The sequence below is a fragment of the Pollicipes pollicipes genome, unplaced genomic scaffold (assembly GCF_011947565.3).
Source record: "Pollicipes pollicipes isolate AB1234 unplaced genomic scaffold, Ppol_2.1 Scaffold_5724;HRSCAF=6776_pilon_pilon_pilon, whole genome shotgun sequence".
Lineage (NCBI taxonomy): Eukaryota > Metazoa > Arthropoda > Thecostraca > Pollicipedomorpha > Pollicipedidae > Pollicipes > Pollicipes pollicipes.
In genome coordinates, this window is record NW_023596746.1 from 11,949,856 (window position 1) to 12,020,968 (window position 71,113).

General features: G+C 56.2%; 2 protein-coding genes and 1 non-coding gene across 3 annotated transcripts in view; 2 read left to right on the forward strand and 1 right to left on the reverse strand.

Annotated features, from left to right (window-relative positions):
- LOC119102670 (discoidin domain-containing receptor 2-like) overlaps positions 1-9,071 on the forward strand; it is a 68,252-nt gene extending 59,181 nt beyond the window's left edge. Inside the window, exons 9-10 of the mRNA XM_037226129.1 lie at positions 5,146-5,241; positions 9,031-9,071. Of these exons, the coding sequence (XP_037082024.1) occupies positions 5,146-5,241; positions 9,031-9,071 (137 nt within the window). The remainder of the gene's footprint in view (positions 1-5,145; positions 5,242-9,030) is intronic.
- A 4,263-nt stretch (positions 9,072-13,334) lies between these two features.
- On the forward strand, positions 13,335-40,467 carry LOC119102671 (discoidin domain-containing receptor 2). Its single transcript, XM_037226130.1, has 11 exons — positions 13,335-13,344; positions 15,439-15,632; positions 17,392-17,491; positions 22,492-22,748; positions 23,323-23,436; positions 24,111-24,226; positions 26,940-27,131; positions 28,480-28,572; positions 34,008-34,149; positions 36,068-36,217; positions 39,963-40,467. The coding sequence occupies exons 1-11, from the start codon at positions 13,335-13,337 to the stop codon at positions 40,116-40,118; spliced, it is 1,524 nt and encodes a 507-aa protein (XP_037082025.1). The 3' UTR covers positions 40,119-40,467.
- A 9,713-nt stretch (positions 40,468-50,180) lies between these two features.
- On the reverse strand, positions 50,181-50,253 carry TRNAK-CUU (transfer RNA lysine (anticodon CUU)). Its single transcript has one exon. It is a non-coding gene; the product is annotated as a tRNA-Lys (tRNA).
- Between the last annotated feature and the right edge of the window lie 20,860 nt (positions 50,254-71,113).

Genomic DNA, 71,113 nt, shown 5'->3' on the forward strand with positions numbered 1-71,113 from the left:
GTGGACCGGAGCCATGGATGAGAGCTGTGGACCGGAGCCGTGGGCCGGAGACGTGGACCGGAGCTGTGGACGGGAGACATGGGCTGGAGACGTGGGCCGGAGCCGTGGGTCAGAGCTGTGGACCAGAGACGTGGACGGGAGACGTGGGCTGGAGACGTGGGTCGGAGCCGTGCGCCGCAGCCATGGGCTGGAGACGTGGGTCGAAGCTGTGGGCTGGAGATGTGGGTCGGAGTCGCAGGCCGGAACCGTGAGCTGGAGACGTGGGTCGGAGTCGTGGGCTAGAGCCGTGGGCTGAGCCACGAACTGGAGCGGTGAGCCAGGCCGTGAGCAGGAAGCACCATAGCTGGGTGATCAAGCACTTGTCTGGTGACCGCAAGGACGGCAGCTTGTTGAAATGGGGCTTAACACTAGCTGGGCTTCGATTATTGCTGCATTTAGAGTAATGACCTCAGAAGGTGCGCACATTGCGGTGATGGAACAAAGTATGCGAACAATGTGTGTATCTCTCAATCATAAGTTCATTTCTCCGCGGCATGCCGACGATAAAAGAAGCGCAATTATAATCGTTTTTGCTCTCTTCGCTTGACGTTATGTCGTCATGGGACGGTTCGGCCACTCAGTAGGAAAATTGGTCATGAGAAAGGCTGTCAGTCGCTGTAGATAATATCCAGCCGTAATCCTCTGAAAGCCTTACCAAGGCTGCGACAGGTCGTCTGGCGCGGAATCAAGATAGCCGAACACACCCTGTACCGCAGATCGTCCGGCGCGGAGTCAAGATAGCCGAACACACCCTGTACCTCCGCATCCGGAACCAAATGCCGACGAAAGACTCGTTGCGGCGTTGCCCAGTATCTCGGACGGTATCAGAAGAGAACAAAGCCGGCCGGTCGGCGGCGGCGCCTCATCACCCTGTCCTTCACACAGCGCCTGGGGACTCTCCGCACTCTCTCCTGATGGCCGACCAGCCCTGGCAGCCGATGAGCTGGTCACTTTATATCGCGAAATCGGAACAGGTGCAGCCACGCTCCGCCTTTGTCCGCCGTGCGTGTGAATAGAATAACGTTTTTGCCGGAGGGTCGGAGGAGCTCGCCGCTGCAATGGACTTTGGTATTTCTTTTGTTGGCTTCTGGTTCTATCGAAAGCCGATTCAGGAGCCGATCAGGAGAGCGGACGGAGGCCTGTGAACGGCCCTGTCCACGGCCGGTGACCGCCGGATCCACCGTGCATCGTCGTCTCCCCTCCCCTTCCTCCTCCCCCCCCCCCCCCCTGGCTGTTGGTCATCCGTGGACTAGCGGGAACGCGCGCTCGCCGCGTGTCCGTCCTATCAGCACATCCATCCTCGGCCCACGCCGGCTCGTTGTGCGTACACCCCTGATAGCGCCCTTCATCACAGGTGTCCCGTTCCCACCGGTGCGACCCTGTTTACCACTCGACATCTTCGTAGCTCGCCCGGACCGAGACAAAGTAACAAGGTGCATCGATCCCGGGATGTTTCGGGAGACTGAATTGATGCGGCTGTGCGGGGAACACCTCATTAATATTGCTGATTGGTATAATCGAGTGGTGTTAATGAGTTACACCAGCGTTCACTATCGTATTCATGCGGATCTGACCAGCACCGAGGTTTTCCCGTGCGTGCCGTCGTAGATGTGATTTCCACTGGGGTGTTATGCATATGATGGGTAGTTCAGTGTGTTAAAGCAACGGAACTGCGAGTCATGCAACTTACAAGTTTTATGTTACGCTTAAAGAAGAATGTCGGTGAGGGCATTGCCGAGCCATTAATGCGGCGGTATTCGTCCCTGCCCCATCGGGTCCCAAATCGTCGCGGTCTTAGACCGGCGTAGTCCTAACCCAGCTGGGACGTCTCGTCGTCAGTTAGGACGCCATTTTGCCCAACTGAAACACTTCCAGTGTCAGGCCAGGTCAATCCCTCCACCCGGCCGGGTCGGCTCCTCTGCCCGGCCGGGTCGGCCCTCTGCCCGGCCAGGTCAGCCCTCTGCCCGGCCGGGTCGGCCCCGCTGCCCGGCCGGGTCGGCCCTTCTGCCCGGCCAGGTCAGCCCCTCTGCCCAGCCGGGTCGGCCCCTCTGCCCGGCCGGGTCAGCCCCTCTACCCAGCTGGGTCGGCCCCTCTTCCCGGCCGGGTCAGCCCCTCTACCCAGCTGGGTCGGCCCCTCTTCCCGGCCGGGTTGGCCGCTCTGCCCGGCCGGGTCAGCCCCTCTGCCCGGCCGGGTCGGCCCCTCTGCCCGGCCGGGTCAGCGCGCCGGGCGCGTGCGTGTCGAGCGGCGGCCGTCGGCGCCCCTGTCGCGGCTGCGGCCACACCCGGCTCTAATTGGACCCATCCGTCTGGCTGCTGAAGGGAGACACACCCGGCGGAGACGCCGGCCACCACGCGGGCGGGGCGGGGCGCCAGCCGGGCGCAGCCCCGCCGGCGGCGCGCGCAAGGCCGCTGACGCCGCCGGCCGGGCGCGGCGGGCTCGCTCGGGACGAATCTCGCCGAAGCGGGGCCGCGGACGGGGACCGGGTCGGAGGGAGGTGAGGGCGGATGGAGGCTGCGTCTGGCCTGTGACCTGTGACCGGGTCAGCTGGCGCGGTGGGCCGCACTGAGGGACCGCGACAGGACCAGCTCGCCTCTCCAAGTCGAGGTTATAGGCTCCAGTTGAGAACTAGAAGATACCGCCGAGCTTTCATTTGATCAATTAGAGTAGTGGATTTGATTTGATTTTACTTTACTATACCTCACAGAACTCTGTATGCTGCTTCCATTGTAATATTATGTGGATTACATCGTAAATCGTAAGACTGTGCATATAGACAGAGACCAAATGCGAGTCCTTGTGGATGAAATGAGCTGTGACTTGGCCGGGTCAAGGAAGGTGGGCTGATCTACCCAGGTCTACATCTGCTTATGGGTCCTGAAACATATGCTTATGCTTCTGTTCTCAAGCTTAGGAATGTCTAAGGACACAGCAAATATGTTCACTTATGCGTCACGTTATTAGTAACGTCCAGTTATCGTTTGCATCTCTCGTAAAAATCGCGTTCAGAGGGATACGCAGCAATGAAGCTTTAATAGTTGTTCCGCCTAAACGATGGATGCCACCCGGCTGCAGTCAACGACAGCAAATTTCTACTTGTTCGCTGCACAAGTTTGCACCACTCACTGTGGAATGCGGATCATGCGAAAGGATCTACGGTCCCAATAATCCCCACTGTGACATTCCGATGTGTTAGGAGTCACCAAACATGGTTTAGAACCATGTTAGCATTTGTTGGCTCTTCAAGTGTTTGATGACGCAGCTGTGCTCATTGTTGTCGTCGATATCTGTTCACACGGACATAAAAGTCAACTCCGAAGCAGCCAAGGTGTCTCCAGCTATATCTTCGCCCGTGTAAACAATGCCGAAGAGGAAAAAAACATCCGGTACGCGTTCTATCTATTTCACTGTCAGCTGAAAAACTACCTGGCACGGACCAACATTTACAAATCTAGCATCGAGTCGCAATTAATGGAAGCGTACAATCTTGACAAGCTTACTTAGTCATTCGCCGTCACTTTGGAGAATAACGACTGAGCCTTCTCACAGACCCTCTATCAAAGACCCGACCCCTCCAGTCTTTCGACTTGGAAAATATAGCCCGTCGCCCACAATAAATGAGGCGAATGCCCGAGCCATTTCGTCTACTTTTTCCCGATCGCTTTTTATGTGTCGGTGTGACCATTTCGACCATAATTACGGACGCTGGCTTCGGCGGCCCTTCATAAAGCAGCGAGTCATTCTGTCGTCATTCATCGGGCTCCATTACGAGCGAACTTTACACCGCCGTAAAAGTGCGCTGGACCTCCCGAAGAAAGCGCCCCTCCGCCGTCGCCGGGCTCCCCCTGAATGCCAAGGGAGAGCTCAGGTCCGGCGGGCCGGCTCATTCCTATTCTCCGCCGCGCGGCGCTCATTCCGCGGCCTAACAAGCGCCTCGGGCTTGGGGGCGGGGGTGGAACGTGCAGCGACGAGGCAACAGCTTGCAGTGTGGCGCGTCCTGCTGTCGGTCTCCGGCCGTCTCGCCGGTCCGGTCGATACCTGCCACCTCCTGACGTGATGGGGAGCGAGCGGAGGAGGGAGGAGATGGAAGGGGGGGGGGGGCGCTCACACCGGCTGGACCACCGGGACCGCCCGGGCGACGCACAGCGACGCATCGCGCCGCGGTCCTTGCGGTTCAGTCGGTCAGTTCCCCGGCAGACAATCTCCTCACAGCTGGCCGCAGGCATCGGAGCCTCGCCAGCCGGTGCACAGCCGCAGGCTCTGTCACCCTTGCGCGTCACCCGAGCTTGTCACCCGAGCAAGGTGAGCACGGCCCTGTCACCCGACGCAGCAGTCACCCATCGAGCTGACCGGCAGTTTTGCAGCCGCGCTCTTACACAACGCGCGCCGCGGGGTGTCGGCTTCGGTAACCGGGCGCCGGACGCCGGGGATGGCTGACGCGGGGCTTCGTCGCCAGACGGTCCGTGACCCTCGACCGGCACGTGCGCTAAGCCGCCGCCGGCGGCCCGCGGGACGTTCTGAGAGCGTTCTGTTGCTTGGCGTGGGCGTCGACGCCCCCGTGAGACACCCCGTCGCCCTGCCTGCGACTGACCATCAGCCGAGGTCAAGGTCACCCCTGCCGTTCACCGGCACTCGGAGCGGGGCGCCCGCCGCCCCAATGGGGATCATCGGCGTCCCGGCGGCCAGATGGAGCCTGTCGACGGTGCGCCGTCTGGCTCGCTCTCATAGCCCGAGGAGCGATGAAACGGGCGGCGGGCTCGCTTCACGCGGGTATCAGATCAGTGACGACTGTCCTCAAAAGGAGGGGAGGTGCCAACATGTGGGTCACGCACCAGGTGTGGACTAGCGGTGTCTCCAGGACGTTGTGTAACAAATGGCCGCGAAATTGGCCGTTTTATTGCCTAACAGACATGCATTACGACAAGAGCGTTTATTTGTTCAGTGCCTTTTACTTCTGGTACTTCTGATGTATCATGTTTCTTCTCCTTGCTTCCTCGTTATGCACAAATGAGGTCATGAGCGTGTTTACGTCACCTTCTCATGGCTTCAACTTCCGTTCGGTTGCACTCTTCGTGCACGGACCGACATCATCTCGTCTGTGTCGGCAGAGCCGGCGGTGGGCAACTTCAGCGACGAGACGGGCCCGCTGCTTCGGGAGACGGCGCTGGAGGGCGGCGGCCGGGCCGGCGACGGGCAGCGCATCGGTGAGTGTCTGTCTGCGTCGCACTCAGTCGGTCACATCAGGGTGAGCTGCACCCTAACCCACCACGACACGCCAGGGAATGCTCTTCGTAACACTGGGCGCTGACAGGCAGCAGACGTGATCCCAGGCAGGCCGGAGTTGCATGTGACGACGACACCGTCCTACACTGCACTGGCGAATCTCATGTTGTATGTGACGACGCTAAACAGGGAACCGAACTAGCACATTGTCGAACGTGAGATCGTTGGCTCGCAGCGCGTGCTGATGCGTACCGATCGTCACCTCCGGCACCGGCGTCTGAGTCAGGAGCACTGCCTCACCGACGCACGCTGCTCAAAACTCGCCGAACTGCAGCCAGCCTTTGGCCGATCTCCGAGCTGCAACCAGCCTTCCGGCCGGTCTCCGAGCTGCAGCCAGCCTTCCAGCCGGTCTCGAGCTGCAGCCAGCCTTCCAGCCGATATTCGAGCTGAGCCAGCCAGCCGCATCGCCAGCCTGGGGGGCGAAGTGGCTGGCTGGGCCTCGCGCCGGCTGGTGTGGCCGAGTGGGGGCCAAGCTCGCACCCGCAATGGACCCGGCGCCGTCCCGACAGGCCACCTGGTCGAGAGGCGTGTCGGCAGGTCACTTCTCAGACGGCGGTCGGTCGGCGGGGACCTCTGACGGCGGTCAGTCGGCACGGATCAGACGGATCGACCAGTGTCAGCACTCAACCGATGATCCATGTCGCTGTCATCCGGCCCGATGCCGCCTTGCGATTCGGCCCATGAGCGCGAGTCGCCGGCTTGTCCAGAGATAAGCCGACACAGGCGGCACGGTTTCATGGCGGTGCCACCGGCGGCAATCCGTGTCCCCGCCAGGTCAGCCGATGTCGACACGGGATCGGTGTCGCCGCACGCGAGCTGACGGCGTCGCGCGAGTCGTGTCGTCGACCGGTCCGGCGCCGCCGCTCGGACACGTCGTCTACCTGCGCGGCCGCCCGGGTCACATGCGTCATCGCGACATGCGGCGTGATGTACGGCGCGTCACGACCTGGCAGGGCGACGGGCCCGTCCCGCGTCGAAGCGCGACTCGTCCTCATCGCGCCGGGCGTCTCGCGTCTGTCGAGTCGGCAGCGAGGCGTCGCTCGGCCGGGCGCCGGGCGTCGCTCGGTCGGGCGCCGGGCGTCGCTCGGTCGCGCGCGCCGGCTCAGCAGACGCGCTCCTCGCCTCCGCCAGCGCTCAGAAACGGCAGCCGAGCGGCGGCCGGCGCTGCGAAGCTCGCCAGCACAGCGTCCGCCGATGACAGCTCGCCTGATGGGACGAAAGCGGCGGCTAATGTGCGCCGCTGAACGGCTCAAAAACGGCGCCGGCTCCGGGCTCGGCGGTCCCGTCGCTGCCGCCGTCGGCCCGCGCCGGCGGACGGGCGCGAGCCGTGCGTCTGAATCGACGGGCGTCGGTCGCAGTGCGCGCGGCGTTGACTCCTCGGCGCTGACTCCGCGGCGCTGACTCCGCGGCGGTGACTCTTCCGCGCCCACTGCGGCTGCAGTGGCGTCGACTCGGCTGTTGATTGTCTCTCGCACCCTAGGGAAATTGTGGGATGGGGCGAAGCTGTGAGACATTTTCTGCACCGGTGAGTGCCATCGTCGCTACAGCGCAGCGAAATGGACGCCGCCTGTGACAGGCCCTAACGGCACTTTCGTGGGATGATCAGACGAGATGGAAGGTTATCACACCATTGCGCATGTTTTTTAACGTTCCTTTTTTGTTGTTAAAGGGCGACAATCCTTTTGCAAGCATTTGTTCCACAACATGCCTCACTGCGTGATGTATTTGCACATTCTTTCCCAAAATGTACATTTCATTTTCAGCAGACAAAGCCTTTAAACTACTGATTCATTTTTGGGAACTGAAATCGTCGTATGGAGAATAGTGCACTATTGTGTTCAGGCATTGTGAAAGTACTTTATCGAACATGTTGACAGGTTTATATCTGTTTCCCAGGTGTCATTGTTTCCTTCTCATTTCAGATATCAGTACTTTTTCCTGAAACAGATGATGCAGTTCTCAAAGCATTAATATGTTAGACCAATAATGGATTGGTCAATTAATGTCATCTTGTGGTATGTGTCTTCCCGACGTGATAGATGATACCAATTCCGCCAATACGACGAAGCACGTCATCTATAACATACTTGGACAGCATTTCCCAATAAGTTTGATTTTCAAGCCGCCACTCAGCGCAACCCAGGAAACCTCGGCGTTCCAAATATCGATTGATTGCCACCGGGCCGAGGCCACGCCGTATCTGCAGACCGCAATCCACTTCCAATCCTGCTGCGTGTCACCGGCGTCGGGTCGCCAGCCTGCTCACGGTCTCCTGGCGGGGCTTCAGTCTCCTCCTCACGGTCTTCTGGCCGGGGCTTAAGTCTCCTCCTCACGGTCTTCTGGCCGGGGCTTCAGTGTCCTCCTCACGGTCTCCTGGCCGGGGCTTCAGTCTCCTCCTCACGGTCTTCTGACAGATATTTATTTAGTCTCCTCCCCACGGCCTCCTGGCTGGGCTTCAGCCTCCTCACGGTCTCCTGGCTGGGCTTCAGTCTCATCCTCACGGTCTCCTGGCTGGGCTCCAGTCTCCTCCTCACGGTCTCCTGGCGGGGCTTCAGTCTCCTCCTCACGGTCTCCTGGCAGGGCTTCGGTCTCCTCACTGTCTCCTGGCGCGGCTTCGGTCTCCTCACTGTCTCCTGGCTTGGCTTCAGTCTCCTCGCGGTCTCATGGCAGGGCTTCAGTGTCCTCACGGTCTCCTGGCAGGGCTTCAGTATCCTCCTCACGGTCTGCTCGCCACCTGTGACCGATGAGGGGTGGCCGGTCCAGCGGCGCTGAGGGATGGGCGGCTCCAGTCCCGGCCGAGCCGCCGCCGCCGGCTCATAAGTCGGCCGGCCCCCGCTGCGCTGTATCATCAGCTGATTAGGCTAATCATCCTCACGTGCGGCCGCAGTAGGGCGGTCCCTCAATCAGCTGATGTGCGGAGATGACGGCTGACAGGTACTGGATGACGGCCGACCGGCACTGTCTCGGCTCGGTTTGTTTCCGCGTTCCTATCTGGGCCTGAAAGGTAAAAATCGTCGCATCTCGGCGGTAGCTCCGTTCTCTGTAAGAGGTTTGCCGAGGACTGGTGGGGTGGATTGGCTGGGCCTGTTCAAATGACAACCGATACTTTATGTGGACAGCGGTGATCTTTTGTATTTTCTCTTCAGATGCGAAAACAATATTTTTCACATCCTTTAGAAAACAGGGCTTCTAGACTTCTTGTTCGGTGTTCTTTTTTTGGTCCTGCAACTAATTTCTTCCTGGAGCTGTTACGTCAATGAGTGACATCGTTTCTGCGCCTTGGACTAACAATGACAAGTTACCGGGTTTGAAACAGTTTCCGGCCTCTGTCCGTTGGATGGCTTATAACTAATGTTTCATGTGAAAAGTTCGTGATTTTATGATGTTTGAATAACGTGTTCATATGCCAGATGGGGTGTAAGCGGATGCCCGGCACTACCGTTCCCGCACTGTCGCTGCGCTTCAGATGGCCCATCAATAAGACCAGATCAGGCGACACAGCCATTGCTTCGCGTTCGCAACGCATCATTACGTGACCCGTGACTCTCGGATACCCATGCGTGTCCCGGTAAGACCTCAGGTCCGCTCCCTTCCCAACTGGAGCTCTGAACGGCCCCGCCCTCAGCTGGAGCTCTGAACGGTCCCGCCCTCAGCTGGAGCTCTGAACGGCACCCGCCCTCGCTGGCGCTCTGAACGGCCCCCGCCCTCAGCTGGAGCTCTGAACGGCTCCCGTCGTCAGCTGGAGCTCTGAACGGCCCCCGTCCTCAGCTGGAGCTTTGAACGTGTCCCGCCCTCAGTTGGAGCCCTGAACGGCTCCCGCCCTCAGCTGGAGCGTGCGCCACAAGTAAACTATCCCCATGTCCCAACTTCGCTTTCGCTAGCACTCCGACGTCATCTCTGGTCCGGTCTCCGGGTCCGGCCACTCGGGTCCGGTCCCCAAGTCCGGTCCCCGAGTCCGGTGCCCAGGTCCGGTCTCCGGATCCGGTCTCCGGGTCCTGTCTGGTCGGCCATCTGCGCCCTCTTCGACCGCGATGACCGCGTACAGATGGCTGGTCATTCGGCTATCGGGCGTCCGCGGCGCAGTAAAACGCTGTCCGACATCTGGACAGGGACCAATTACAGTGGCCGGCTGGGCTGCGGACAGGGGTGGCGCGTGGGGCCGCCGATAATGGGTAATTAATTGGACCGCGTCGCCGCCCGTTCGGCCTGCTGACCATGGCTGCCGCCCGGCTGGAGCACGCGGACAAAAAGTCCCAGTGGGAATCTCGGTGCGGGGATCGGTCCGGTTCAGTGCTGCGCCGCGGCGAACAAGCTGCCCACCCGCCACTGGTGGAGGACAAGCGATCTTCCAGACGGCCCTGGTCTTGCCCCCCGCCCCCCGCGGACATTGCCACTGCTTTCACTCCAGGAGGTTCGCTCGCTAGTCGGTGACATTTTGTGAGTTGGTTCGGTGGACATCACTGGAATACTTGAGTGCCTGTACAAACGCGGGCTCACGCTGCCAGACGCCTCCGGCTGGCCAGGCGACCTTTGATGACCTCCTGCCGGCCCCACTGGCGGCATCTCTGTAGGTGGCGCCGCTGTATGCCGCGTATGCTGCTCCGCTTCTCGGAGGGCGCGCGGCGGCATCTGTCACGTCGGTAGCGCGCCACATTTGGCTCGTTAGTGGTGATAAATTGCGTCACAGCAACTGACTCAAGTAGCGGCCTCGTTAGTTAGGCCTGCCCGCAGACGTTTCAATTAGTTTGGATAAGAAGAACCTACCTGGCGCGGATGATGCGGCCCTTTTCCGCAGCACGCGGCGCCTCCGCACGCTATGCTCTCCACTCCGCCGCGCCGAGAGCCTCGTCATCGTCCATGATATTTCAATTGTCGGTGGCGGTGCTTAATTGATCGATGGCGCCGAGCGAAATAGCTGCAGCCGCAGGAGCACTCATTCAGCAATGAAAGAAATGGCCGTCCGGCGATGATAACAACAGTGCCACCACGGGGCGCCACCGATTAGAAAGGGCTCTCCACCTGACCTCTGTGTGCCCTTCAGCCGGCCGCCGACAGCTGGAAGCTCGTGCATGTTTCTTTTCAACGCGCCGCCAGATGAGTTCCCAGTCTGCCGATGTATTGTCCACCACCGTCGCTTTCTCCCCGGAGGCAGACGCTCTGTCGTTTGGCTTCGCGTGTCGAGCATTGATCTCCTTGACGCGTGCCTCTGTTTGCTTTCACCATTTTTTCGGGAGATGGAGTGTTGTTTTTCATATTTTTGATGCATCCTCCGTCTGGGTTGATTCTAATATGCCGTTAAATGTTTTCAGCGGAATGGATGCGTCTGCCAAAGCTATACGTCTCAACTTTCATCGCGAAGTTTTCTTGTATCGAATCAGCTACACTCTGTTCGATTGCAGAGTCACGAATTCCGAAATTCACCGAGTCTGAAAGGGCTTAACTTGTAATGGAAATCGGTTCAAGCATTGCATGTGCAATTAACTCCAACTAACTCCTGTACGACGCCTTCAGTACGCAAGCATTTGTCCCCAGCTTGTCTTCGCGTTTTCACCTTCCAGCTAGCGCACTCGTTAAATCTCCCATAGGAAACATGCCCGAAATCAGCGGAAAATAAGACGCCCCTCTTGAGCTTCTGCGACCTCCTTCACGGAACACCTTCGCGTCGTCTGCGAAAAGGCAAAATCGCCATCATAAACACCCCCACCCCACAACCACCGCCACCCCGAAGAGTAGCTTCAGCGACACGGTGACGCGCAGCACTGCGTGTTGCCTGACGTGATATCCGAGGCTGTCGAAGTGGCTCCATTTTCGGCCGGCATCGTCGCAGAGGCGCCCACACAATGGCGGCGGCCGGCGGCTGACTGACGGCAGCGTTAGGCCCTGAATGGGCGGCCGTCTCGTCTTCTGGACACGTCAGCCGACGGCCGCTGTGTGGCAGGAAGCCGACGCGGGACGTGTCTCGCCGTCCGGGTCAGCCGACGCGGGGCGAGACCGCGGGACGTGTCTCGCTGTCCGGGTCAGCCGACGTGGGACGTGTCTCGCCGTCCGGGTCAGCCGACGCGGGACGTGTCTCGCCGTCCGGGTCAGCCGACGCGGGGCGAGACCGCGGGACGTGTCTCGCTGTCCGGGTCAGCCGACGCGGGACGTGTCTCGCCGTCCGGGTCAGCCGACGCGGGACGTGTCTCGCCGTCCGGGTCAGCCGACGCGGGACGTGTCTCGCCGTCCGGGCCAGCCGATGCGTGATAGGTCTCGCCGTCCGGGTCAGCCGATGCGGGACGTGTCTCGCCGTCCGGGTCAGCCGACGCGGGACGTGTCTTGTCGTCCGGGTCAGCCGACGTGGGACGTGTCTCGCCGTCCGGGTCAGCCGATGCGTGAGAGGTCTCGCCGTCCGGGTCAGCCGATGCGGGAGGTGTCTCGCCGTCCGGGTCAGCCGATGCGTGATAGGTCTCGCCGTCCGGGTCAGCCGATGCGGGACGTGTCTCGCCGTCCGGGTCAGCCGATGCGGGACGTGTCTCGTCGTCCGGGTCAGCCGACGCGTAAAATGTCTCGTTGTTCGAGTCAGCCGATACGGGAAGTCGCGCCGTCCGGGTCAGCCGATGCGGGAAGTCTCGCCGTCCGGGTCAGCCGACGCGGGAAGTCGCGCCGTCCGGGTCAGCCGATGCGGGAAGTCTCGCCGTCCGGGTCAGCCGATGCGGGAAGTCTCGCCGTCCGGGTCAGCCGATGCGGGAAGTCTCGCCGTCCGGCTGAGCCGATGCGGGAAGTCTCGCCGTCCGGGTCAGCCGATGCGGGAAGTCTCGCCGTCCGGGTCAGCCGATGCGGGAAGTCTCGCCGTCCGGGTCAGCCGATGCGGGAAGTCTCGCCGTCCGGGTCAGCCGATGCGGGAAGTCTCGCCGTCCGGGTCAGCCGATGCGGGAAGTCTCGCTGTTCGGCCAGCCGATGGGGGAAGTCTCGCCGTCCGGGTCAGCCGATGCGGGAAGTCGCGCCGTCCGGGTCAGCCGATGCGGGAAGTCTCGCTGTCCGGGTCAGCCGATGCAGGACGTGTCTCGCCGTCCGGGACAGCCGACGCGGGACATGCCTTGCCGTCCGGGTCAGCCTATGCCTCTCACCGATTTGCTGCGCTGAGACCAACCAGCATTATATGTGATGCGTCCTTTTTAGTAATCACCATGGACATAACATGAGCAGCCAATTCCAGCTTACTCCTGAACCACGCATTTGATACACGAACGGTTGTCTCATGACTTCACGGATATTTCCCCTGTGAAATCAAGATCTCTCACTATCATAAACAGCTAGCAACAGTGTTAAGATCACAACACTGTAGTACATGTGCATTTCTCAAAGGCCCACGCCAGCAAATCACGGCAAATCATATGAGAACTCCTCTTCTTCGCCCTTACCGTCCTCTTCACCCGTACCGGCGGATCTCCGATACGACGCCCTGAGAGCCGTCCTCTTCACCCGCACCGTCGTTTCTCCGATACGACTCGTCCGCACCGTCGGTTCTCCGATACGACGTCGTGAGAGCTGTCCTCTTCACCCCGCACCGTCGGCTCTCCGATACGTCCGTCTCTGTTCGGTCTGGTCTGGGAGCAATTCGAGGGTCAACGTGATACATCGCCTGTCCATGTGCATACCCAGTCATTTCTGGTCTCAGCTTTTGCTTGTTATGGGCTTTTTGCGAAAGCAAACAAATTTGTTCAGCGTGCCTGCATTAGGTCCGTTTGGTAAGAGGGATATGTGGTAATGGGAAGTCATTTCATCGTTGGGTACACAAAAAGTTACGCTATTTCCTCCTGAGTGATGATACAGTTCTGTATTCCCCGGTCGTTTGCTGTTTCCGCCACAATAATTTTGCAAAGCTTTGGCTTAAACCCGAAAAACCCTTTGCGAGGGTACTAAGGGAATCGAATGTGGCAGTATATGTAACGAACATTCTCAGTTATGAGAGCGAGTATGTATAACGAACACTCTCAGTTATGAGAGCCAGTCTGAATGACGAACACTCTCAGATATGAGAGCGAGTATGTGTAACCAACACTCAGATATGGGAACGCTTTTGGCCGCAGCGTTACGGTGCGGCTACTTGGGTAAAACGTTAATAGCTGGGGATTCTTTATTGTTCGGCGTCATGTGCGGTTGGAAAAGTGTACTTTGGAACATACGTGCCCATCCAACTTGGAAAAATAGTTTTTGAAGGTTTTTTATTTTCAGCGCTTAAGGGAGCGATATTTAGCAAGGTACATTAAATTTGCTGCACACTCCCCTGATGTGTCTTTAACATTCCTGAGATAGCGTGACATTTTTAAGTTGTCTTCATCTTCCTGAGTTACTCCTGTTTTTCCGGGGACTCTTTTGGCATCTGAGTATATTCATAGAAGTTTTAGACTCAACATGCGTCGTTCGAGAAGCGGTGAGCAATAGTGGTACTTTTGTTACCGCGTCGTTTGGTCTACTAGCTTTTTGGCCTAGTTGGCTGGTGACAGAGCTCAAAACTGGCAGCATTGCATCTGATCGCGAGCTGTTCATGTTGAAAAGCTGCTCTTGGAATGTCGGTTGGCCCAGTCCTTTTTGCAGACCGGACGACAACGAATGGCAGGCATTCCCTCAGAGCGCATGACCTAAGATCTCGTTTTTATCACGGCTTACGTACCAGCAAACTGTTTTTTAACTTGCCGATTTTAAGGCGTCATGCTCTTTCCAAGGCATGAGCACTTCGTGACACAGTAACATAGTGACATAGTGACTCACAGCGGCAATAACCACGTGCCGGCATGCCGATGAACAGCCCACAGCCGAACTGAGGGCGTTGACCTGACACTGCGCCCGGATAGCGACGCACCTGTTGAAAGCGGCCATCCCGGGCTCCTCCGACGTTAATTGAATGATGCGCCGAATTAAACAATTCATTCGTCCCACTTACGGAGTTGATTATGAATGGCGCCCTGTGATTAAGCGGCCGGATCTAAGCAGGCGGGCGTTTGCAGGTGATTTATGCGTGCCGTGTGGCGAGCTTGGCCCGCAGCATTGTCGGTCGGCGGCCGGGGCGGCGCGGCCCGCGCGCGGCCGGCGGCGGGCTCCGCCGCGGGTGGAGCCGGCCGGCCGCCGTCGCAGCCGTCTCTCGTACCGCCCACGAATTATCCATGTTTATGTGTGAGTAAACGGGCGTGTGGCCAGCACTTATGCGAGATGAAGAGGGGAATAACTCGGACGGGCGTGCAGTTGGTGCCTTAATCTGGCCTCTCGGATGGCCCGTGTCTAAGGCGACCCTCCCATAAACAAGCCGGAGTCTTCTGCCCGGCCCGAGCACCTGCAAAGCAGACAAAACCGCCAGAACAACGCTCACGGCCTGTCGCGTATGCAGATGAACGAACCAAAGCGAAATAAGGCCTAGCTGTTGTGAGATGTCATTAGTACATTGTTGAGATCAGGAGGAATTCCCATGGGACGCTGGCATCCATTGCTCGCGTTGATCAGGAGCTGACCGGCGCGTGACAGTTCTGCGTTAGCGATTGGGCCGTTCGCTGCGATTGGGCCGTTCGTTAGCGATTGGGCCGTTCGCTGCTTACGGGCGCCTTAAGGCACAGTTCGGTGCCACGATGCGACTGAATGTGGGGCAAGTGGTCCGCTGCTAAAATCGGGGTTTAAATGCGTTAAACCAATGCTCATTTAAATTCCAACTGACACTGATTTGGGCATGCCCTGAGAAAGGACCGTTCCACGAAAGCGTGACTACGGGCGTAACTGCATGTAGTCCGTGATTTTCATGTCTACTGTAAGGACTGGCCCGCTGCAGGTAGTTTATAGCCGGCCCAGAATGACCCAAACCACATTGACCCAAGCAATGCCGCTCGCCGATGACCTTTACAACTTGACGGACGACTTCCCATGGCTAATGACCGGCCGCGTCCGGTGGCCGGTCCGACCCGGGGCGCCGCCCGCGTCACCTGCGCCGCCTCAAAGGTGACCGATTGTTTCCCTCGACGTGATGCAGTCCCGCGATCACTCACAGACACCCTGCATTAACCATGCCGGGCGCGGTCAGCTGAGCACAATGGCGGCGCGCTGTCGCCGTTGCGCGCCGCCATGTTGCTAACCGCCGGCGCCCCTGTTCGCAGCGAGCACGACGGCGGACGGCGACGGCCTCTCCAACGAGCACATCGGCCTGATTGGCGCTCTGAGCAGCGTCATCCTGATCCTGGTGCTGGTCATCCTGTATATCGTGCACAGGGTGCGCGCCCAGCGGGCCGGCCAGGTCGTCAGTCAGCTGGCTCCCGCGTACGCCGACCGACTGCACCCGGACGGTGCCAAGGTGGGTCACCGTGGACGCTGGTGCATTCCGGTACACCAAGCTGGTGCACCCCGATGGTGTGGATGTGGACGACATACTGAGGCATACTGATGCGCCGAGTAATCTCCAGTATAGAGGACACGCGTCAAGGTGTGCAGAAATGCGCGTTTTGTTTCGTGCTCTGATTACCATACATGGTGACCGTACCGTACCGATCACCATACCGTACCGTACCGCACCGTACCGAGTACCGCACCGTACCGCACCAATAACCGTGCCGTAACCGATCGCCGTGCCTTACGCGATGCCAGATTGATCAACGCCCTGTTCCTTCAACGCGTCTAGAATAGTTGGATCACGGTACCAAAATATGTCTTCGTGGTGGCGGTTAGAATGCAGAGCATCGCCTCCGCATGGCGAGGCTGGCCACGGACACGCCACGCCTATTTGTCGTGTTTCACGAGCGCCGGTTCCCATGCCCCCGGCGACCATTAGTGTGGCGTGCGTTATGCGGGGCGTTCGCGGATGTGGGCACGTGGGCCTGTGCCCGGGACGGCACTGTCAGTCGGCCGCTCCAATGACGGATAGCAGGGCTCGAGCGCGCCCGCTCCCGTCCCATTGTCCGTCGCTGTGAGCGGAATAAACAGCGAGCAGCGCGCCGCTGAGTCGGCCGCGAGCCGGCTTCCGGTGCGGCCGAGTCATCGACGCCCTTTGACTCGGCCCGGCGGCGGCGGCGCCGGGCTGGGCGCGATAGAGCCCGCCTGATGTCATGCCCCCACCGACAGATAGGGCGCCTTGCAGACAGCGATGCCGCTCGGCGCGCCGACCCCTGGGGCGAGAACAAACACACCGAGCCATTACGGGCGTGGGCGATGCGGCGAGGTCATCGCGGCGGGACCTTTGATCAGGCGTGAGCGATCGCCGCCTAATACCCCCTCCCCCACTTCCCTTCTGGCGGGGCGGAGGGGACGGGCGACGATGCGTTCTTCTGATGTTAGGAATCAGGCCGTCGAACCGCGGCGGTGCGCCGTCCGGAATGTCAAGCAGCGTGTCGCCCCCTGCTCTGTTATTCCCGGGTCGGCCCGAGCGCGGCGGTGCCGGACATAAATCAGCTGGTCGGCGAGCGCCGGCAGGTGACCTCCGGGGCCACGCCGCGGCTCCGGGGCTGACTGCAGCGCCACGGCAGCCGCTGGCTCGGTCCACTGACGACTGACGGGTCGGGGGAGGCCGGCCGGGGATTGGGCGCGGCGGCGGGGGGATGGCGGCTGAGGCTGGTGGTGCGCTGGTGGCCAGGGCGTGGCGCTGGTGACGGGCTTGTGGTGCTGGCGGAGTTGGTGGTGAGACGATGGAGGTTTTTCGGAGACGAAGGCGGGTATTTCAGGCGCCTGTTTAGCGGCGCCAGGACTTTTAGTTTATTTTTTAGTGGTATGTTTGTGATTAGAGAGGTGTTGGAAAAGTGTTTGATTATCCAGCTGATAGCGATGAAATGCGTCTTTCGCGCAGTGACCAGTCTCGTTCAGTTCGATTTACCAGCATAACGTCACTGACCACAATTCCCCATAATCTAGCAGCCCCTGCAATTGGCATTAGCTGAGAAAGAACCTCAACATATTAAGGACATTTTAGTGGCTTCGCAACGTCGTGCGCCATGCGTTCTAACACCATCACGTTATTGACGCTGTGTCTCGTACGCAGGCAGGGCGCGCGCTCGACTGTACCATGTACGTGGCCGGCGGGGCCGGCAGTCCTCAGTCACGAGCACCGTCCCCTCCACCGGCAGACCGCGTTGGGGGAGCAGTACGCCGAGTCCGGATACCGTACCCCGTACAGCGCCATCTGCGAGAAGTATGGCGAACCACTCAGCCCCGGACACTACGCAGGTACGTGCGCCAGGAGCGTGGGCACCCGCGCGCGGACCGGTCATTTGACTGCGTGACGGGGCGTGACAGCTGTGACGTTAGAGTGGCCCGCTCCGATGGCGTGGTGGAATGAGCCGTAGCACCGCCACCGGACAGCAGCTGCAGTTGCGTGCGGATTCCTCAGTGTCTGTTCCCTCGCCCTTCTTAAGTAGGTTGTTCTGCCTGCCACGCGGTCCAAGTAATCCAATGTCACTGCTATGGTCGATGCGTTGGTGCTTGTTTGGCAACGAGCTCGAGATATGTTGGCTAATGCTTAATTTGGAATCGAGCAGCTCAGTCCAGATAAACCAGATTGTTTACCCCTCAACCCCGTCCCCATTTTCTCAGCACTTGCATGCTGCGTTTCCAACCATCCATTCAATGCAGTTGGGAGATGCTTGCAGAACAACGTCTTCCGGTTTATTCGCGGTATTTCTAGGCCCGGTGTCGCCACGCTGCAGCGGTTTTGCTCACGTCAGGACTCTCAAGACCTATACAGGGCGAGATAGGCTGGTATGCGTGATAACCGAGCATCATAGCGATTTATTTGGGTGTGCCTCCTGAGTTGATAGCAGACCAAGACGTGCTTAAATTATGGTCGCCGTCTTCTGTGTTCCGGTGCGAACACCGTTTTGCTTGTGTAATAAGCACCTGCCCATCTATCCTGGATCCACCGAAGGGCGGTAAATTTGCTCGTTTGTGGATGCACGGGATCGCCAGCCCTCACTCACTGGCGTGCGGTAATATCGTCCACGTTGTGGAGCCGTTTCCCAGAAACGGTGGGCAACGATCCAGAAATAAAGCCGTTCCGGTTGCGCGGCCGTCCGTTGTCAGCCTTTGCCTCATGCCGACGGGGTCATGCTATTTGATGGGCCGTCGCCTTTCTGATGTATGGCTGTGGCGGGCGGCGGCGAGCCCATGCCGCCGCGGGGTCAAACACGTCCCAGGCGTCAAACTGTGCCAATATCACCGACAACTGCGCCCGCCTCCTCCGGAATTCGCCGCCACCGGACCACTATGAGTCTGTGTACGCGGCACTAACTCATCTGTCGGCGGCCCGCTGTCCAATTTGTCCCATCGGGCTACCTGAAATGTTCAGCCGGCACTGTTGTATGCAGCGGGCCCGGACTGCGGTGCGGAAAATGGGGGTGGCTGGGGATGCATGCCAATGAGACGGGCGGCCGGAGCGTGCTCACGAGGAGGGGCACGGCTCCCGGCACCGGAAAACACTCAGCTCTGCTGAGCTCTTCTCACGGGGGAAGGGGGAGAGGCTAGGGTTGTGCTTGGCGTTCGTCAATGTTTGCGATGGTATGTCAAAGACGGTATCGGACGCTGTGCTTCTGGGCTGCGAAGGATAAAAATCAGTTGTTATGTTATGTTATGTTACAAATCAGTTATGGAAGTGCGATTGCCAAATGATAGCGTTTTTAGTTACGCATTTTGTTCACACCTCGTTTTCCGAGTCGTTTTGTTCGATAATGACTCCGATGGTGACTTTGGTAAGAGCTTTTAGTCTTGTCAATGCCAGATGTTTCTCTTCTCGCAATTTTGTATCCTCATACTTGCCTGACTAGGGCCATTTCCCGTCCGTGGAAAAACACGCCTGCTTACAACTTCGAGTACCATGCATTTTGTTAAAGGAATGCGTTCATTTCAGTTATGTATTTGCGCACAAAACCAGTAAACTGACGACAGTCGTTTTAAGAAGATTGCTGTAAAACGCCCTTTAAGTAAACTCAGCACAAAAAACAGCGCATTAGAATGATGTCAATGTGGCTAACAATTTTTTTCGCTCAGTTCTATCCTTTTCAATGCGTGGGTGAGTGTGTGCAAGGATGACATAGCAGAACGTAAACGAAATCGTCTTCAAATGATTGCACGACGTTAGTGAAAACGCGGCTGTCATAAAGTGACTACACGACATTAGTAAAGACGTGGCTGTCATCAAATGACTGAACAACGTTAGTGAAAACGCAGCCATCATCAAATGACTGCGAAAGCCTTCCACGAGTTATGGAAGGTTACAGCGCGCACTAAATGGGCATTCCTGTCATCATAGCCCTAACCACACAGGTGGTCAGCAGCTTGAAGAAGCGTTTCGACCCCAAGGCCGAATACCAAAGCGACATTGACGAGTGCTCACGTGCCACGAGCATGTAAAAACCACCTCGCTTCGCCTTCGATCCAATCTACCGTCACCTGTCGCTTGTAACTCCAAACAATATGCCTTTCCACCTATTTAGTATGGAAGTTTGACCTGCGTCGCTTTGTTCAGCGGTGTTTGCTACCCCTTACGCCCTCGCACTCATCATCGTGATTGAAGACGTGCGCATGAGTCAGACGGCTGCATGGACTCGCTCTTGCCGCTTAACCAAAGTACGGGGACTGACCTGCAAACCCGTGATGTGTAACTGCAATACCCCTGCCATCCATCGTCACGCTCCAGCAGACGGCAGGTCCGTGCCGTTCGGCGGCCAGTGGGTGTCTTTTACGGCCGCCTCGCCCACACGTGCTGCCCCGCGTCCCCCGCCAAAACGCCGACCGGCGCCGGGTCGATGCAGGCGGCCGTGCCGACCACATCGATGGGGCGTACCTGCCGACAACGACCCGCCGACAAACGGCCCCCGGGGACCGGGCGACCACCGCCGGCTCCGGACGGCCGAGTTGGTCTCCGCTTATCGTGTCAGGTCAGGTTCGGTGAGGCCGGTTGAGTCGCTTAGGCGAAGGCCTTGCTTTGTGTGAAATGCTCTGCGCTGCTTGAAGTGGGCGTTTTTTAGAGCAAGGTTTTCCGAAGGACAGCCGAGCCCCACCTCTATTTATGCATTGCACAGTTAGCTGTGCAATGCATCAATGCGTGTTCACGCGTACATGCCCACTTATCCACTTGCCTTTTGAATGGGCAACGAGCCAAAGCGATGCATAAATGGATGGCCACGACCGTCGCGACCGAGCGCAATTATAGGCGTTACCATGGTGACAAAGCCCCGAAGGGTGGAAACGCCTTTTCTTCTGGTCTGCCGGCACGGGGATAAATTTATTAACTTCACCCCGGGAAATCGATAGAAGACGACACTGGGAGGCGCGTGGCAGCGAGCGTACAGTCACATTGGGACTTGTCTTCGCTGCCCGCGACGATATTGTGGAAAATATTATGTCTGTCGATAGCATGACGACGTCAACAACAGCTGCGCATGACGCTGGTGAGACCTACTTTCCAGTTCCGAGGTCATGATGTGTGATGATAATTTAGGCTTAAAATGTGGTTGTGCCCTCTAGCTACGGTTTCGGAATTTTGCTTTAAAGTTGTTTTAACTGAATACGCGCTCGGGTGGGAAGTCAAATTGCCCCCCCCCCCCCTCCCCGAAGGTTTTCCGGAATGATTACCGAACGGCGTGGCGCAGCCGCGCCAATTTTTGCATAGCTGTAGAAAATTGAATGGCGGATCGCTTGGTGTATAAAAAATTGGATGTACCTCTTAGGGTCACTGACGTATGGCAGGCCGAAGTCAGGCCGTGATTTCAGCGAATTCAATTTCCTGGGAATCGTCCAATCTGATGCAACAACGGATTGTTAGACGAAGCCTTTGAGATGCTTTCTTAGGCAACACAACAACTGAATGAGCAAATTACATTGACCTAAGGTCAGGTATGAAAGTCAGACCGGGGTCAAAACCAACCTGTTTTATTACTCTAGGACCTGTTGTATGGGATAGTTTCTGGTGTTCGTTTCGAATTTGTTGATAGCAGGAACCGCACTCTGCATCTTCGATGGATTTCTTATATGTCAGAATAGGTCATTGACCTAAAATGACCTAGGTCAACATTTTGTTTTTAGTAACGCACTGCCTAGCGTGACCTTTGTGGCTTATTCAGATGCAAAACTCAGAGCAGTCTTGTATGAGTCAGTTGTAGTCAGTCAGTCTTGTATGTTCCATACGAATTAGGGTCTGAAAATCGTAATTATGTGCTTAAACCCGGCATATTGGTTTAGTCACGCAACTAAGAGGTACTTACTGTCTATCAATGCGCTATAATCACTCGTGATAAGTAGGTACGATCTCCATCTTTCTTTTAGATTCGTTTTATGCTTTTGTAATGGCAATGATGCCCTTCAAAGCTGCGAAATCGAAATATTCTCAGTGGACGTTTAGCGTGACTACGTGCGATAAATCGCCGAGATTTACAAAACTATACGTGAATATGACAGTGTCATGGCTCAGTTGTCAGCGTTTGGTTTCCGTTGATGTAATGAGCTTGTGCTCAGGAGGACGACACGTACCGAAGCCCTTGAAATAGATCACACGATGTGCTTCTCCACTGGGGTAAACCGACATATCCTTTCTGTTGCACGGAGACGCGAGTGAATAGCTTAACGACAATGCACTGCGTCTCCACAGAGAGTCTGCGTGGGGATTTTTTAAAGATATATATATATATATATATATATATATATCACAGTCCTTCATGATTAAGAGTCACCCCCACATCCATATGTCGCGGCACAACGAAAGCAATACAGATTGTGAAACTGCTTCAAATGTCAGCGCTTTAGGCACGGGACAGTGGAGTACGAGAACGATGGAAATGGAAAAGCTGCGCTGTCTATGCGCAGATCGTCAATCTCATGAGATTACACCGAGGTACCGCTGATGGTCCCACTGCCTCTCGACAAACTCGCAGTCGTAGGACCATCGAAGCCCCCGACAACTACTTCACTCTCTCCAGACCGACTGCCGTGCGTAGGACCATCGAAGCCCCTGACAACTACTTCACTCTCTCCAGACCGACTGCCATGCACAGGACCATCTGAGCCCCCGACAACTACTTCACTCTCTCCAGACCGACTGCCATGCGTAGGACCATCGAAGCCCCTGACAGCTGCCCCGACCTCGCTCGGCAGATCAACGACCGCAGGGCTGCTGAGCCCGAACCTGCCGCTATAGATGGACCCCTTGGTGACGCTTCTCTTCCTTCTTTTGTCAGACTACCAGTCGCAGGACTACGCCGAGCCGCTGATGACGACGCCGCCGCCGCTGCCGCCCGTCACCAACAGCCCGCTCTCGAGCTGCAAGCGGCCGCCGCTGACCAACGGGCCCAAGATGGCGCTGGAGCCGCCGGCGAGCCCGCAGCTGAGCCTCAGTCCGCGCTCCAAGCACAGCCCGAAGACGGTGACGGCGCTGCGGCGCGGCGCCGCCAGCCCCGTGTTGGAGCAACACTACGCCGCCACCGATATCTGCAGGGTGAGAGAGGCCGGCCGGGGACGGACCGGGAGGGCAGGCGCAGCGGGGAGAACAGCGGATGGGGAGGCAGGCGCAGCGGGGAGAACAGCGGATGGGGAGGCAGGCGCAGCGGGGAGGACGGCGGGCGGCAGGGCAGGCGGAGCGGAGAGAACAGCGGATGGGGAGGCAGGCGCAGCGGGGAGGGCAGCGGGCGGGGAGGGCAGATACAATTGCTTTGACTGCGTAAGGCATCCGATCCGTCCTTGGGCTTGATGAAGAATAAACAAATTCAGTGCATGAGTTGTGTTCATTGATCCTCGCTTTACCTGAATGTGACTAAGACAGACTTGAAATTGCTAACGCCTTCACACATATCCCGGGGACCATAGCATTCGATAACGTACTTAGCTATAACGCATTTCATAGTAATCATGTTAGGCCACTGTTTCTTGGTTTGGTTTGGTAGTCTCATTCTTTTGAAAAGTGATTATATTTTCGCTATTCACAGCTGTTCACCGCTCAGTGCTTGATGGTTACCAGATTAATGCTTTCGAGACTTTTTACCTTGAGTCCATTCTCTTCTTTCCATTTCCAGCCAACGAACTTCTTGTCGGAAGAAAACGGACCGATGGACGACGTTGAAATTCCGCAGATCCCGCGCCATCAGCTGAAGCTCTACGAAAAACTGGGCGAGGGTCAGTTCGGCGAGGTAATTTCTGGTGTTCCATTTGTTCTCGGTGCCGGTTCGTCTCTGCGGGTGGCGGTGGCGCTCGCGCCGGGAGTCCTATTCAGATATAAATTGCCTCGTTCCGTTGCGTATCGGTCTCCCACTGGGTGCCCTCTTGTTACCACCGTATAAGTTCGGCGCGGATGGCAAACCCAGCGTGCGCCATTTCGCGCAGTTGTCGTACTTCATCGGCGAGGGACTGTAACTGCTGTTGCAAGCCGTTGTTCGTGTGCCGCTGGGGCTGTAGATTTCGATTGTCTGTGACGCGCGGCATCGCTTTATCTTCGTTCCGCGAAAACAAAGTGCCCCGACCCTTCTCCAAGCCGCTGCAGGTGATCCATTTAAATCCTCCAAGGCGCATAAATTTACAACTTGATAACCCAGACAATGCGAAGAGGTGCCAGTGCGCCTCGTTCGCCTTGGAACCAAACCATCAGCCTGAACAAAGTACGCCGGTTACCCATACCAGAATTGTAATCACTTCCACCCACGTGTGCCGCCTTGCATCTAAACCCAGCGCTCTAAAAACCCGTCCGAACCCACTCCCACCGTCGCCTCAAATCCCAGCGGCTGCCCCTGTGACGCACCGAAGCCCGGCCGGCGCCGCGGGGCTCTGTCGCCGGCTCAGGGTGGTGACGCGGGACCGGGCCGCACAGGTGCACCTTTGTCACATCGAGGGCGGCAGCGACGTGGTGCCGGACGTCATTGGGCCCGGCTGTCGCAGCCTGGTGGCCGTCAAGACGCTGCGGCCCGGCACCTCCCAGGCGGCCAGGTACGACGCCATGAGCCGACGCCGGCATCTCCGGCCCGACCGGTCTTCAGGCGGGCTGTGAGGTTGTCCCAGCGGGTGTTTCCTTGAAGACCTACGCTGGCACCCGAGCCAGCCTGCTCCTCAGGCGGGGCCGTGGGGTTGTCCCAGCGGGTGTTTCCTTGTGGGCCTGCGCTGGCACCCAGGCCAGCTTGCTCTTCAGGAGAAGCTGTGGAGTATTCCTGGCGCGTGTTGTCCCTGTTTATTGATCTTTGAACAAGTCCTTATGCTAGTGGGGTGGGGGAGCACAGGCCTGGTCACAAAGCATGGTCAGCACTTAAAGCCGCGTGGGCCTTGCGACCATCGTGTCTTTGTCTGACGTATACAACGGTCGACGCAATTAGGTATATGGAAGGGAATGCCCATAATACCCAGAGCACAGCGGTATCCCGCCCAATTGCACCCCAATACACGCCAGCAGACCAAGTAAAAGGTAAGTGACCCCTGGGACACCGTCTGCGCCGTTTCGCCCCGCGTAATACGGTATTCGTCAACTACCCTCAAGGGATCGCTTCCTGGCTTGTTTCCACAAACCCCGTTGCCTGGCAATGATGACTTGACTTGGCGATGGCGACGCGCCCGACGTGCTCGATTACCATGATTGCGGTGCAATGCATTCCTGTGTTCTTGGCATATTACAGCGTGTGATGTGAGCATGAGTATGTTTGCTTGGAAACCGATACGTTTGGCTACCGTTAGCAGCACAGCTAGCGTAATGACGCACCGTCACAACTCTCACGACGCGATACAGCGCCGGAACATATTTGCTTTGGGGTGAACGAAAAAAAATGCTGAGCAACCTCTCATGCTTAAGCGGGGCGAGCTAAATCATCATTCATGCATTCTTATGTAAAAAAAGATGCTGAGCCGTGAACGACCTTGTTTCTAAGCCTGGGAGGATTTTTCCATCAAGCCGTGGAGTCATTTTTGTGAAAATAAAGGGGACAGGAGTAGAATGCTGTGCTTTGAACCTGTCATCAAAACATATGTTTTTTGCTCATTTCCCTCTTGCCGCGTTGTATTGCCAGTATGCTTGTATTCAAAATATGCATCATGCTACGCAGCGGCCACAGCACGCTACATATTTTCCAGCTTACGACGCGAGATGTTTTCCGAATCGCTTTCTCGGGGCTTTGATCAATACCCAGTAACTGGAAGTGCCCTTTCGCTTTGGCTCTTGTTGTCGTTCGCCTGAATCTTCCTGCAATCTATCAGTTTCGGTGACAGCCAATCAGGCGCTTCGTCAAGTTGCGTCCCATAGAAATTGGGATTTCGCCGCTTGGAAGGCGCCCTATTGCTGCGAGTGAAACGCCGTTGGGAAGGGCTTTGAACGAACAGTCCTCTGGAGCTCCTCGAACCAGTAGCAGTCCTAATAGCTGTTCATACCATCATTGCGAACAGCAACCTATGCAAACTTGACACGACCCTCACTGTGGCCAGCGGGGTCCGAACCGCAGAGTACTGAAGGCAGCCGGCTTTTCACCCTCGAAATGACTGAAAAGCAGATTTGACCTGCGTTAGGATAGCCGAACTCTCCAGGAACACTGCAAACGTGTTTACTCTCCTGACTACAGAGAGGCGCGCGACGTTAACACACATCACCTTCCCCTGCCCTCTCAGCGGCTGCGGTGCCGCCGCCGCCGCCGGCGCTGTGTGGTCGCCGGCACGTTTTGATGTCTTTGATGTCGCGGCCGTCCCTTGTAGCGGCGCGAATTCAAAGTCGCCCGGACGGCGGCGTCTCGGGTAATCAACACACGTGACATCAAAGGCGCACCGGCGGCGGCGCGTCACCGGAAGAGCCATCTACGTCTGCAGGAGTGGCGCGCCCAGATCACGTGCCGGCGGCGGCCCGGTGCGAGCGTGACGGCCGGGACAGCCGTCAGGGAGCGTAACTAACTCCGCTGGGGGCGCTGGGTCGAGCGACTGTGGTTTTCGGCTTAATGCTGCTCAGGACGTATTTAAGTGGAGTCACGTGGGTATGTGCTTTCCTTTACGATTTTTGACATGCAAGGGTGTATTTTCGATGTTTTTTGTTCCATTTCTAACTTTCGTCGCGAAGACTCGAAATTGCGCCCTTCCGCCAGAACATCTTGCACACGCCACTGCTACTTCCACTAAAAACGCGCTCGGGACCACACACCACGGCCCGCGCTGTAAGCGGGGCGGGGGTGGAGGGGGCTGGGCGCGACCGGTCCCCGGGCTCGGCGCGCGGACGGCCGCCGGCGTATTGAGCTGGCAGGCGTGACATGGCCACCTGAGTGATCAATGGACGGCCGCCGGCGCCGCTTTCGCCGGGGACTTTGAGCCGGGGCGCTCGCACTCCCCCCCCCCCCCCCCCCACCCACTTAGAGTTCGCGGCGATGTTTTTCGGAGACGAACTTTGGGTGTGAAGCCCGCACGTTGAGTCAAAGAAGCTGCTTAAACTGCAGAGCAACGTACAAAAACATGTAACGACGTCGATCCGCGCTTTGAATGCTCGCGCAGCGTGTCCCGCCGCGCCCGTACCGATCGTTTTCAGAGTGGACCGTGCGCCAGCCGCGCTCGTGAGCTGTGAGGTCCTGACCTGACCTGACATGACCGCTCGCCGCTCGGCTTGTAGCCTAAGCCGGGCCCGAGCCGGGCCCGAGCCGCGCCGGTCGTGTTGACTCGCACTGACCGCGCGCCGGCCTGCCGGCAGGGCGGACTTTGAGCGGGAGGCGCGCACCCTGGCCCGCCTGCAAGACCCGAACATCGTGCGCGTGCTGGGCCTGTGCACGCGCGAGGAGCCCCTCTGCGTGGTGGTCGAGTATATGGAGCATGGCGACCTCAACCAGTACCTGCAGCAGCACGTGGCGGAGACGGCCCTGCACGCCTCCGGCAAAGTACTTAGGTAAGACCACCCTGACGCCCCTGGCAGAGGGCTCGAGGTAGGACGAAAGGCCTAGGCTTAGGTTTAGGACTTCAAACCAACCTGTTCCCGGTGAAAGGAGCGTGCTCTGAGAGGACATTTGGGTTGAGAGCATGTTGGGTGACCCCATGACGACCCTCTTTTTGAGGTCACGCGACGGGAACGCGATGTGTTAGCGACGTAGCTCACGGGGTTTGATGTCATGAACTTAGGTGTTCGCTTCTTTTGGTTATGCACAACAAAAGCATCGTGTCATTAACACAGACACAACCATTACCGCAACCACGCACACTTGTTCGGCTGCCGTCTGCACCGTCCCATCGCGTGACGGTGATCAGCGGGAGGGGTGTGCGGTGCTTTCCGCTCCCTGATCTGATATTTTCACCCCGCAGCCCGCCACGCGCACACCCAGCACATCTGATCTAGCGCACATGCCCACACGTCCACACATCTCCGGGTCCTGTATCAGTCACATCGCCGTCGCCCAGCGCCGCAAAACACGCGGCAAAAACGATTGACCACACCGGTCGCCCGCCCGTTCGGTTTAGAGAGCCCGCCACGCGGCGCATTTTCGCAGCGGGGGCCTGCAGTCCCTGCTGGTGGATCCGGCCGGCCTCTAGCGGCCCGTCTCTCGTCGGTTGATGCGCTGCGCGCGGCCGGCGTGCCGTCCTCACATTACCGGTCCCATTGTTGCCGCCCGTGCCGCTATTGACCGGTGGAAGGGTTGGCTGCCTCTTCCAGGCGTCCGGCCCGCTCGCTGTTACCACGGCAAACAGCGCCGCCCGTGTGCTGGGTATCGGGTGGCGAGGCCCTGGAGGGTGTGGGCCGCCACCGAGCCGCGGCCGCGCCCGGTCCTGTTGGCGCTGGGACGTCCAATGGCGCCAGCGTGAGCGAGGCGTGGGAAAGCCGTCATCGAGCGTTGTCGCAGGGCGGGATGATCTGGGATCGGGATGGTCGACCGCCTCCTTCAGCTCACGCGGTTATGCCCCTCTCGCTTCACCGTGTCTTGATCTCTCCACCGCCCTATTTTGCTGTCTTCCTCCTTTGAATATATTTCGGTTTTCCCTGTACTCGTTCTTATGTTATTTCCTTCTGGTGGCTTTCCATCCCCCACAGTCCCTCTCTCCTCTTCTCTTATTGCTCGAATCCTCTGCCACTACTTCTTCTTTGTCGTCCATCCATCTCTCCTCCTTGGTCTACTAGGGCTCTCAATGTCAGTAATGGCCACATATATCACCGTCGTTTCCTTGCTGTTTATCATGATTTATGGTCAGAAACTCAATCTGTGTATGCGCGGCGTTTTTGATGATATTTTTGTCCTTCGTTGCAGCTACGGAAGCCTGATTTATATGGCCACTCAGATATCGTCCGGTATGAAATATCTGGAATCCCTAAACTTCGTGCATCGGGACTTGGCTACGAGGTAAGGAATTTCCACCAGATATCGATCATTTGTTGTAAAAAGCGCTCTGACAAGTAACAGAACAGCCTGAGCGAACAAAGTGGCGCTGACGTTTCGCTTCTTTCAACAGGGTTTACAAACTGAACAAAGGTACTAGTGGGAAATTGCTCAAAAATCCAGCTTTCACTTGACTTCTAACGTTGCATTTTTGCCATCCACCAGGAATTGGCTTACGATTTGTCCTTAACGATCCTCGTCAGTATCTACCACCAGGCGTTAAACTTAACAAACTCTCGGCTAACCACTTGTTGCATCAGTGGAGGTTGTTGCATATGCAGCATAATCGACAAGCATTTGTGAACGTGCCATGGGATGTCTCTAAGCGCAAGGCATGCGCCCGTCACTGTTGTAGAGCCATCCCCAGTGTTGTGCCTCGCTTCCTGTGGCTCACCAGCAAATCCCTGCCGCGCTGATTGGCTGGCGGTTGCCAGGCTGACGGTGCAGATGTACTTGACACCGGACCGAAAACCTGAACGGCCACATACGTCTGAAAAGAATCCATCGATGCGCTGGTTATTATCGCTCTGACGTGACTGTGCCTCGCGAGGCCGTGATGGACGGCCTTGGCGTCGAGGGCAGATCGAGCGCGATATACTGTGCCGCATGACATGTGAGTGTGTCCGCGATGAACCGCGGCCTCTGGCGCCCACGCCGCCGGCACGCCCGGCCGTCCCCGGCGCGGGTGAGTCCAACGGCGTGTCGGGGCGCGCCGAGCCATGTTAACCCTACCGCGGCCCGGTAGGTATGCCGCTAATGGGTTCCGTGCGGCGTGAGCCGCCACACTTACGGCGAAAACGACGCAACCTTATCTGCCGCCGCCATTTGGGACCCCTCGCACTGGAAACTTCCGGATCCGCGTCGCTCCGAGCGGCGTTGTGACGACGGTCCCCACGGCCCGCGCCGCCACCCCACCCCGATCGCCGACGCACCAGCCACCCGTCGAGTTTTTGCGTCAGTTCGCGGCGGCTCCAGCATACGCCGACGGTTCATATCGAGCCGGCTTCGGCGGCGCTCCCCAGCGTCGCGCCGCCACGCTCTAATGCGCGTCACCGCACCGTTTGTCCGGCCCCTCCCCACGCCTCCCCTCACCTTCGCGATTGTATCGGCGCTCGTCGGCCGCCGTCGGCGCCGACGGCACCCCGCCGAAGCCGACGCGGCGGGAGCGCATGCAGATGGGGTATCGACGATCAATGGGGTGGCGGTTGGCAAATGAGCACTGCCGCCCGCCCGTATCCGCTCTATTCATCTGTACTGACTGTTGTCACCAACGTAATTGCACGCCTTGCCGCCACAGACGCCGCCTGGACACCGCTGAACGGCGGTGCCAACGGCGGCGCCGCCACGGGGCTAGGCCGAGACCAATGAAACTCGTCTTTGATTCGCTCAACTGTCACGCTCTGGGGGTAATGCGTCTCCCATGCTTATATAAGCTACCGCACATATACTTCGACCGTGGTTGTCCTCCAGCTCTGAAGCCCTCGCGCCTATGGCTGGGTTTTCGGAATGCCGTGCGGTTTTGGCGAGTGGGTGGCTTGGGGCAATCTCAGGGAGAGGGGCGGGGAACTCGCGGGTGGTCTATGGAACACGCGCTGGCTCGTGTGCAGATGAGTTTTGAATGCAGCTCAAGAGCCTGGTGAGATATGCATAGAGACGCGTGGAAGTCTGCGTCGGAGGGCTCTTTTGTCTTGATGAGCTGATGAGAGGGCCGTTATTATTCTCGCTTTGACCCGGGGGCTTTGTTGCTCTCGTGGCTGATGAGGAATATGCTGTCGATGTCTGCGCACCACAAAGTCTGTGGGTCCGAGAGATGGGCGGTTCGACAGCTGAGGAGCACCTTGGTACGAACGGCTTCTTGGGCCGATGGCTTTGTCGCGGTTTGGGCGCTGATGCACCATGTCCGCTTACTTTTTTGATGGATTCACAATAAGTTACGGCTCGCTTAGGGGCAGATGGTCTTCATGTTAATCGGAGTGTCTTCTATGTTGTTGGCAGTTGACCTGTCTGAGGTATACTCCATAGATACAGATACTCCATAGATATAGATACTCCATAGGTATAAATACTCCATAGATATAGATACCTCTAAATGCCTAGTTGCGCACAGTGAGCAGACGGTATACGAAGACTGTGTGAGATGTTCACTGGAGGTTAGTTTGTGAGTGCCTCAGCTCTGTGAGCGCACTGAAATACACTAACCCCTCCTCCATTAGCCCATTAACGACCAGGCGTGTTTGCGTGATCATTAATTACCCACTGAACAAGCACTAAACTTAACCTGGCCCTTTATTGACAGTTCGCGTGACTGACTTGCGGTCTGGTTTTTAGTATAGTCATGGTATTTAATGCCTTGAGTAGATAGAGAAAGCATGAGGCAGACAAGTTGAAAGTATCGCACCACAGCCCTAGTTCATTTATTTTGCAAGGAACATCACAGAATCGAAGTTCAAATAGATGTTTCCCTTGCGTGCAAGGTGTGCTATACGGCTACAGCCAAATTGTGAAATTGTTGCAGGATTGGGAGCCTCTGACGCCCCGGCATGTAGCCAATTAATACCATTGAATGACTGCGAAACCAGATATACAGTTTCCCAGCGGCGGTTTCCAATCGCACGAACTCACCGTAGCATCACTTGGCTCGCTATGCTGAGCTTGGCGCCTGCGGAGACCGGGCACCCCGGAGCCGAATGAATGGCGCCGGCCGGGCTGACCGGCCGGGGCTGGCCGCGCGCCCCGTCTGACCCCTGACCCGCGCCGCACGCGAGCCCTCGCCGGCCGGCGCCGGCCGACGCTAATGACCCGCTGCAGTCGGCCCGAGCAGCGGTGTAAACTGGCCGGCCGGCTAGCGACCGGCGGGCACGCGACGCGGCCCCCCGTTGCTACACTGCCCCGCCGGCGGCTGTCGTGAGTGTGCAGCCACGAACGCCGCTGATTATGGCTCTTGCAACTGCGGTTAACACAGGGGACGGTTGACCTCTGCCCCCGATGCCGCACCGTTTAGCGGAGATCTCTCCCGAGCGGGCGGCGCTCTCTCCCCGCCGCGGGCCGGGTCAGCTGGGGTCAGCCAGGGTCGGCTCGCGGCGTGTTTCGCCACCGCCCGAAGGCGCCGTCAAACCGTGATCGATGCCAGCCTCCATCGGCTAGTGTTTCCGTTAATGCGGTAGGGACACCGGACACCTGCGATTACCGGCTAATCGGGCCTCGGATTGATGCGGCTAATGTGACGCTGCCACGTGGCGGGCGGCGATTAGCGCTAGCGGAGGCCATCGGAGCTTTGTCTCGCGCACCCTCGACGAAATCTGACCGCCCCTGCGCGCACCCTGCGATTACAGGATCGCACAGAAACGTATTGCACTGCTCTTGGTCTTTGCCTCGGGGCTTAGTGCATTTTTCAGAGGGATGGGCATCTGAGACCGTTGTTGTATGTTTGTAGTGTCATGTATTGATTGTTATAGTTTTGCTAGCTGTAGTTTGCTTGCATTCAGTGCGGACCAGTTGACTGACGAGTGGCCTAGATTGGCCAATAGTATGAACTACGCTTGCATAAACACATAATGGGAAGTTTGATCGCTGGTAAACATATACCACATGCATTCACGACTGCGTTCATTGGATGGGAACATGCGATCTAGTTAACTTCATTGCTGGTTAATTCCAGTGCCTAGTGTTAAGAGCACCGGCCTCTGTCACGCCAACCATAACGAATTAACGAATGCTTTGTATAATGGTCGTTGATCGGTACATTACGACAGGTTAGTGAATCGTTAAATATTGCCGTTTTCTCTGCATTGTGCCGGAGTGATCCGGGCGCATTTAAAGCCCAGCCCCCGATGTGAAAAGAAGAGTCGGCGATAGTCATTGGCACGCGCGCAGCTCGGTTGTAGGGCCGGGTGGTGGGAAGCCGCCAAATGTTGCGTATCTGCTGCGAGCGATGGCTCTCTTCCACCATGACGGCATCGTTCAGCAGACGCAGGGGGCTTGAGATGGTAGGGTACTGGGAGAGGGGAGGGGGCAGCGTGGTCTGTGCCGAGTTTTGTTGGCCGGCCGGCGAGCAGAACTTCTGTAGTTATTGATTGAAGTGTGCTATGAGCCATTTATTCGGGTCTTTGACATCTTTAGCAATAGTTTGACTGGATCTCTGCGAATGCTTGGTTGGTCGCTGGGTTGGGCCGGGCGCAAAGCCTTCCCCTCGAGAGTCTTTTCTTCCCCGCCGGTGCTTATTTCTGCGGCTACAATCGCATCCCTCAGACCAACGTCACTGCAACTGCTGGAACCATTTCGGCGCCTGCAGGAAATTGCCAATAATCAGTCTCGTTCTAAGGAGGAAACGTCCTAATGGAAATCATATGTAACTGCAGAATCGTATTACTGCGTTTCAGAAGCAATCACCTCCGATACGGAGAACGGTCTGAAAGGGGTGGGCGATCTTGGCGATGTGGACCGTAAAGATTCCTGGTATGACGCTTACGACCGCGATAATGGTGTTGTTCCTCACCCCGCTGAAGATTCACGTCCCCTGTGCCTCGGACGTCTCATTACTTTGGGCGTGGGATTTACAACCAAACGCTGAAGTAAAAAGGCACTATTCTTCGAGCCTGCTGCTCGGCAGTTGCAACTGAATTCCAGGTCCGGAAGCTGATTAAGCCAGCTAGGCATGGAAGCCCGGCAGAGCGAAGTCACCTCGTCGCTTGGCGTTACAAGTGTGCGATCCAAAGGAAACACGTCCGCATTTACCGCCCGCCGCTCAGACAGCAGCGCTCGTCGCGACAGGCAACACGAGGCCGTCGTTCGCTGCCTGACCGTCCCCTTCCCCCTCCCGGCAGCGCCTAACCGCCACCGTCCCCGTCCCCCACACACTCATCTCGATCGCAAACGCGTCGCGCTAAAAACGCCGCCCTTTCGGCTGCCGTCGTGGCGCCTCAGAGCCAAACGCTCATCGAACGCCGCTTTGTCGCGGCCTCATATGTCAGCGGCGATGACGGCGGCCGTTCGGGACACCTTTGTTGGCGGCGGGTGCATTCTTCACGCTCTGTGGGCGCCGGCAGTTCAGTGATACCCCAGCGATTGGGAAGAAGGCCCGACGACGGACAATGCAGCGCTGAAGAGCTCTCGATGGACTTGGCCGAGAATGGGGCGCGAGCCTGTCGACGTGCGCCACAAAGGGAGACGGGGGCGCTCAGCTGGCGGCGGGTCTGCTCCGCGCATTGTCCGCGCCTCGTCGTATATGCCGCCGGGCTCCTCGCATCGGCCCGGCCTAGCCCATTGTGTGTGTCTTCCCCGGGTCCTCGGATAACTGCGAGATTGTTATTTCAGGTCGTGGCGTTGGCGGTATCTGTCCAGGCGGGTGGCCTGTGCGCGATTGTGACGCCTCGTTCATAACCTCGCTTGGGGCGTTGCAGAAACTGTCTGGTCGGTCGCGGGCACATGGTGAAGATATCCGACTTCGGCATGAGCAGAGGCGTGTACGCCAACGACTACTACAAGATCGAGGGCAGGACACTGCTGCCAATTCGCTGGATGGCCTGGGAGGCCATCTTTCTGGTGCGTTCCCTCTCTAACCCTTGTTGAAAGGCACAACACATCGCTCGTCGGTGGGCGTTGCAAAGATATTGGCGATAACATTTCATTGGCATGACATGATGACACTGGTTTCCACCAGACACGTTCATTGTGTATAAAGTAAGTCATTTGTACAGGTTACATACGTTATTTCTAGCATAACTATGGGTCTTGCTAGCCTGCGTGCTCCAATCCGTTATCACACCACCACCCTCGCCGACGGTGTAGTTTTTAAATGGCCTGCGACGGCGGCGCACCATTTCCGGACCTGGCGTACCCTTTTTCCGGAATCGGTGCGCCATTTTCGTCGACCATTCCATTACCGGCGCTGTGCGGCGACATTGTGGCCATATCTCAGCTGACGCCGGCACCACTCAGCATCTGTCCTGTGAAATCGCCCGGGGCGGCGGCGGCGGGCCTGCTTTTTTCGTCCGCCGGCCGCAGGTCAACGACTTCATCGATTACAAATTGCGGCCGCGTAAACTGCTTGGGCTTCGGTTCACGTGGCCGTCATTCGACGCTCGTTCAGCCCGTATTTATAGCGTCAACGTGCCGCTCAGTACGGGGAGAAAAGGGGGAGGGGGGGGGGGGGCGGCGCCAGGCTCCGACGACCGGCGGATAAGTTCGCGTCACAATTTAGCGGCGGTTCGACAGCGCTGGCTGTAGTTGGACCGGATTTCGTGGTCCATATCGCTGTTGTGCTTGGTTAAGCTGCTTTAGAGCCGCGATGCTGGTAGAAGTTCGCTGGCATGGACTTAGTCTGTGGGACAGGCTATTGTCTCGAAGGGACCTGGACACGAGGAGCTGCTGCTGGTCAAGCTGTCGGAGGACAGCTGCTCAAACAACCTTTGTTTCAACATATTTCATGGATGACGTTTAGCTGAAGCCCGAGGAGTAACCGCCACTGGGGCTGATTGGGTTCGGATCCCAGTAACTCTTGGGCAGATCGGACACTCCTGTGTTTGGACCTCATCAAATGACACCGAAACATGGATTGACCTCATTAGCATTTCAGGCGTGCTACGCTCATGGCTGTAGTAAAATGTTTTGCAAATTGCTGAGTGCAATAATTGATTTTACGTTTCTTGTCAATCGCTATTAAAACAGACTTGGCCTACGAAGAAGCTGCGATGTTAATGGGTGGGGCACCAGCTTTGTCACTGAACGAGTGTCAGGCGCGGGGTGCGGGCGGGCAACAACCGGATGTCCTGAGTTGCACTTCGGCGTCGCACTTCTCCCCATAGGCAGGGGAACGTCACCATCAAGCGGCCGTGCAATGTATGGCACGGTAGAATTCCCGGAACAAGCTGATTAATAGGATGGACCAAAACCATTCGGTAGTCCAGATCACTGAACCAGTGATGTCAGCTTCCACACACCAAGCTCAGGGAAGACTCTGATATCAACGCCACGCAAGCAAGCGTGAAAAAGGGGTCTGCGCAACACAACACACCCCGCTACAGGAAGCACCGCATATACCACCGATATTTCTGACAATTTGTCTGTACGTCTAATCCATATTTGGCCTGAAATTTTCGCTGAAAGGAAGCTATGCGCCGTTATTTGCCAGATGGTGCTTTAATGGGATTCGCATGTAGTTTCGAAGACCCATCTTATGCCTACACACATATCCCAGGGGCTTACTGACGGCTAAGTGCAATGTCGTGCCCGCTTTGCATTTGCAACGATTGTTGTTCTCGCTCCTAACTTATGTGAGTGAAAATATCCTGAATGGAGTCCGACAGATTCACGACTGTGCTGAAATTATCTTATCGCTGATTTGAGAACGCATTCATAATGTGACTTAGTGTCCATCATCAACTTCTGTATCCGCACGGTGTGGTCGTGCACAGTCTGACGTCACCCTGCATACCAGCTCTGTTAATGTGTGTATCCGCAGGGTAAATTCACCACCAAGTCGGACGTTTGGTCGTTTGCGGTGACGCTGTGGGAGGTGCTGACCTACGCGCGCCAGCAGCCTTACGAAGAGATGACCGATGAGCGCGTCATCGAGACGCTGGCCCAGCTCTATCACAACGACGCGCAGCAGGTGAGCCACTGAGACGCTGGCCCAGCTCTATCACGGCGACAGGCAGCTTACATATGCGAGATCTGCTTGGATGACGCGTCAAGGTCATAAGCGCGCCTCGCGTAAGCACGTGCATCAACGCACTGTTTCGGTATAAAAACATTGTGATACTGTTCCCTTTCGACACTGAAAATTGTAAATATAAACGTTAGAGCGGCCAAAAGCCTTTCTCCTCGGCAAAAGCTCTTTTTTGTCATCGCTGCAGCACTTCCGACTTGGCCAGCCGGCGGCGCGCTGATCCAGCGCTGTTCCGAACGCGAGTCCAATCAGATGCGCGCAGCGCCCGATCTGGGGCGTAGCGGTCATGTGTTTCACCGCCCAGCGTGCCAAACCAAACCATCGCGGCCTGAAGCACCCGGCGGCCCGCCGATAGCGCTGTTTTACAGCGACGCGGCGGCAGCGCCGCGGAACCGTCAAAATGCCGTAAAGCACAGCGGCCTCCCGACACGTCACATTGCAGCGTCGCCCGGCCAAACAAGCCCGACCCCAATGGCAAGGGAATTTATCTGACGCTAACCGCATTTTACGAAGTTCCGCGTTGTGTTACTCCTGGCCGGAACGACTCCGCCTCCCATCGTGTCCTCAGCCAACGGGCTACTTCGGCGCACGCGGCCTACAACCGGTAACGCCTGAGGCCCCGACACGCGACGGGTGATGTCCACCTCCAGTCCGTGTCGGCCCAGCTCCTGCCATGGCGATGCGGCGGCGCTGGCGTCCGTGCCACGCGTCCCTGCGGCGGCAGCAGCTGGCGCTGGCGCCCCGGTGCCCGCCGGCCCGCCGGCGGGGCTCCACCGGCGTGTCCGTCGCCCGTGGTGGCCTGCGCCCTGTCGCCGCGTCCTGGTCCTGTTCCTCGCGCGCCGCCGATCCTCCGCCGCGCGCGCGCGCGTCGCTGAAGGTATGGCGACGGAGCGTGGCGGCGCCGCGCCCGGGTGATGCGCCGGGCGCCGACGGACGTCCGGCCCCGGCCAGGAGGGGCAGATGGCCGCCGGCACCTCTCCCCGTCCCCAGAGACGCGGCTTCTCTCACCGGCCCGGCCCGCGCGCCCACATAAAACACAATTATGTAAATTCCTGGCGGCGGTGAGCGCGTGCGCCCCGACTCGGTCCACTGTCAGGGACCCCATCTGATTTGGCAGCAACGCCTCGGGGAGTTGGACAGGTCGCTAACGACGAGGGGAGCTTGGGTAATGATATTTGTATACGGCGGGCATTGATGGAGGATTGCATTAGCACGACGGCTGGGCGGGGACTGTCGCTGCAATAGGATAAAGACGCCGGCGCTGTTAACCCTTGGGGAAGAGGGAGAAGGACTGATGCTGCGAACGAGAGCCATCGATAAACATCGCCCACGGAAGACGTAACTAATTAGGTGTAGTTTGCGAGAGCCGTCAGATGGATGCCTTATAACTTATGTTTAGGGCGCGCTCCCGTCCTTACCAATCGTAAACCGCGCAGAATGCGCATTGCGCAGTTTATGGTCACATAATCACTAATGAATGGGCCGCGTCTGTCTCAAGTCAACGTGCTTGACATAACTGACATAGCCACGCACCGGCAGCCAGAGGCGCGCCCAGCCACGCTGCTTGGGACATAGCTGATGAACCCGCGCGCCGACAGCCAGAGGCGCGCCCAGCAACACTGTTTGGGAGGGAGCCATGTGATCGATCGAGGCACACATCCCACTGAACTTTAGACGTGACGCTTCCCCCGGATAGCCTCGTAAAACTTACTTTGAGCACGAGAACACCCTTCTCCCCACTGGATCCAGAAGTCATAACAGGGCGCATTGCAACCACCCAAGGCATGTCATTCCTTTCAATACGTCCCACCATGCCGTGCCACTGCACTGGTGGCACCATTACCTTGGAAGCCGCACTGCGACGAGCGCCTCTGCCTCTGAGCAGCTGTCGCCCCGCGCTCGTAATGGCGATATCGATTAATCGCCGGCCCGGCTATCGCTGCCTTGTGCGCCTGCAATCATTTCCATCGCGCGCCGCGATCAGTTACGTGCATCGGTCGGCAGCCATCAGCGGCCGTGTCATTAGACCGCGGCGCAGGCGGCTGCCGCGCCCAGGCTGCGCTGCCTCCGGATCGCTTTCCGCACGGCGGGCGCGTCTCCCGGCTGGACGTGGTCATCGCCTGCCGCCTCGACGGTCTCGCACGCCGAGCGACGGGCGGCGGCGGCGTCGGCAGCAGTGCGCCGAGTATGTGCGGCAGGGAGCGTCGAAGATGATGTGTGCGATGACAAGGCTGCACGAGCCACTCCAGCACGCCCCAGTCGGCCGCGGGTCGACAGGGCTGTCAGCCTGGAGCGCGGGGACCCAATATGGGTTGTGTTTGGTGGACTGATATTGGCGATCCCCCGTGGCTCAGCGCTCGCAGAATAGCCGCCCTGCCGTGGCGGGGAGTGTCCCCCGGGACCGGCCGCCGGCGCCAACCGATCGCCGCGCCATCGACCTGCGTCGGCAACGACGGGACCGCCGCTGTGGCGACGGGGACCGCTGGTGGGACGGTGGAGACTGTTGGTGGGGCGACGGGGACCGCTGGTGGGGCGACGGGGACCGCTGGTGGGACGGCGGAGACCGCTGGTTGGACGACGGAGACCGCTTCTGGGACAACGGAGACCGCTGGCGGGACAACGGGGACTGCTGCTGAGACGACGGAGACCGTTGGTGGGACGACGGCCACCGCTGCTGGAACGACTGGGACGACGGGGACCGCTGCTGTGGCGAGGAGGGCCGCTTCTGGGACGACGGGGACCGCTGGTGGGACGACGGGGACCGCTTCTGGGACGACGGAGTCCGCTGGTGGGACGACGGGAACCACTGCTGGGACGGCGGAGACCGTTGGTGGAACGACGGCGACCGCTGCTGGGACGCGTGTTGGGACAAAGGTGTCTGCTGTCGGAGCAAAGGGCCTCACATTCAAGTATGCATAGATATTTACCCGTAGAGAACACAGCGTTGCAATGCACTCAAGTGCACCACGATAGGATCCCGTGTTCTTGCACCATCTCTTCATGCAACGCTACACCTCCGCCTGGCAGCGTACATCCAGTGGTGCGGTGGCCGCTGCCATGTCTCGCGCCTGTCAGACAGGAGGCCAGATGGGCCTCACTGCGGCCCTGCGAACTCATCTAGCGTGACCGGCGGGTACGTGGCGCCCTGCAGAACCCCTCAGGAGTGCGGGCGTTCTTCTCTTCGGACGCGGCGCCCCGACCGTCGCAGCGGAGAGGCGGCGGTCGGGCGGAAAGAGGCGGGGCGGGCGTGATTGCCCTCCGGTCCGGTCGGCGCTCCAGAGAAAGCGTGTCCTATTGGCGCACCGCGTCGTCGCTGGCAGCAAAGGCGCGCCGTGTTTGCCCTGGCGACAGGGGAGGAATGACGACGCGACGTGTTGGCCTAATCGGCCATAAAGCGCGGTTCCTACCCATTTACGACTGCTGCCTGCTTAGATAGTCCGGTGCCGTGACAATAGCCAACTCAAATGGAAAGCTGCATTGCGTGGCCGTGTAGGCTTTTAGCATATCAAAGCGTCGAAGTCGATGAATTCCAGAGCGTCGCCTTGGGCCCAGGTGGCGGTGCGGCGGCCGACAGCCCCATTACGCGATACGACGGCGGGGTGCGGCGGACCGTCAAGCATCTCCCACGGCAATGCAAGCAGCCGTGCGAGCTGGACCGCAGCTCTAGCAGCCGTCTCCTCCGTTCCAGGTGTACCTGCCGCAGCCACACGATTGTCCGCGTGAGATCTACGACCTGCTGCTGGAGTGCTGGCGGCGTGACCCGCTCGACCGGCCCAACTTCCGCGAGATTCACCTCTTCCTGCAGAGGAAGAACCTCGGCTACCGCAACGAGTCGGGTTCGTGAGACGCCGCCGCTGCCCCGGCCACGGACTTCATAGCGCGGCGGCGCGGCCGGCGCGTGTTCCTAACCGTGCGACGCTCACCAGGAGCCGAGCTGACCGGCCGGGGACGGTTCTGTCTGTGATATAGCGGCGGGCAACGGGGAGCCCCGCTGCTCCAGTCGAGGGGCGGCGCGTGGCGCCGGTGCCGAGCCAGCCCCGGGGCTCCTAGTCAAGGCCCTGGCGCGTGCAGCGGCGGGGCGATCTCCGCACGTGCCTGACCGACCCCGCGGCAGTGGGGACGCGGATGGTGCACGTCGTGCGTCTCTCGCGTGTGCGTGTGTGTACCCGGCGCCGGGACGAAGTCCCGCTGCGCTCTATACGCGATGTCGATATCCCGTTTCAACGCTCTGTGTGTTTCTCCGGGCTTTGGCGGCGCGCCGCGGCGCCTGCGGCCAACGCCTTAGCGGCCGCCGGGGTCGGGGGTCGTGACCCGGGCTCGCGGGGCCGCCTGTCAGCCGGCGTCCTCTCCCCCCCCCCCAAGCACGTGCCGCCGGCGCGTGCGACCGGGGAGTGCTGGCTCGACGGGGCCGACGGTGACAGGGCATGGTCCCAGCGGGCTTACGAGTGGCGTTTTTATATGGCGGACGGTAGCGAGCTGGGCGAACTGGAGGAAGGACGTGCACCACCACTGCTGTTCTTTGTACAGTTTGATATTGTTTCTACGTGTACCACAGCCGTTTGGTGAGTCGGATGAAGTTGCTTTTAGTGCCTGTGTCATTTTATATGCTGAACTGTGATTATTAATAAACATATCCATGCGATAAAGCAAGGATTGCAGACCTGGTGCCGGTCGTGCTCTGGCGAACAATACTGCAACAATGACCGGGCGTGTCGTTGAATCAACGGCGATACATTCGGAATGATGTGTCTGGCAAGCACCGGTCCACAGTCAAGTTTTGAATTGAAAGCGTTGGCGTGGTAGCGTACTGAGTCGGGTGTCACCGGGGACGAACGAATCAAGCGCAACATGGGTGCCAGACATTGAAAGTGAAGCTTTGCGATATTCATATTTCTGTTGCGCACCGAATGTAAACATTCTTGTTGATTGATGCTGGCATGAACCGGGCAGTTCGTCTCTGTCAGTTTCATGTTCCGAACGGTAATTCACTTGCATGACTTGAGCAGGTCTGGAGCTCAATAAACGAGCCAGCCACTTCCCAGCTGCGCGTGCCCATTTTACGGATTGCTGCCCGCGGCCGGGATATCCCTGATGCCCTTCAGAATATCATCACGCCGCGCCATATTCGTCGGACCTTGATGGTTCCCCACGATCCGACCGCAGCTTTTAATCAAGTTTGAAGTTCCTGGGTCTTTGCATTAATATCGCCGGGGACGCGCCAGAAATTAGATTGTCTGAGCACCGCGCCGCCGCCGGCGCGCGCCGCCGTCTCGGCCGCGGCACAACGACGCTGTCGGCGGAGCTGAGCGGCGTCGACGGCGCCGGCGGCCGATCTTTGAGCGGATGGAACGGCGCCGTCATCGGGAAAGCGGTCCCGAGCCGCTGCCAAATGGACCTCGGCCGGCGGGGGAGCGTGCGATCGCCGCGACAACGACGCTGTTATGGGCCGGCTGACCCATGGCGCTGGGCGCTTGTGATGCGGGCGGCGGCGTTCCCACCTGGAATGATGGCCGAGGGATGTTGGGATTGATTCTAACTGCAAATTGATGATCAGCAGTCTGCTTGGCGATTGGTGTGAATGGGCTCGAATGGGAGGCGATAGGGACGCGATAAAGGAATACAATTATTTCTGCAAGCCTGCAACATCCGTGGCCATGAAAAGACAGACGCAAGGTCCGAGTGGAGCGCTGCGCGTCAGTGAAGACCATGCTCTCTGGTCACCACCGCGCCGGCCGTGCCACTCTCCATTTAACATCATCGGACGTTCTGGGAGGACGCCTTGGGCCCCACAGCAGAGCAACGCCAGCCGGCAGCCCGCGGGAGGCGAGACGAGGCCTCGCTCCGCCGACCGCAGCACAGCCCGTGGCCATAAATATCCCCACAATAGCGCCGCACTGCATGAAGTCTTTCAAACGGACTCGTCGGCGGGGGTTTCACGCTCGCAATTTGCTTTCAATAAAGCCGTCGACCCGCGACGGGCGCGGGGAAGCAGGCTCGTGTTGGTGATTTTATTCAGAGGGCGCCGCGCAGCCGGCGAATCAGGATGAGGGGCCCCGCCGCGAAGAAGAAAGCTGTGTCTGCAGCGGCTGATTTGATTTGATATGATCACCGTCGTTAGGGGAATGGATTGGGCCATAACTCGGGCGCTGGCTGAGCCCCTGTCGACATGGGCTTAAGGTCCCCACTACCGGGCTCAAGGCACGATTTGTAGCGACGCCGACAAAACAGGCGTGAACTATTGATCACTTAACCGCAAATGGATACTACCATGTACTATCAGCTTAGGTCCTGAAACATGCCGGCATTGTCATAGAAACACGGTCTAACATCCTCGGTATCGTATGTTATCGCATGTTTAACAACTTGCATAATGTGCGCTATTAACGTGTGCTTGCTTTGCTATTTAAATGCCTGAAACGTTCGAAGTACAAAGGCATTCGCAGCCTGCGACCCATTGGTAGACGGTTCTCAGTTAAAGGGAGTGTTCCAATTTTATATCGGGCTTTGAACTGAAGTAGCCATCTTGAAGACCTTTTGGTGCTGCTTGCATTCCTGCCCCTCTTAAGACCCAACCCCCCCCCCCCCTAGTTTCTGAGCTGCACGCCTGCGAAAATGGGGAAAGTTTTATCGAGAGGAGTAATTCAAAGTCATCTTGACACTCATAACATCCTAATAATGTCATACAAGTCCCGTCATTCTACAAGCCATGCGGAAGACAAGACCTAGAAAAATGTAGGTGTTGAGGCATTCCCATCTGGCGTTCGTGAGCACGATTTCCAGATATACCAGTCGTCAAGTGGCTCTCAATCAATGTTGTGCAAGGTACGATGGCGTAATCAAACCATGCGGCATTGAGGACCATATTTGCTAAACGGAGCATTGTGCTGTCTAGAGCAGCCTTTTCCACTTAAGAACTGTACCAATAGTTGTAAGTGAGCTTGTTTCTTCATATCTGATGCGTGCTTCAATACCTTCAGATGTGAAACCGTCCCTTTCAACGGGGATGGACACTACGCGTACAGAGTGCACAGCGCACACCCAGTGCCCAGCCAGCACAGACACACCCAGTGCCCAGCCAACACATAAACGCCCAGTGCCCAGCCAGCACATGCATACCCGGTGTCCAGCCAGCACAGACACATCCAGTGCCCAGCCAGCACATACATGCCCGGTGTCCAGCCAGCGTCTGCATGTCCAGAGTCCAGCCAGGCACGTATGCCCAGTGTCCATCCAGCGCATGCATACCCAGTGTCCAGCCAGCCGGGCAGGCCTGCCTTGCCACCGCCGGCGTACAAAGGCCCCTGACTGGCGTATTTACAGCGCTGTCGACGCCGGCAATGTCGTGCCGGCCAGCCCGGTAATTGTGCGGCGGGGGGCCGGCCGGCCGGCGGCCCATGCCCGCCGCCGAGCCGCGGGACGCCCGCCGTCACAAAGGTCCTCCGAGCGCCGGCTGTCAGCCCCCGGCGTATAAATCAGCCCGCCCCCGCCCGGCACCTTACCACCCCGCTCCGCCCACCGCTGCCGCCGATGCGCGGCATGCCGAGTACGCCCAGGAGCAATTACAAATTTAAAGGCGCTTTGCGTTTTTGCGCGGCCGGTTTTTGCGGCGGTTTCGTGCCGACAGCGGTAAGCCGGGACACGTTTGGCCGACAGCTGGCCCGGCGGCGCTCGCCGACACATTAATCACGGACCGGCTCGGTGTCGGACGGGGCATCATTAGCGGCGACCTGTCGGCTCGGAGGTGCATCTGCCCGGCCCGGACTCGACCCCTGATGCCTGACAGTAAGCCCGCGGCATTGCACGGAGGACGCTCGACCGGGCAACGATGGTGATCCCCGTCTCCCGAGGCCCGAAGAGAAACGACGCGTAAGCGATCTGCTGTTTCGGTAATGGAGACGACGCATTTCATCTCGGCAGACTGTTCTGCTCGCGACGAGTTCAAGTCGCCAGACAATCGCTCTATCTGGTACATCCTTCTCTCACACTTACGTCACAATTATGCGGTCTAAATTTTGTGGAGCTCTCTCGCCCCTTTTTTCCTTCTTTTCACTCAATTCTTATACGCCATCTAACGTTTCAACCGCAGCAGTGCCGTCGTAATTCTGGTACCTTACTACACTATTGCCACCAACATCGGACGGGGCGCGCCCACCGACAGACCCGGACGTGGGTCACCCCATACCCGCGTATATCCGTAGTGGCTACCTCGGGATCTAATATAGGGACGTCGCCGGCTCCACGAGTATCTGGGACATCATATCAGACCTGTATCAGGCCATGATGAGAGGGTCTGTGTGCAGCAAACGCATCCTGTCACCGGCAGTCCCGGTGGTTGCGCTGATCGATACTCCTGCCAGCGGTGAGAGGCACACAGAGCGCGCGAGGACGGCGCGGCCAGCACGGCTCCGGCGAGAGGCACACACAGCGCGCGAGTACGGCGCGGCCAGCACGGCTCCGGTCAAGAATACTCACATACCATCAACGTCGGGTAACTGGCACTATTTATTCTGCACTGTGATGCAAGTTTCGGCGTTATTGAACGTGCTAAAATAAACTGAAATTGGCGTATGGTCATGGTGCACATAAGTCTAAAGGTATCAAGAAAGGCGTCGTATACAACGCGTCTTTATAGAACACACTTGTTTTTTAGCCGAAGAAGGTGCGTATAACGTCGCATTCTCCCGAAGGATAATCAGTTTGACCCCATTATATATATATATATATATATATATATATATATATATATATATATCTCTCTCTCTCTCTCTCTCTCTCTTTATATGTATATATATATATATATATATATATATATATATATATATATATATATATATATATATTTATTTATATGGGAGGTGATTGAGGCGTTAATTTTGATTTGAAGTGATGCCAGATCTTGTAATTCATTCATGATGCTATAACTACCATAAGCTAGCATTTTTATAATCTATAACAAATTAACTCACGTAATTTCTTATGCCTCAATTCGTAGCTGTCTTAGACGGAATTCGACACCCACCAGTGACGAAGGCAAAGTCGTTGTTCGAGGTCGCTTTTGAGGCCATGGTTGTTCCAAACTGGGCCAACTGGGTCAAAGGCCCAGCACTTTTACTGGCCGTTTAAGACACCTCGTGGGAGCTTCTAAAACATAAAAACAGCTTCCGACGCAACAAAATTATCCCTGACATGAGAAGTCCCCGAGTTTAAAACATAAAAACAGCTTCCGACGCAACAAAATTATCCCTGACATGAGAAGTTCCCGAGTTTAAAACCGGGCCACAAACAACGAAAAGGGAGCCCCATGGCGGGAAAAGCCCCTTTAAGGCTATGCGGTCCCCTCCTGGGCAAAATTCTGGCTACGCCATTGCCACCGACCAACGTCACGCGATCCGGTAATTCACTTTGGCCTGATAGATCGCATGGCAAAAACCTGGGAATAGCCGGTTGACGACATTCTGATGCCAAATGAAAAAGCAATCGAAGACGATAATTGGAGGCCAAGTGTGCCGTGACCTTATGCTGGACAGATTGAAAACCAGAATTTTTATAGCTGGACGAGGTAAGGCTTCAGCGATCAAATCCAGCCTCGATTGCTCTGGGAAAAAGTTACCGGATGGAAAGCTACAAACGGCATAGGCTCATATCGCCTGGTAAAGGCATGGGCATCAAATGGATTTTGCAGGAATTCATTTACGAGGATCGAGGGTCATTTATTTAACCACTAGAAGTGACATATTGACGGACGAGCAATTGGTTTCATTTGAAGACCTTTCATCGACCTTCGTCCCCGTCCAGTTGTCTGCTACTCAGTTGTCGTAGCTCGGCGACCTGTCTCACCCAATCCATGCCCTATATCTCATCTACCCAGCTATTGCAGGCTCACTAGAGAGCGAGCCCACGAGGAACAGAGTCGAGGGGAAAACCTCCAATGCTGGCCGCCTGGCTGCGAGTACGTTCTTCTCATCTCCTCCTCGCCAAACACCAGTCACCGACACGCGGCTAATTCTCCGTCTGGGGTCGGGAGGGGACAATGCATGCCGTCGTCGGCGACGGTCGGGGCCGATTTGCCGCGCCGCCGCCTCCTGCGACGCCCGCCCGGCGGCCGCGACCGCGCCGGGATGACCGGACGACGGAGGCCCATTGTTCGGCCCGAGATGGCGACAGCTGATAGCGCGAGTGGTGATGTCACGCTCGGCTGGCGCTCGCTCGGCAACCTCGGCAACAACGCCCGCTGGCAGTACCTGCGGGCTGGGTCCGCTGCGAGGGCGATGGAAGGCCAAGAGGTGTCTGGAGGCTGTGCCGACTGTGAGAGAAACACGGATGAGGAATGAACTGGAGCATCGCCTAGAAGCTGCACCGGTGCGGGTCGAAAAAGGGACTAGTAAGGGACAGAGGTCCAAGAGATCCCTGATTCTTGATCGACTCGGCAGAAGATTGGAGAGATGGCAGCACCGGGTTTCTTGCCTAAAATCGCTGCCAGTGTGATACAAAGGGTGACATTAGGACGCAGCAGGTGCTCCCTGGAAAATCCTTGGTCATGGGGTGGTCATGGAGAATCGTAGACTTCAACCATTCACCGACAGTTTCCCCAGCGCATCAGAAGACCACCTTTTACGCTGCCAATAGCAAGCGTGCTGGTGATATCATTGCCTAACTAACTATGACGGCGCTTCAAAATCCCTGGTGATGCCAGTGGCCTGACGGGATGGAATTCCAATTCGTCCTCGACGTGGCCGGCGGTGGAGGAGATCCGACGTGACGCGATGTGACTAGGGGTGGCTGTCTGCACGAGCGGCGTGGCGAGCTGGAGGTGGTGACGGTCTGCACCAGCGGCGTGGCGAACTGGAGGTGGTGACGGTCTACACGGACGGCGTGGCAGCTGGAGGCACGACGATCTCAATCACTTATCTAGGCGACCGCTGTCATCCGAAATAACTGACGAATGGGGCCTGCTCTGAAGCAGCACATCAGCCTCACTTACCCCCTTAGACCCGCTCACCACCTCAGTCTCGCTCGCCCCCTCAGGCCCGCTCACCCCCTCAGACACGCTGACCCCTTTAGACCCGCCCACCTCCTCCGTCTCGCTTGTCCCACTCAGGTCCGCTCACCCCCTCAGACACGCTCACCCTCTCAGACCCGCTCACACCCTCAGACCCGCTCACCACCTCAGGCCCGCTCAACCCCTCAGGCCCGCTCACCACCTCAGGCCCGTTCAACACGCTCGTGCGTCGGCAAGCCAGGTGGTGCCAACAGACGGTCGATGGTGATCATCGTGGTTGGGAATTTAGGGATCACGAAATCGATCGGCTGCACAAGACGCTCACCTGTGCTGCCCCGCTCATTTGCCAGTACAGACGTTCGGATCTGAGTAAACGCAACCGTTGCCGACGAGTCAGGCCACCGTCATGGAGCCTTCGGCTTCACTGGAAGGCAGACTCCGCCATTCTTCTCAAAAGATCCCGACGGGTGACGATAAGACGTTCCTGTTCGGTTGCTGAACCAGAGGTGCAGAATGTTGGCACCCTCGTGCTTGCAACCGGAATAAGCCCCAGTTCGACTGGAGCTGTGTACTGGCTGACAACGCTGGTACATTTCCGTTACCATGCATTTTGGCCCGCAGTGAGTATTAGTACGGGGAACGACCAAGCGTTGCCAATTGCAAACCATCCGACCATACCAAACCATAGCCATAGATCTGTAATGGTACCGATACAGGCCCAGTACCAGTTTGTAAAAAGTGGATTCTGTCATCCTGTCACCTGGCATCACGCCTCCGGCACTCCATCATCACCGACCTAGTGTCGGCCAGTTATTCACCATAGTGTCGAATGGGTCCCTCCAGGTATGCGTGGACGGTGACCTCGGCCGAGGCCTGTTCCTTTCCAAATACCGCCCCCAACTAGCGATCTACGACGTCACATTCAATCACGTCACGCGCATATGTAAGCGTAGGCTCCGCAAAGCTGTTACGACGCAGTTAGCCGTAATAGGTACTGGGGTACGGTGCCGTCTTGCGAGGTACGCACCTCCGTCACCGGCAAATTAAACTTTGACGGGGGCGTCGGTCCCAGACGGCGCCGACGCCGCCGCCGCCGCCGCGCCGGCCGCCGGCCCTCATTAGCCGCATACCCGGTGTGCGCGGTGTCGAGCGGGTTAGCGCGCGCCGCGCCGCCCGAGCGGACGTCATTAATCTTCCGCGCCAACGGGCCGCGGGATGGCGTCCGCAGGCCACCGCCTGACGAGGCGCAGACCCCGCCGCCCCCCCCCCCCTCCCCCGCCCTCTCCTGATCGCCTGAGGCGGCGGTGGACTGCCGGAGGAGCGTCACCCCAAACATGCCAAACATGGTGGCATGTTCGGGGTGACGTCTGTCTGGTGCGATGCCTATACCTAGTGGCATGGATAAGTTTAATGTGCGACGTTTTGATACCAAAATCGTTCTTTTACTAATTGCGCTAAAAATATGATGAGCCTGTTGATAAATAGGCTATAAATCGCTTACACTACTAACCGTATGGAAGGTCCAGATGGAATAAAGGCGTAATACAGAATATTCAGTTAAAATTGCATGGCAATGAGTGAAACATTCTTGGCTAGGTAAGGCCTGGCTGCTAGGTAGGAAACAAAAAGTAGTGCCCAACAGTGCAAAATATCAGTGGGAGCTATTGGAGAGCGGGGTTTCACAGGGGTTGGTGTTGAGCCCGTTGCTCCTTATCATTTTAATGACAGACATTGAAATGGGATTACGGAGCAATGTGCTAAAATTTGTCGACGATGTTAAATCGATAGGGCTGTCGAAAAACACCGACCAAGCGAAACAAATTCAACTTGCCTTAAATAAATTAGTGAACTGGGCTTCTCCCTGGCATTTGTCTTTCAATTATGGTAAATTAAAGATGATGCGCTTCGGTAGTTCTAGCAGTGAGGGCGTTAGCTTTAAATGCGACACCAAGAATTAGACCAGATCCTGGAAGAAAAGGGTCTAGGGGCTATACGTTCTCGGGATTTAAAGGGTGACAAACATGGTGGGGCTGCTAAGAGCACATCACTTCGGATGCCGTGACTTATTAGCAGGAATGTCCATTATAAGAGAAGCAATGTTGCCAAAAAGTTGTACTTAACTTATGTCAGACCACACCCACAGTATTGTGCACAAGCTTCGCCCCATGCTTCCAGAAAGATATATATCGACTGAAAAGAGTGCAACGAAAAACAACTAGGATGATGAATGGGATTGGCGACTTAGAACGTAAGTATAGGCTTAGGGCCTTAAATTTGTGTTAACTGAAATATCGCAGACTTAGAGGAGATCTGATAGAGATATACAAGATTATGAAAGGGACAGACAAGGTGGATCTACATGAACACTGGAAATTAGGCCGAGACATGGAGGAAATAAGTTTCATTTAGCAAAAGGTAGGAGTAGGACTATGGAGAGGCAGATGCCATTCAGTCAAAAGCAGTGAACCATTGGAATGGGTTCACAACCAAAGTTGTACGAGGTCCCTCTCCATCAACATCCAAAAACCGTTTTGACGTTCCATCGGTCTTAATATCTCATTTATAGCTAAGTTCATGATGGTCAGGTGCTAAGGTTAGTTTCAAGGATGCGTACAGAGCCTGAGGTAGGCCAACCTCGATGGGCCCTTGTGGCTTTATGTTGGCCAAATGTGTTTTGTCTTTATTCCCAGGCTTTCTGTAATGGGCAGAGGGCGCTGGAGTCGCCACGATAGGAGACCCCGCTGTTCGAGAAATGATGGAATGGGTGGGTGTAAAATATAGCTGCGCGTTCGGAGCCGCAGGATTGGAATACATTTCATTAGATTTCAATCTGAGGAAAATGAAGCTAATGCGTTTGTAGCGTTTGCTGCAATCGACATGAAAAGAAAAACGTGAAAAGAAAGATTTCGCCCAACGTGGGGCTCGAACCCACGACCCTGGGATTAAGAGTCCCATGCTCTACCGACTGAGCTAGCCGGGCGACGGGCACCGGTGTGTCAAAAGATGTATGGATCATTGTTCTACTGCCAACACAAGCGCTCAGGAAGTGCTTTAATTTCGCACATAAGAATAAGCTTTGCTGTTGCGTTGCAGCTGTTCTTAACAAGCTTTAAGACGTACGTACCCAAGATAACGAAATCGATTTTACTTTTTTAAGTCAGTTGTTCAGCATACGGCTGTTAGGAAATGATATTCAGGAGCACGTTTCTGGCGGCCCTCAGTACCGCAACACCTTGGAACGACATTAGATTAATTTTTCAGTGCCTGGTTTCCTCCCTACCCAATCCATTCTAAGTTCCTGCATCACCCCGTATCACTGGGCCATGCTGTAGCCGTCAGTCAGTAATGAGCGGGGTCAAAGGACAGGTACAATAGGGCTAGTCGAGTCAGCCACAAAACCCTGCCCCCACCTTCTTCGAAGATGGACAACGATGAGGAAAACTCACCTTCAAGTGAAATGAATCCAAATCTGATCGGTTTGTTTTATAAGAACACTTCAAATGAAGTATTCCACGTTTGTATGGGGTTTTAAACTGAAATAGCCATCTTGAAGAATCTTCGGCGTTGTATGGTAATAATAACCGTAATCATGCCCCCCCCCCCCCCTCCCTCCACAAGACCTAGGGCTTTCCAGCACCTGAGCTACATGCCCGAGAAAATAGGGGAAAGGTATAGCGGGGAGAGTATTTCAAAGTCACCTTGGCATGACGTCTTAATAACGTCATTCAAATCCTGTCATCCCATAAGCCATCCGGCAACGAGGGCCAATACAAATATAATTGTCGTTGCGTTCTTCCCTGGCGTTTGTGAGCGCGATTTCCAAATATAACGGCCGTCAATTGGCTCTCAATAATTGGTGTGCAAGGCACGACGACGTAATCAAACCGTGGCGGATTGAGGAGCATATTTACTTAATAGAGAATTGTGCCGTCTAGAGCAGTCTTTCCATTCAAAATACAAACCAATAGTTATGTGGCCTCGGTTTATCATATCTGATGTATGCTTCAATATCTTTAAATGTGGAACACCCCTTTAAGGCATTTCCCAAATTGAGGTTGACCCCCAAGGTGGCATGCTGGATTTGCCCTTGGGTCAGTTCCACGGCTGCTGCGGCGAAGCACACGTCCAAGCATCCGCACAAATCCCAAAGAAAGCTCCCTGTGCGGTGTAAGCCTCGTTAAAGGGATTGTCCCAGATATCGGGGCATTTTTCAATCATATTCTCTAGTAAAATCTTAGGACCAGTTATGTCTAATTAAAGCACTGGGTAGTGCCACTACGGCACCATCGAGACATAATTAAGATATCAATTTGGCTTATTTGCCTGCCCAAATCACGCTTTCAACGCTTTGTTACAATAATGAATTTATTTTCTGTAGTCGCGATCACCGTCGTCATGACAACAGTCGTGCCAGCTTACTGGTGGGATAAAAGAACGTTTATAACGGGCTCAGCTGGCGACGACAGTCTGTTACCGGGAAGCACATTGGTTGAAGTTTGAGCCAGTGCGTCGGCATGGACCATGCGCTACTCCAGCTCCCACAGCGAAAGCGCGCCTAAAAAAGCCACTGTGGTAAACACCATTGAGAAAAATTCAAAGACATAGTGACGTTTCGTTGAATTCAAAGGATTATACCTGATGTTCGTTTTTTTGTCTAAACAGTGTTTCAAGCTTTCGTAACATTTATCATACAGTCATTTTGACAAATAAGTATGATGCAAGCATAACAGGACACACGTGTTGGAAAAAGCAAGGCAGATGAAGGGTATAACTTTCAAAGTGGGGAGCAGGGAGCCCAATGAGATTTCTCCCGCGGCAGCTGTTATTTGAAATATAAATTCTAAACTACTGAAGGGGACCCCGAGAAACTGTCAATACTGATCAAATCGTACGCGTCTGGTCTAACAGTAAGCGAAAAGTAAAAAATGGCCGTCGCTGTCCACAAATGCTGCAATTCAATCCAAACTAAACTAAATCCTGTAGCGGCATGTGGGCGGCTCCTGGGCTGGCACCAGGGCTTTGTCGTTGCGGTGGCAGGCCGACATGCTGGAACCTTGCGCCAATACTAAAGGTACCCACCTGCCAGCGTAATTTTCCTGGGTTTGCACCGGTGTTTACCCACTTATCTAGATTGGAACTGCTAGCAGGTTCTTTCGACCCTTGCGTAGCTCTTGGGTGCTTGAGTACTTCGGCCTAGGGGGACCGAAGGTACCTATCAATAAAGGGAATGGGATAAGCCTACCTTCAAGAGAAGCATAAGCTGCATTTGTGAAGACTGATATGCACGAACACCAGTCTAGATGCGTGATTGTCTACCGACCCGCCCCAGTATGGTTTGCTGGCACCAGTTTAAAGCGCCCCAGCGACACCAGCTCACCTCGCAGTGCATTTGACAAGCCGATAATTACTGATGCCAGTCAAGTCCCGACATTGGCAGCCTGCGTGCAGTTCCAGTGATGTGGGTATTGATGTTCAGGTGCGTAGGTTGCCTGCGCTCATGTACACACCATGTATGCCACTGTATCTACGGTTAGAACAACTCAGAACACGTGGGTAATGGTGAGCGACAGCTCCCCGCCCAATCGTTGCAAGGACTCTGAGGGCGGGTGTGCAGCGGCAACTAGACGCCGCCCGAACTCGTCTTATGCTCGGCATTATTGATATCAAGTTGCACGACAAATCAGCAAGAACGTTAATAGCGCTCGCGACTACCTAATTCTTGGAAGTTCTGCGCTCCAGAAACGTCGGTTGAAAACCGGGTCAAGTTATCATATCTTACATCCTAAAACCGAGACACATGATTCCTTCCATAAAGGTTTACGATTCATATTTTCCGATGTCGTCACGCACCGTCAGCATACTGACCATCAGACGCTTTTCATATATTTATAGTGTCCCTCTCGGGCATTTTAGCGCTAGCTGCACATAACGTAAACACTGTACTGAACGCGGCAGATTTTTCGGCACCATTACGGAACAATCTCCGCCTGCGTTTGTTGTCAGGATGCTTACCGTAGCACGTATATATATATATATATATATATATATATATATACCGCGGGTCGTTCCAGATTTTTCGAGCCCGTGTTCAGAGCACTCCCCGGTGGTAGGGGCGAGGCCGTGCCCTTGGCATGGGTCACCGGACGCAAGCGTCTGTTTAAAGGCAGATCATGTCCGTGAGCCCTGCGTCGCGGACGCTGCTTGGTTCAACGTTAAACCCGCCACGGAGCGACCCCCCCCCCCCCCCCGTTGCTGCCATCTCCTGGGAAAAAGCCAGCCGAGGAAAAGCTACCAAAGTTAAGGCTGATCCAAAGACCATCCGCCTACCTCAGCTCGCGCATTAACGAACTGCTCTGTCCACTTGGGCGCCGTCGTACGGTAGCGTACCTCGTGCATTGTTAAACATGCTGCAAATGCTGTGTTCACCGTATGCTGTATATGTGCAACGGCGTCTTCAAAATCTTATGCTGCAAACGCGGCAAACTACGAATCCCTTCCATCTTGCATACAGGCAAAAATGTGCTAAAAATGATGCCCTGCCATTCTTGAGTAGCAGCACACTCCTTAGTCGTACAGCGCGCGCAGTGCTTAGTCACGCTGCACGCAGTGCTTAGCCGCGGTGCATGCTTTCGGCTCCTCTCGTTGCAGAAGTCGGCCACATGCCCGAGCCTTCCTTTGCCTCCCGATCTGTTGCTGTGCTTAAACTGTCTTCGGCGGCGAGTCACGTTGGCCATACTCCACCAACTGCGTGAAGATGAGCCCAATCTGGAACCACGGGCCAAGAGGCACTGAAGCTCGCTGGTATGTTGCGGCATCATGACTGGCCCTCAGTCAAGACGATCGAGCCAGGCTCTGCTACAGATCTGCCGCAGTTCAGGCCACGTTCTTTGAGCTGAACGAGATGCATCATTTCCTGGGTCTGCTGCCGACCCGTGAGACTGACCACTGTGTGTTGCTACTTACTGCAGAAAGCGGTCGCTACACACACACACACACACACACACACACACACACACACACACACACACACACACACACACACACACACACACACACACACACACACACACACACACACACACACACACACACACACACACACACACACACACACACACACACACACACACACACACACACACACACACACACACACACACACACACATATATATATATATATATATATATATATATATATATATATATATATATATATATATATATATGTATATCTTAATTCATATGTAATGCACAGTAATGCAGCCAAACTGGAATGCGTGGGCGGCTGCCTCCTGCGACAAAAGATTGCTCGGATTTGGACTGGCCCAGACTGGCCACTGGCCAGAACTGATGTCTAATTGTCAGGCCTTGTCGATTATCCGCGTGACGTGCAGCACGAAGACACCGCCACTCGCTCCGGATGAACAGAAGCCAGCCAAGAACAGGACCATCCTCCTCACTGTGCGATGGTCGCATGCCGAGCAGCAACCGCGAGCAGACGCTTCCGAGCCTCACTCGCGGCCTGAACGCCTGATACCAACTCGACAGCGCTGTCAAGAGCAGTGCAGTGCGCAGTGGTTGCACTTCCATCCACTGCGCGCCATGGCGACGCTCCGGCTGGAATCCAGTGCGTGGAGGCGCAGCGCCGGTTCGCTGGTATAGACAGGCGTCAGACGAACGATCAGCCCGGCCCGGCGCTGTTCGGGCGGGTCCGAAGTAGTAGCACCTCCGCCCGACAGATCTATACATCCATCACGCGCTGTGTGATTTACACGAGTGCCCACACCGCCATAAATTGACGGTAGTAAGGGGCGGCGACAAAAATATGAGAGGAGGCGTCCAAAAGTGATTTAGGAGACCGTCAAGTGAAGTATTCGAGAGGAAATGCGTGCGTAGGCGAGCCAGATAGCACTGGCAAGATGGCACTGGCGAGCCAGATCAGCCAGCAATGTTTTCGGAAGGACTCTCCTGACATCGATGTCTGAGGTCAGTTCAAGCGGGTGATGAGAAATCATGGTTGCGGGTGGGCTAATGAACAGGTAATGTCCGCAAATTATACATATATCGAAGCAGGTCATCATCAAGATCTCCACTTTCAACTTTCAAATGGTTTCGAGACGTGAACGTATCACACCATGCAACTGCGTCCTGGTCTACAGATGAGAACAAGTCATAAAACCGCACCGGAACTGACACCAACCGAAACTACCAGCCTCATAATGTTTTCACTCATAATTACCCGACTTTTTGACGCATTTTTCCTCCACCCGATAACGCGCGCTGGCCGTCCAGCGTGCGTTGTGTACTGGATGTGGGCTGGCGGGCTAATGTGCAGAGGCAGACACCGTGTGGGCTGGCGGGCCGGTGTGCAGCGGCGGACATCATGTGAGCTGGCGGGCCGGTGTGCAGAGGCGGACATCATTTGGGCTGGCGAGGCGGTGTGCAGAGGCGGACATCATTTGGGCTGGCGGGCCGGTGTGCAGAGACAGACATCATGTGGGCTGGCGGGCCGGTGTGCAGAGGCGGACATCATGTGAGCTGGCGGGCCGGTGTGCAGAGGCGGACATCATGTGAACTGGCGGGCCGGTGTGCAGAGGCAGACACCATGTGGGCTGGCGGGCCGGTGTGCAGCGGCGGACATCATGTGAGCTGGCGGGCCGGTGTGCAGCGGCGGACATCATGTGAGCTGGCGGGCCGGTGTGCAGAGGCAGACATCATGTGGGCTGGCGGGCCGGTGTGCAGCGGCGGACATCATGTGGGCTGGCGGGCCGGTGTGTAGCGGCAGACATCATGTGGGCCGGTGGGCCGGTGTGCAGCGGCGGACATTATGTGAGCTGGCGGGCCGGTGTGCAGCGGCGGACATCATGTGAACCGGCGGGCCGGTGTGCAGCGGCGGACATCATGCGGCCCGCGAGACGTCGCCGCGACTGGCCGTTTGTCGCGACGTTGCATGCGCTGCGGCAAACCACCGCGACAGTGGCGCACTCAGCGCACAAACAAAAGGGGGATTAGAACCTCCTGTGTTTCTGCATGACGTCGTTGAAAGATTTAGGTCCACACAAGTGAGTGACAATACTGCTGTAAATGTGTGCATCTTGGACCCGAAATGTCGGCCTTGGGGCCTCGATCCGGGTCTGCGTGGTGTGGTCCAGCTGGTCGCGGAAGCGCCGGGACCGCAACGTGCAGAGCTTCTCACCGACCCGCTTCCTCAACGACCACAGTGTTTTCGCGACCGGGTCGAAGCGACAAAAACTCACCGACAGGAGGGGTGGGAGCGGGGAGTCGGCAGAGGCGACGACGGCGCTGAGTCGGCGATGGACTCTAATCAGGCGGCAGGGTGGCTCGGCAGGGCCTGGTGCGTTTTCACGTCGCATCAGAGACGGGTTGCTCTTGCCGAAACGTGGGGCGGGGGCTTTTATGATCAGATAAGTTGTATAGTTCGCTGGTATTCATTTCTATAGCTTGTTGGTGTTCGTGCACAATTTGAAAGGGGTCCGGAGCCACCGTTGGCTACCAAACCCTGGCCAACAGGTCTGGAGCATGGAGAAGGCAAAAAGAAAGCAGGTTTTACTTGATCAATGATTGAGGCGACTGTTCTTCCCGGTAACAGCGTAACCGCTCATGTTGTTGCGTCAATACGCTACTAAGGTGTGTGGTTTTGACCTCTGATTCTGCTAACGCAAGGGAACACAGATCAAATTGTTGAAAAAGTAGGGATAAATCGTTGAGGCCTGGCGCCAACGCGTATTTTGTTACAGGGCCTCGGCACTGTCATTTTAGCACTCCACACCAAAAAGATGTTATGCATCCTCCTGAGTATATATATATAGTTATGCATCCTCCTGAGTTATCCTCCTGAGGATAGAGCATGAATTTAGATCTCCACATGCCTCCTAGCAAACTGCGGCCAGCCGTACCATGATGAAGTCTGCCAACTGAGCTTCAGCTCTGCGAACTGCTTGGGTCAGCCCCTTGAACGTGAGTCTGCGAACCTGAACGGCCGTCGCTGTACTGCGGGTCTGCAGATCCCCTGGCGCAGCGCGACGGAGGCGCGCAACGCCGATTATTTGTCTTTCGGCGCGTCGTTTTTCTCCCGGGCTCGGGCTAACGACGGCAGACAGCCGTGTAAAAGCACAAACAGACAGCGGCAATTACTGCGCCGATCGCAGATAGCGCGCGCGACCCGGCCGACTTCAAACGCAGCCGCGCTGGCGCGATGTTTACACTGCCAGCAGTGAGTCGGACATCGGCAGGGCCAGCGCGATTGCACAGGTGGTCGGCTGGGCAAAGGGTGCTTCGGCTCCGGACGATTCCATTGCCGGGCGCCCGCCGCCAACGCCCAGGCCGGCCGGAGGCGCGGGCGTGCCAGGCAGGCGTCGGCTTCAGCTGATGAGGAACGTGAGGCCTGACATCGGACCCCGTGAGGTCTGACATGGGACCCCGTGAGGTCTGACGTCGGATCTCGTGAGGTCTGACATGGGACCCCATGAGGTCTGACGTCGGATCCCGTGAGGTATGGCGTCGGACCCCGCGAGGTCTAGCGTTGGACCCCGTAAGGTCTGATATCGGACCCCACGAGGTCTGGCGTCTGACCCGATGAGGTCTGACGTGACGGGCGCAGTGGCCGGGGAGGTGTGGTTGGATTCTATACTGAAAGCACGGTCTGTGGATTCGGGCGCAAGGTCCTGAAGGGAGGCCGGAGAGACTAGTTACCAGACCTGATTCCATCAGCTGAGATGTGACCTTGCCAGACAAGGCGCTAGCTGTCACCCTCCTCCGTACCGGTCACGTGGTCATTGGTACGCGTACGTGCCCTCAGTACATCCCGCTGGTCGCGATTGACGCATGCCGAAGGAATCAGTCACCAGCGAGAGCCCGCAGCAGCACAGCACCCGGCGGCGACGAACGCCTGGAAGGAAAAACAGGCGCCTGATCCTTTCAAGCATCCGCTTGGCCTTCAGCTAAACATCACATTTGTCACCGCTAGCACCGGCACCGCACCCATGCCCAAGCGGGGCAGGGGCGGGGGCGCCGCGATTCGCCACGAGCCATTCGTTCAACTCCCGGCAAGCGCTGTGTTGTTGGCCCCGGACATTGAGCAACGCGACCGGCGAGGCCGCCGTTAATCATCATAGCCTGTCACGCCTGCAAAAAGTGAGGGCCTTCGTCGAAGGATGACCACCTGGCGAACCCGAACGCTTTGGCAATGTGCCGCACAAAAACTGGTAACCGCCCATTAGGCGAGCGATTTGTCATATTACAGTTACCAGATGGAATGTTGCGCCAGGCGGCGGGCTTCTGGCGGTTGGTATATTTCCGGAGGAGTTATAGATAAAACTGACGCATTCACACCATTTGGCAAATGGGCCTTATGGCAAGACTCTGACGCCGTATCTGTGTGCGCTCGCAAAAGAAGCACATCGCCTGCAGTTCCCATCCCCGTGTCAGACCCACCATTTGGACTGGCGCTCTTTGGTTAAGAGTATGTGCCGCTTGACTGCATGTGAATTCGCCCAAAATTAAGAACGAGTCTAGTGGTGGTCTCTTTCAGGGTTTGGAGACTTCCTCACAATAGCGATCTATTGGACGCAAAGCTCACTTTTGCATCACATGGTGACGTTACGATCGCCAAAGCTATGATAATGCTTGGATTGATCATACGCGGCATGCAAATGCAGAGATGCCCAAGCCGAGTGCGTTTCAACCACACAGTTTTGCGATGCGCGTTCAACGTTCATGTGAGATCGATCATTGAGAATGACAGTGTTATACGGAACGGGGTTGCCACACACTTTGCTCGATTCGAGCGATTCCAGCACAGGTTTTTAATGTGGCTGCCTGCAAACATCCGGGATCAGTACCCTTCCCTGGAATGTGAGGACCTTCGCTCTCATTTCCGCATGCCATCAATCAAGGCATGATTCGTCCAGTCCGATCTTCCATTCATGTACAATAAATTTCATCATCCGCTGGACTGTGCTCAGCTGACCACACTGTTCGGACTGGCAGCACCAGTAAGACGCTCGCACCACACTGTCTCCTTCATGCGACGTTCGGAACAGTCAGCACCGTAAAGACGGGATTCCCTGTCCACATTCCCGTCACCTGCAACCGGCTTCTTCGGGATATCCCACCAGCTGACTTTTTCATCCGCTGTCAATCCGTTCCCATGCACGCAGGTTTGCCAGCAGTGTGGGCACGTTCGTCTAGTCGATTTGCACGCCAAGCACTGCAGGCGTGATAGTGTGCATGTTCGTCCGTTTGCGTGTGTGCATTTATTGTCTTTGTTTACTGACTGCGTCCATAACTGAGTACTTATTGAACCTGTGGATTGTTTATGCGAAATAAATAAATAAATAAATAAAAGATTGCTTCGAAGAGTTGGCTGCATGTATGGATTTGCTGAACGCACCCCACGTTTGCATGCCCCCAATTGATGAAATGCGCGTTTCCTTTAGCTTCTTATTTGTCCGACAGTAAGCAAGCGCATACCCTCCATTATGTATAAAACCGTTACAAATTCCCCGCGTATGAGGCCAGCCTCTTGCACGCGGTTACTAGCCGACCCCCATATACAAACGGGGATCTGTCAACTTGGTTCTAGAACAGTTGGTACCTCTGAGACCCGGGCCCAGTGTTCCCAACATCAGAGTTGCGTCTGATTGGCCCGGTCCAGGCTGCGGACAAAACGCGGTACAACCACGGCGGCAGTTACATCGTCTGGACAGTCCGTAGTTAAATAACACGCGGCGTCATGCTAAGGAAACAACTAAACAGCTTGATCTGCCATAATTGCGAGTCGCAATCAACACCACTCTAGTACCACCGCCAGGACACGCTGCTGTCCTGAGCAAAAAAAGCGTGCTGATAGCACATCGCGTATAGCTCATAGCTCCAGCGGCCAGCAGCTGAGAGCCGTAGGTCACAGCTTGCCACTGAATAGCTCACATCTCCTCGCACTTGACACTTGATCATAGCTCACAGCTCGGCAGTATACACACGAAAATACGCAAAACTCCACGTGCCACTCCTTCTGTCTCACCTCTCGCCCTGTGCTGCTGCGCCTGGCTGTGGCGCTATCCGTCTGAGTCAGTCGTCGGCGGTACACACACCGTCCGAGTGTGCCCTGTCACGGATTGGCGACTGTTTATGGTAACACTAGCTGGTGTTTGAAGGGCCGTCAGCGTCGGCAGTCAGCCGGGGAGCGCGCGCAAACGGGTTCTCACGACGTGCGGCTGCCCATGAGCAGCTGGGACATGGCTCAAACAACGTTTCCCCCGGACCGGCGATCAACGCGGTCCTGTGTAGCGGGCCCGACCGTGCGCAGTCCTTGCATTCTTGTGTGGCGGGCCCCAACGTGCGTGGTCCTGTGGGGCGGGCCCGAACGTGCGCAGTTCTGCGTGGCGGACCCGGCCGTGCGCAGTCCGTTGTGGCGGGCCCGACCGTGCGCAGTTCTGTGTGGCGGGCCCGACCGTGTGCAGTCTTGTGGGGCGGGCCCGACTGTGCGCAGTCTTGTGCGGCGGGCCCGACCGTGTGCAGCCTTGTGGGCGGGCCCGACTGTGCGTAGTCCTGTGGGGCGGGTCCAACCGTGCGCAGTCCTGTGGGGCGGGCCCGACCGTGTGCAGTCGTGTGTAGCGGGCCCGACCATGTGCAGTCGTGTGTAGCGGGCCCGACCGTGTGCAGTCCTGTGTGGCGGCCCCTACAAGCGCAGTCCTGTGTGGCGGGCCCGACTGTGCGCAGTCCTGTGTGGCGGGCCCGACCGTGTGCGGTCCTGTGTAGCGGACCCGACCGTGCACAGTCCTTTGTGGCAGGCCCGACTGTGCGCAGTACTGTACGGCGCGCCAGACCGTGCGCGCAGTTTAGTCGTGGGCACGGTTTAGTCAACCCAAGCTCGACACATGACGTGTCGATAAGCATGCCATTTGATGATCCCGGCCTGGAATGGCTTTTTCGAAAGTTCAGAGCGCAGCAACGCAGTTTTGCGTTCCCTCAATAACATGTTTTAAAATGGCGAACCGAAGTTGAGCTAAGTGCCACATGCAATCGTCTTACCCGGCCTGAAATTGTCGTTATGTTGGTACAAACCTAGCAATGACAGAGAACATAGAATTCGTGCACAATCAATTCCAAGAAAATTCCCAGCTCCCGAGTGGTCGGATGAAATACAGCGTGCTTGGACGTGGACCGATCCAATGATCCACCTGAAATATAGAAAAGCAAGAGAGCTAGATACAACACATTCGTTATTCGGATATGACTCTATGTGAACTCACTTGCGTCAAGCTTTAAGGCCTCTAGGCTCTATGATCGGGTCAAATAAGGCAAACAACGTCAAACTCCAGGTCAGCGTCCGAAATGCCGTTAGACCTCTTCATGCAGCCAGCGCGAGTGAAAAATGACTGTAACGTGCATGATTTCAGCAGAAGGAATATGTAGAAATACTTGTCACTGAGGAATTCGAAATAAATGTCAAAAACTCCCTCACAAAACAAGTTTTCAAGTAAACGAGCTGCATTATCTTCACTTTGACTGGCCTGCTCACCTCATCCAAGGTCAAAATCATTCATTGTTATCCTATTAAAAGACCTAATTGTCTAAGAAGTCATTTCAAAGTTGTGCGGTTGTGTCTAACACTTGATTACAGCGTAATCTTGAAAGATTCCTAATAATCATGCCTTTGACGACCAGGACCTGAATTTGATTTGTTGAAGCTCAGGGTGATAGAGGGCATATTATCTTGTTCTATAATCTACATATAAGCTATCAGTTGTCTATAGCGATGCAAAGTTTGGCGTCGCCACGCCGCCCCGTCGGAAGTCATTCTGGAAAAGGCTTTAGAGAGTCAAACTGACGCTCACCCTGGCTGTGTTGAGCGACCTTGTCTTCCACAGTCCTGTATATCTGACGTGCACTTTTCAATGGCATGCATTGCAGTACCACGAAGCTGTGTCTGACGCAGTGTTTAGTTCGCAGCTATTCAAAGACCAAACGCAAATCTACGAAATGTCACCGTCCTGCCACTTCAAACACGTGGACGTCATTTGTTAATGAACATCTTACTTCCTGAGCAGCATCGTTATCCGTATTTAATCGCACGTAGTTCCGGTCTTTGTCCGACATAATACCTCGTGCGTGTGTGCACGACCATATGCCGTGCACACACGCACGCGCCAAGAACAAACAGACGGGCTTAACCTGTCCGCGCCTCAGCATCGCTGTAATGGTCGTCAGTATCCCCGCACGCAACGCGGCTTCTGGGCTCGGCGGAACCCCGTCACTGAACGCGACGAAATGAGGCAGCCGAGTGAGAGACAACTGGGGAGAGAACAAATCGCAATCAGCCTGCACCCGCCTCTCTAACTTCGCTTCAAACGAGCTCACCGACCCCACGCCGAATACCGAATCATTCGCCGTTTTTGCGACTTGCTCATTGTGTGCCGTTTGGGGGGTAAAAACGCTGTCTCCGAACGGGCGGCGGAATACCGGTCCGACGTGCCAAAACAGTGGCTTCCACGTGGAGCCCAGCATCGCACTGCACTGGCGGCGGGGTGCGCCGGCCGGCCAGAGGAAACGAACAAGCTTAGTATGAGTGACGCACCAGGGCGGAGCGGAGTTATAACGCGGTCTGCTCACAGGTTCGACAGGCCTAAAGGAGCGCGTGTCTCGTGAGCCTGAAGCCAAGTATCCGCAGTTTCAACGTGTTTATATGTCACATCGGCAACATTTGAAAAGGACTCGAAGCGCTCCTGCACGCTTCAGCGCAGGCTGTCACATCCTTGCGGAACTTCCGCCGGCTCCAACACATCACATTAATGCAGCGCGTCAAACTAGCATCGGCGTCTGCCCAACGCGCCATTTCATCGATGCCACCCGCTTTAAAAACGCCTGACGTGAACACAACGGCCCCGGCCGGCGCCGCTCGCAGCAGCCCCTCCCCGCGCTGTAAGCCCCGTGTGATGTGACGCGCGCGCGGGAGGAGCGCGGCGGGGAGACGGGGCAGGGACGCGTGCCGGGCCGGGGCGGCAACAATGCGGTGACGGGCGCTGTCGGATGTGGTCGCGGGCCGCACAAAGCCCCGCCGTCGCCGCCGCCGCCGCCGCCGCCGCTGGCCGACGACAATCAGCTGATCATCGTCCGGAGATAAGCCGTAATTACTCGCTGGTAATCGCCCGGGTGTGGTCAGTCCTCTTGTTCTGACAGCGTGGGCGGTTTCGAGGAGGATCAGACCAAAATTGGGCGGCGGATTGCGCGCGGAGCGTTTGTTACCGGCCGCGCCGGCCGCACGCTTCGCCAGCGGATTTCCAGCGGGGTGAGGCATTGTAGACAAATGGCGGTGGGGGCGGCCCGACCAGGAGCTGATTGCAGCCTTCGGCCCATGCGTCAGCCTAACCAGTGCCAGGCGGACGGGCCCTGGTCGACTGATTGGCGGTTTATTTGTACGGTGAGTACGTGAGCCGATTAGAATCATTAGCCCTGTGTGCTGATGCCTTCGCAGTGAGGTCACGCCATGACGTAGTCCGCTGCACCGGCCAGCAAGCTGATCATCGTGCGGGAAACGGAGGCAGACCGGGAGGACCATGCCAAATCCATTGGTAAAGAGCTAACCGTCATTGTCCTCCAACGCCTGGGCTTCATCTTGCTTTCGTGCCTTTCCCATTTCTTGTAATCCCGTTATCAGACGTTAACCGTTTGCTAACGCTGCCGAAAACGTTTCCTCATCCGTGTTCTTTAACCTCCCGTAACACGACAACGCTCTCTCCATTTCACAAGCATCAACGCTACACAAAGATGCTAACATAGACACAGAGGCATAGTAATCCAGAGCAAATATAAGAAAATACGTGTCATGTGAAATTTACAATTAAAAGAATCTTTATATGTGGTGCGGAAAAGACATGTGCAGGATTGGACCGGTACGTTCTTATGGAGAAATCACGCATACGTTATGAGGCCCTGTTTGGACACAGGAAGCATCACGTTCCATCCGTCCCATGAGTCCCTCAAATCAAACCCATGCATAACCGCGGTCTTAGGACGACGAGCATGAGTGCTTCCCTCAAAGCCTAACGGTACATTCCACAGCCCGGAACCCGTCAGCCCACAGGCCACGGTCGTCAGTCGGCACCCAGGGCTCCGCGTCACCGCGCCCGGCGCCGCGCCCGCCCGCCCCGCCGTCGGACCGCCCGCCCCGCCGTCGGCGGTCCGCCGCCGGAGCCTCGCGAGCCGCGCTGGCCCGGCGCCTGATGCTGTCACGCCCGCGGGCCCGCCGCCCGTGGCTGATTAGGCGCGGTGACGTCACGACACGGCCGTGACGTCACCGCGCGGGACGACCGTGACTATGGCACCGGCAGCCAGTGTCACGCGGCGTCACGGGTGATTGGAGTCGAGGCAAAGGGGAGGGGGGGGGGGGGGGGGGGAGTAATCGGGTCTCTGACTTCAGCACGTGAGCTCGGAAGGGTGTATACCAGAGACGCATCAGCCCGCCAACGCACCAACTTCTGACACGCAAGAACCCGCGAGGCTTGGCTGAGTTGTGGGTCAGACTCAGCGGGCTTTTGCGGGTTAAAGGGAGTGTTCCACATTTATATTGGGTTTTCAGCTGCAACAGCCATCTTGAAGACCTTTTGGCGCTGTTCACATCCCTGCCCTTCTTACGACCTAAACCACTCCAGTTTCTGAGCTACACGCAAGCAAAAATGGGAGAGTTTTCAGTCACCTTAACATTAATGGCGCCATAACAAGGTCATTCAAATCTTGCCATTTCACAAGCTATGCGACGACCAAGGCCAAGAAAGTTATACTTGTCGAAGCGTTCATATCTGGTGTTCGTGAGTATGATTTCCCAATATAACGACCCTCAACTGGCTGTTTAATAGTGTTGTGCAAGGTACGATGACTCAATCAAGCCATGACCCATCGAGGAGCATATTTACTAAGCGAAGAATTGCGCTATCTAGAACAGTCTTTTCCGCTTAAAAGGTATACCAGTGGTTAAGGGGAGCTTGTTTCAACATATATGATGCTTGTTTCAATATGTTCAAATGTGAAACGTTCCCTGTAAAAATTTGGCGGGTAAAATAATTCTATTTTTCGCAATTCCTCTAGCTTTAAAATAGTCCCAAATCCAGACCGTGCTGCCACAAACAAAGCGAGCAGGACAAAAGCATATTCTGATTTTTACAGGAAAAGCACCACTGACAGAAAGCCCACGACAGACATAACATACCAGTAAACCAGTCTGCATGAATCGTACAGCTTCAAACAAACATCTCACAGAACAGTTCAAATATAGCAACACAACATTTTCAAAGTTATAGCCTGATTTTATTTTTCTGTCGTTTTTTAAAGCTTTAATCCAAGCTCTTTCGAATGGATGAATTTCTGAGAACAGAGCTCACGCTGAGCTGTGCTTGTTGTGTGAGCCCTGACGTCTACGATCCGATCGCGCAATTTCGGGCCCCGGCAGAATTTAGTGGCGAAAGCCTAACGTGGTGCAATGCTCGGCACGATCCGTGCTGCCCTCTGACGTCAACTGACCCTTCAGGTGACCTCTGCCACCGGCCGCCGGCCATACCCGTCAGGGACAATTTGAGCAGCAGTTAGGTGGGCCCATGATATAAATACAGCTACACACCACACTTGGCCGTTGTTGTGAGGATGTGGTGCACTCAACCTTTTTCGACTTACAAAGAAATCATGTCTTAAAACTTATGATAAATATCCATGATTAATGACATGCGTAGGAAACTATGAGCCCTTCATTGTCCTAGCTTCACTCGCTTGTGAGTACAGCCAGCACTTATTTGTGTATAAAGTGCGCATTAGGTGTCGAAACTGAAAAAAGCGGTGGCATATAACTAATTTTATATTGCTGGAGAAGATAGAAGTTGCGACGACGACTGCAGGGCACTTACAGAATACGGTTTTCACTGACTGCGGTTGTTATTATCTCTCAACGTATTTTGCAAGAAGGCTTTTGTCCAGTTCAATTTGCTAATTTTTTCCAACATCTGCACGCAGCTCTGTGGGAAAAAATTGTCTCAATATATGACGTCAATGAGGCGTTCGATAAGGACCGAAAGTTGCAGTCTGCAGGCTTTGTTAACTGTACAAAGAGTTCCAAGCAGTTATTTCAACGACTGTTGTTTGTTTTCATGGAAGTTTTTCTACAGCATGCAACAATGTGTCACAGTTTTTGATTACATTGCTAAGCATCAGTGATGCCACTGGATGGGCAAATATTTGTGGACAACATTATCTTGCAATTCTTGCTGTCACGTGGCTATCACACTGCATTACACTAACCACGCGGCGGAGGTTGCGGGCTGGAACGTGGAGAGTGGGAAGAGAGAAACGTGGACCATTTCAAAACTGTCATGTGGTTTTTATGTGGTGCAGCTGCATATTGCATCCACTTAAGAACAGGACATACCAAATAGGAGGCTGGTTCTGGTTCTTTAATGAGAAACGTGTTGTGGAAATTATGATGGAGTCGAATCATGACCGAGCTTATGGACATTGTAATGAACTGACACTTCCCATGGCTCAAAGTATCCAGTCTTTTTACCCCGGCAGTGCAACGCTGTCAGTCGATACATTAAATCTTTGAGGAAATGGGCCTGTGACTTATTGAGGTGAGGTGAAAGAGTGAAATCTTTGGAGCATTTTGGTGAAAGACGCATTTCATTTCCATCCTCTTCCCCTTCATTTGTTGTTGAAAGCCGCTATTACAGTATTATGATCTGCGCCAGTGCAACACAAATTTCACTGTGCAGTTACTTTGATTGCCGTTCTTCGAGTAACATTACTGGTGTAAGCCAAACAATGCGATGCACTACCTGACACTTGGATGCCATTTTGTGCACACTTTAATGTGGAGGTCTAAGATTAAGGTGAAATGATGAAATGCATATTACAATAAATTAGCACTTGCGGATCAGTGGCGGATCACCATTGTAGCGTAGCGGGCTTTTGCGGGCTGGATCACTAGCTAGGCGGGGCGGGCTGGGCTGCGGGCTAATACATTTGAGTAAGCTGTGCCTCTTGTGTGTGCCTACACCGCAGTTGACGAAGACAGCGCTTAAGGGCTAGGGGTAGACTGCTGAGATTTTCTGTTCAGGAAAGGTAAGGAAAGGAAAGAACGAGTCCACAGTTCTTTCAACTGCCAGCTCTTGTTCGGCGTGCAAGGGCGATGGTTGAAAGACAAAGTGATCACTTGAACGAGGTGATCCCTTACAGCGCCAACACCGATGCGTTATCGTGGCGCTACGCTGACGTCCCTTCACGCTGTGAGGAGTTACAGCTACGAGGTGAAGTCGTTACCGGGAGACATCCTCGTACATCCACCCCATGAGGTCACGCGCTGCAAGGCTCCGGCACGAAGACGTGACTGCCCAGCACACCGTGCATTTAAAGATAGCATCGCGAAGAATGAGTCGGGTGTCGCCACGGAGCTTTGGCGACACTCGACTTTTAACGGCCCAGTGAACATCTCAGCTGTCGCATGCCCTGTTCTAGCAGTCCATAACCTCGCCTTCTCACGGCGCCTGGGACCGGATTCGCAGCCGGCCGCCGCAGCCATATATGTATCAGCTGCGGTGACACCATGCACAGTGTTTCGCACAGCTGGTGTTCGCACGATGCAGTGCTCGCCATGGACGGGACTGTGGGCTGGCGCGCTGGCTCTTGTGCAGTCAGGAGCGGACCAGGCAACACTGGCTCTGGTGCAGTTAGCGGCGGCAACGCTGGCTCTGGTGCAGTCAGGGGTGGACCAGGCAACTCTGACTCTGGTGCAGTCAGGGACGGACCAGGCAACGCTGGCTCTGGTGCAGTCAGGGACGGACCAGGCAACGCCGGCTCTGGTGCAGTTAGGGGTGGACCAGGCAACGCTGGCTCTGGTGCAGTCAGGGACGGACCAGGCAACGCTGGCTCTGGTGCAGTCAGGGACGGACCAGGCAACGCTGGTTCTGGTACAGTCAGGGACGGACCAGGCAACGCTGGCTCTGGTGCAGTCAGGGACGGACCAGGCAGTGCCGGCTCTCGTGCAGTCAGGGACGGACCAGGCAACGCTGGCTCTGGTGCAGTCAGGGACGGACCAGGCAACGCTGGCTCTGGTACAGTCAGGGACGGACCAAGCAACGCTGGCTCTGGTGCAGTCAGGGGTGGACCAGGCAACGCATACTAGGTTGGATTAAAGTCGGATGGGATGGGTGGATAAAAACATCGCGACCACTTTACCGCCATTGTATGTGTCAGCGCCTCAGCAAGCCAAAATAGTGTCACTTGGGGTGTTTCTACCATTTTCGAAAGGCTATGGCACCTTGGATGCACCCCTGGGTGTAACCCAATTAGTTTCAGGATATCGTATACATACCATCTACGACCAAACCATCTATTACCCAGATACAAAATGCATGGAATGCGTGTGAAAAATGGTTTTATCTGCACAGGGCTATTTTTGCAGTGTCGGTGCGATTCATGAACGTAGTGGCCAGCCAAGCTCCCGTAATTGGGCCAGCTTCTTGTCCAACTGCCAGCGATCCCGCGCAACAGGTATACAGCATGAGCGATGACGTGCCCAGTCCCTCATGACCCGGCCATCTCGCTAACCCGCCGACCTCGAGCGGGCCGGCGCTGACGCCCTGCACCAGGGTGACCTCCGGTAGCCCTGTCACCTCGCCGCGCGACACCACCTCCCCGCGCCGGAGCGGGCCGGCGCCGACGCCCCGCCCCAGGGTGACCTCCGGTAGCCCTGGTACAGTCAGGGGTAGCTGCCACCTCGCCGCGCGACACCACCTCCCCGCGCCGGAGCGGGCCGGCGCCGACGCCCTGCCCCAGGGTGACCTCCCGGTTTTTAGCCCTTCGTACAGTCAGGGGTAGCTGCCCACCTCGCCGACGCGACACCCAACCTACCCCGCGCCGGAGCGGCCGGCACCGACGCACCTGCCCCAGGGTGACCTCCGGTAGCCCCGCCCACCTACGCCGCGCGGACACCACCTCCCCGCGCCGGCGCGGGCCGGCCGCCGACGCCCTGCCCCAGGGTGGCCTCCAGGTAGCCCGGCCACCTCGTCGCGCGACACCACCTCCCCGCGCCGGAGCGGGCCGGCACTGACGCCCTGCCCCAGGGTGACCTCCGGTAGCCCCGCCACCTCGCCGCGCGACACCACCTCCCCGCGCCGGAGCGGGCCGGCACCGACGCCCTGCCCCAGGGTGACCTCCGGTAGCCCTGCCACCTCGTCGCGCGACGCCACTTCCCCGCGCCGGAGCGGGCCGGCGCCGGGCCATTTGTATGCGGTCGGAGCGGTGCCAGCGCCGCCCGCGGCCGCTCCCACGGCCTGCTCCAAGGTGTGCAGGCCACTCTGCACGCGGCGGAGGCCGGGGTAGCGCCCCGCCGCGCAGGCCGTGCCGACGCTCATGACGGGCCCGCACAAGGCCGAGGCGTGAGGTGGTCATGTGCGGGTAATGGCAGATATGGAGGGCAGGCAAGTGCTCTCTTTTGGAGTTGTGAAGGCGTGAACAGATGGGTCGGGGTTTTAATGTTATGGGCGATTAGGTGTCACTGAAAGTGACGCTGATAGTTGAGTGTGGGGCTGTAGTTTAACATTGACATCAGGTCACCTAGCATGGACAGGATGGGCTAATTCTGTATTCAAGTTGTAAAGGTGTAAGTTGCTTAAATGCATCTGCAAGGAACATTATGCATATAGATACGACGGTGTTCATAGCTTTATTCCTCGAAGGATAACCTGGGGAATAGAGAGATAGATGTATGATATTACACCTACATGTCTTTGTCGAAACGAAATCAGCAAGACATTCTATAATTTCGTACTGATATTTGTTTCCACAAAGGGATGTAGCCATAATATCATGCATCTATCTCTTCCTCCTCCCGGTTACTCTGCGAGACATACGGATATTAGTACTGTCTTATCTATTGTCAAGGTGTAACCGGCGGGGTTTCATAAACCAAAGGGTTGTAACATTAGAAAAATTAGAGGTCATTGCAAAGAACAGTAATCTCTAGAAGCGCTTGCATTGTTAAGACATCGTCATAAGGTCCGCATGAGCAATGGAAAATCAGGTCATCTCCCGCTATGGCGCTGGCGGGCCAGCTTTCTACGAGGCTTCTCTTCAATTCTTAGAGTTGTTTTGCAGAAGAAATGTTTCTGATCAGGTTGTACCGCAGAATGACATCAACATATTTTCCTTATCAACATGTGGATGAGTTACCGTTGATTACTTTACCATGCCTCACGCTCAGAAATATTTCCGGGCCAAGCCGTGCCTTGCTAAGCTTAACTTTGACGGGGACACGGCCGGAGTACTTGAATGCTAAGGAAATGTACATTAGCAAAATAACTGAATCCCATATGACCTTACACCTCCGATGATGTTGCATTCACTTCTCGACCTGGTTGAAAAATACGTCATATATGACCCATTTCATGCATTAATGACCGTATCAGTCATACCACGAGGCATATCTGCAAATCACGATCACGTCATACTATCACGTCATCACGCAATCACGTCATACTATCACGTCATCACGCAATCACGTCATACCATCACGCCATCACGCAATCACGTCATACTAGATAATGTGCTGCGCATGTTAAACTTACGCCTCTGTTTGACAAAACGTTAATAACTTTTTCACCCGCAGTTAGTTAGAAACAGCATACAACACCAAGGAGAGGATCGCAAGAGGGCGGGGGCGAGGAACAAAAAAAGAAAAGGAGGAAGAGTTAACGACTATAACCGCACCCTCTTGAATCATTCATGAGCATCATGAGCATCATTCATGTGATAAATTCGACGCTTTAATTCCTCAGT

Bases quoted from the DNA above. Each gene is read 5' to 3' on its own strand.
- LOC119102671 (XM_037226130.1), top strand. The intron at 15,633-17,391 runs GTGGGTCACCGT...CTCCACCGGCAG, and splicing joins TGCACCCGGACGGTGCCAAG to ACCGCGTTGGGGGAGCAGTA. The intron at 28,573-34,007 runs GTAAGGAATTTC...GGGGCGTTGCAG, and splicing joins CATCGGGACTTGGCTACGAG to AAACTGTCTGGTCGGTCGCG.